At 37.4% G+C, this 72,089-nt stretch overlaps 1 protein-coding gene across 4 annotated transcripts; it reads left to right on the top strand.

The window, feature by feature from the left end:
- Positions 1-20,714: 20,714 nt before the first annotated feature.
- On the top strand, positions 20,715-60,506 carry DCN (decorin). Of its 4 annotated transcripts, none has more exons than XM_003783359.3 (8): positions 20,715-21,092; positions 24,986-25,226; positions 38,024-38,136; positions 44,769-44,982; positions 45,816-45,929; positions 50,795-50,888; positions 54,039-54,177; positions 59,770-60,506. In XM_003783359.3, exons 2-8 carry the CDS (start codon positions 25,019-25,021, stop codon positions 59,962-59,964), a joined length of 1,077 nt encoding a protein of 358 aa, XP_003783407.1. In that variant the 5' UTR covers positions 20,715-21,092; positions 24,986-25,018; the 3' UTR covers positions 59,965-60,506. The 4 variants fall into 4 exon arrangements, with proteins under 4 accessions (XP_003783407.1, XP_003783406.1, XP_012656588.1 ...); XM_003783358.3 differs by lacking the exon at positions 20,715-21,092 and adding an exon at positions 23,947-24,204; XM_012801134.2 differs by lacking the exon at positions 20,715-21,092 and adding an exon at positions 24,698-24,776.
- The last annotated feature ends 11,583 nt before the right edge of the window (positions 60,507-72,089 follow it).

Consider the following 72,089-nt stretch of genomic DNA (forward strand, 5'->3'; position numbering starts at 1 on the left):
AAATCCCTGCCCTCATGGAGATCACCTTCCAGTGTGTGGAAATTTTAAGGGGGCCTGATGAATTCCCCTATTCTATTTCACTATGAGACTACATGCAATTATTTGGAAACATATTCATTCATTTAATGTGTTATGATTGTTGGCACTCTACTGATGACTCATGATGTTTCAGGCATCATGTATGTCTTGTCTAAAAGTGGAAGCCCACAAAAATCTTTCTGGGATAGGGGTGATCATTTTCTTTATTTGGCAAACCAAATTTCAGGGAGGAAAACTTGGTTATGGTTTTTCGGCTATGAAACAGTTAAGTGATGAGTCATATTCCTCTCTGATTAACACAAAAGATCGTCTTTTTTATAGTAACATATCATACACTTCTTAGTAGGCTTCAACATTTGGCCTGGAAGCCATTTTCCTGTAAGTTCACTGGATCCATATATCACCTTCTAATTTATAGCAGTAAGTTTTTACTCTGTGTGAGTGACATGATTTCCCTTCCCCTCCCCCAACCTACTCTACTATTTTCCTTTCCATGTTTTGAGGCTTTTAAAAAACCAGTTTTCTTTTCCTCCACTGTTCAGTCCTAATATTTGAAGTTTTTGTTATAGCAACAGCAAACTCCAGATGAAGAGTTCATATAGAGGATTTCTGCTTTATCATAAAAACTTTCCCCTGTTATTAGCCATGTGAAACCAAGGCACATATTTGTGATGGTGAAAAGAGAGTAAGGAAACAGATATGAGATGAGATCAAATAATCCTGAGTAATGAAGGACTGTTACCCTCATTGAAAATGTGAACCGTGTCGTGTAGAATATGAGGCTGTCAACACATTTCTGCTTTAGCTGTGTGAACGTGATAATAACCTGGCCTTAAGGAAATGCAGTTCTGAACCAGTAAACTTAATTAAGTGTCTGGCAGTGCTATTTATGGCTATTGCAATTTCTTTTGTTCATAGACAGAAATTCTCATAATTCTCATAAAACAAATGAATTACTTCTTGCAAGCTAATCTTTCTTCTTACGAATAACTTCTGAATTTTAATCTTCAGCCACACTATAAATCAAAAAATTCTGTGTGTGTATGTCAACCAAAAAATAAAAAAAAAAAAACCCAGCTTGAGTAATATTTACAGTTATTTCCAAGTCTTCAGGGTATAATTTAATGCAAGAGAAAACACGCAGGAATGCATTCCTCCACGTACATAAATTATGTGTCTTTATGATTCATAGTCCTATATTGCATGGAAACATTATGAGAAAAGGAATTTATTATAAAGAACAACCGGGTTTAGTCAATAATGACTTATACAAAGCAATGAAGGAGAAAAAGACAATCAGTAAGAATTTGGAAATCTTGGATTAACAATTTCAACTGTTCAAAACAGTATTATTAAATCACTGGACTCATCCATTCTTATATTCTCTCCCAAAAGCCTTTCAAAAGTTTCAAAAATAGAAATTCTGCATGTGCAAGGGCAAACTAATTCCCTCTCCCCTATGTTTTTATAAATGATAATCAAGGTCTACCATGAAAGCAAAGTGTAGTAGGATTGCGAGATGCTAGATTGGACATTTCGCGGTTTTCAGATTTCAACTTTTACACCGTTTTTGAGTAATCTCATGTAGACAGACACAGATATGCACCGATGAAATTCCAAGGGAACTAGGATCACACCTGTAATTTCAACTAATCTCAAATCCTGTGTTCATATATCTTCACTTTTAAGATGTTAGCCTACAAAATAAAAGGGATTTTTATCTCTATTTCACTTTTAGAGAATCTAATAATATGGTTCTTATTTATATAGAGGGTTTTTTTTTTTTTTCAGATTAGGCATTTATATGACCATGTAGCCAGTTTTTAAATGGATTGCCATCTTAGTTCCAAAGCAACTTATCTATTGATTCATTTACCATGTACTGACTTAGCATCTATAGAGGACCCATGGTGTTGGATAAAAGAGGTAACAATGCATTGTCTCTATTCTCAAGAGATGCACTAAATGCACTGCACCGTCTTGTAAGAATACACACACACTCACACAAATGGACAAACAATCACAACAGAATGAGACAGATGAGACTGGAGACCTAAGGAAGAACCTACTATTAATCTCATGTTCCAGATATGCTTTAGTATCGTCCAATAAGACTCTAGCCACATATGTGTACCGCAATTTAAATTTAATTATTTATAAGTAAATATAATGGAACATTAAATTCTGCAGTCACCATAACCATAATTCAGGTGCTCGATTGCAGAATGTGGCTAGAAGTGACTACAGTTCGGAAAAGCTCAATTAGACAGCCCTGGGTCATGTAGAATAGTAATCTCAAGGTGGTAGTGCCTATAGAGGCCAGAGAAGATTAAAACAAGGGAGTGAATCTGGGGTAAGGTATATTATATCTTTTAAAAGTGGGAGCGTTTTTAATTTAGACAAAGAAATATAGGACTATCTGGTCATTGTGAAATCTTACAACTGCACAAAATGTTAAAATTAAAATAATAGAGCCAAAATTCATATCTAAACTTTAGTCTTCTATTTCTGGAGGTTTTGAAGAACTTTAAGCAATAAATGTCATAATGAGATTCTTCAATGATACATGTCACTCCGGTAGCTCCACAGATGATGGATTAGAGGAGGATAGTATTGGAGACAGAACATAATAATAGTTTATTTGAGACATAGGGAGAAGGAACCTCAGTCAGGGGAGAACTATCAGGATAAATAGGATAAAATAGATCAATATCATATGACTCCTTAGGCCATTGATTAATTGGGGGGCAGGAGGGATGGAAGGTGGTACAAGAACGACTACAATATTTTTAGCCTGATGCATCTCATGCAAATATTTTTTCTGATTCTGTAGGTTGTCTATATGATCTTTTAATTATGTTGTTGGCTGTGCAGAAGATTGAGTGAATGAACGGGTAGAAGTTTTGCCATTTCTTTCTTTTTTGTTTTTGGTAAGTAAAATCTTTTTTTATTTTCAGAATATTGCAGGGTACATATATTTTGGTCATGTAATTTGCTTTTGTACACTTTAAGCTGAGGGTGTAAGTGTGCCCTTCACTCAGAATATGTGCATTGCACAAATTAGGTGTGAATTTGTCCTCCCCTACCCATTCCTCCCACTTATTTAATTACCTTTGGATTTTGCTACCAATCATAGGCTTGAGAGTTGATTGACTAATTTGAATTTAGTGTTGAGTGCATACTGTGTTTGTTTGTTTGTTTTTCCCCATTTTTACAATACTTCATTTAGGAGAATAGTCACAAGTTCCATCCAAGTGCTTATAAAAGATACCAAATCATCATCATTTTGTGGCTGAAAAATATTGCATGGTATGCATAGACCACGAAATATTAATCCATTCATGCATTGATGGGCACTTGAATTGTTTCCACAACTTTGTGATTGTGAATTTTGCTGCTATAAACATTTGAGTGCTAGTGTCTCTCTTATAAAAAGGCTTTTAATAATCCTTTGGGTGAATAGTAATGGGATTGCTGGAGAAAAAGATATATCTACTTTTAATTCTTTACTGCGTCACCATATTACTTTCCATAGAGATGGTACTAGTTTACAGTCCCACTGACAGTGAATGAGTGTGCCTTTCTCTCTGCATCCACGCTAGCATCTGTGTTTTGGGACATTTGGATTTCAACATTCTCACTAGAGATAGGGAATATTACATTGTGATTTTTGTTTGTATTTTCCTGAGGACTAGAGATGTTGGATTTTTTTTGCATGTGTTTGTGGACCATTAGTCTGTCTTCACTGGAAAAGTTTCTGTTTCTGTCTTCTGCTCACTTTTTCATGAGGTTGATTGATTTTTTTTTTGTGATTTGCTTGAGTTCTTTTTAGATTCTGGTTATCACCCCTCTATCAGATGTACAGCATGCAAACATTTTTTTCCCCATCCTGTAGGTCTATTTATTCTCTTGATTGTGTCTTTGATGGCACAGAAAGTTTTCAATTAGATTAGCTTCCCTTTGTTAATTTTTGTGTTTGCCACTGGGATCTTCCTCATAAATTCCTCCTCTAGTCTGACATCTATAATAATCATTTTCCCAATACTTTCTTCTAGAATTCTTAGTTTCATGCCTTAGGGTTAAGTCTATCATCCATCGTGGATTAATTTTTGTGAGTGGTGAGATGCGGATCCTGTTTTAGTCTTTTACACGTGGATTGGTCATTTCTTGAGATGGAAAATACATGAGAAGATGCTACTCTTGGTGAAAGCTAGTAAGTTCAATTTTGGGCATGTTGAGATTGAGGAGCCTAGAGGGCATCCCAGCAAGGATATTCAGCAAAAAAAGGAATAGAATATCATATGAAGTGGATCATAGGAGAAGTATCCAGAGTGTACTACAGGGTTTCTTAAGCTTATGTAGGGTCCATGGCTGCTTTTTCTCTACAACATCAGAGCTGAATGGATGTATCAGAGAATATGTAACCCACAAAGCCAAAAATGCCTGGCCCATTGCAGAAAATACTTGTTGACCTTTGCTCAAGAGCAAATGTGCAGTGCGCTATATAGTAAATACACATTCCTCACCTGTGTAAATTAAACTCATTTATTCATTTGTTTGATTGATTAGAATATATTATTTATTAAGAACTATGTGCTAGATCTTAGACTGAAAATGATGGATGGAAATTCTTCAATAAAAATGATTCAGCATAGTTATTATTACATTACGATAAGTATATATCATATATATATATATATACAGATACATATGTATGCAGGTATAATTGCAATAAAGGAAAAGACTTAACATTAATTTTTTCCCTCTCAAGATAACACAGGAAAAAATAATTGCCAACTCAAATTTATTAATTCCTCCAGTTTTGACGGTGTCCAAACAGTTTTGCTTAAGTTTAGAATAATTTCTACAAAAATATTAGGTGATCACAATAGGTAAGATATAGAAACCTAAATGTTCATTAAAAAACAAATGGACAATGACAATATGGTATATATATATATATGGAATGGAATATTATTCAGCTTTCAAAAATAAAAGAAATCCTGTCATATGTAACAACATGGATGAAACTGGAGGATATTATACTGTGTGAAACAGGATGCGGGTGGGGGGACACTGTTGTATGATTCCACTTAGATGATGTGCCTAAGTTGTCAAATCATTAAAGAGTATATAATAGAATTATGGTTGCCAGAAACTAGTAGGCAACTCTACAGAAATGTAGAGTTGATGTTCGAGCAATATAAGTTTTAGATATGCAAGATGATGGATTATTAAGAGATCTGTTCACAAAATTGTGCCCATAGTTAACAATACTGCACTGTACACATAAAGATTTATTGAGAGAGTTGTTCTCCCACTGTGTGTCCTCACCATTATATATCTATATGGAGATAGACATAAAAAATAAAAAAAGGAAGGGAGAGTATAGTGCTAGAATTTTGTAAGCTAGAAAGACAAAATTTAGTGCCTTAAAGGAACTTAATAATTCTAGTCTCAGCAACAACATACAAAGAGCTTAAACATCACTTGGATACTTACAGCAAGAAAAAACTGACCAAACTGAATATGAATTCAGGACTTTCTTGGGCTCATTAGAACACTCAGGTTTCCAGGTAAAATGGAGCCTGTTGAAGACTGAATTTGGACTCCTAGGCAAGTGAGAATCTCACTGGCTTGTTTGTACTCTTACACATTAACCTGAAATAAATTTACCTTTCAAAAAATATTTTGACAACATTCTAGAATATAAAATATGTTTTAATAAAGTTAAGAAGGGGAAATATGCAAAGTATTTTCTCAAACTGAATGGAAATAAAATAAAATTTAAAGAGAAAAGTGGTTAACAAATCCCCACATGTTTTGAATTAGACATACTTCTGGGTAGCATTTGGGCCAAATAAGATATATAAAGAGAAACTTAAAAAATATTTGAAGAAAATAAAAATGTAACTTATCAGAATCTGATCTGTTGAATACAGTAAAAGCAGTACCAAGAAGAAAATTCATAGTGTTAAAAATATATGTAAGAAAGGAAGAATACCTAAAATTGATAGCCTCAACTTCACCTTGGGAAATGAGACAAATTTTGTTTCTTTAATTTGGCCAAGAACTAAATGAAAACAATTAACATGATAAATCGAATTTTATATTTTCTTGCTTATACAGTCTGGTCGATATCTCTTTTAGACTTGTTTGCAAATATGAAAATTTGTGATACAATATTTTCTCCATAGGCACAGTATGAAATGACTGTTGAGAACTACTAAATTTTACAGACCTTTTCTTAGTGATGAGATGATGTCAACATAAGATGTTAGTGTGGTTATCATTGATGGGGAGGTTTGAGTAAGAGTCAGCCACATGGTTTCTCAACCTTCAAGTAGTAGAATGTTAATTAAAAAAAAAAAATCCTCTGAACTCAATTACAGTTCATCATACTTTATAACAAAATGCTATAATATAGTGTACTTGACATTTGTATCCTGCTGACAATATATAAAAATTCATGGACAATTAGTCAAGTCTATGATTTCAATATACTACCAATATAATGTAATTTGATAGTTTACAGACTCATATCAAATGTCCAGTTTTTTAGTTTCAATGACTGTTGAACAATTATTGAATAACTTTGCAACTATTATGGCAGATGTCAGGGAATGGGCCCTGCCTTCAACCAACTCATAGCATACTAAGACAAACAATTATAAAGATATTTTAAAAATAGTGGAACATACTGTGAACTTTATTTATATGGAAATTTAGCTTGATTTTTTTTCTGTATGATAGAACAAAAAGTTCTTTTGGTGGCTGTCATGGGTCATTGCTCAGATTTCCTCTTCAATACCAAGACACTTCTTTCTTTAGCTGTCATAAATTTGACAATGACTGTTTTACAGCTTGGTGTGATGAAGGGATCTACCTTGCCCAAGGTTAAGCCTCTTCCTCGGGCACTCACATGAAAGGTCAAACAGAAGTTTAGCTGCCTTGCTGAATTTGGGTCAACTCTAAAGTCCTACCAGTTCCAGGGCTTCCCATGGGATTGGCCGGGTTGATGTTGGGACTCCGGCACTGTTCAGTCTCTCCTTCTATATCTACTGTTCAAATCTCCAAATATCTGTTTCCCTAGCTTCCTTACAAGTGTTGTGTCTGAGAGGCTTTTCCAATCAACCACTTGCCAGGTAAGCTCTGTCTTGGGGTATGCTTTCTGGTAAACTTGACTAAGGTCATCTCTGATTATATTTACTCAAGAGTCTAAAGAGTCAAGACAACTATTGAAGGGGGCAGTCTGAGAATGGGCAGAGGTGTTGAAGAAGAGAATCTATAAGGGAAGATGTAATGTGGCATTTACCAGGACATTGGAATGTCCATGGGACTTGGTCCAGACCCAATAAGAGCCACAGCCTAGAATCCCTATGGAGTAGATACAATATACAGGATATTAGTGCAGCCATTAGATTTATTAGGAATATAGACATAAGGAAAGAGTGTTTGTTGTTGTTTTGTTGGCAGATTATTGTTTTCCTTTTTACTGATGTGTCTCCTACACTGTAGGAGATCTGAGACCCTTGAGCAGTTATAAAAAGAAAAGAAACCAAAATAACTGCTGGACCTGAACAGAGATTGATAATCAAGCAGGCAGAGAGGGAAAGGCAGGCATAGAAAGGGAAAGAAATAAGAAGAGAGGTGCAAGGGTCCTCTCCACCATTAACCCTCCTGCTAAGAGGGTTGCTGGAGGGAAGGCCTGAAGCAGTGTAAGTGTAGGCCTTGGAGAAGGGAGGTGGTGCTTAAGCCTAAGGGAGGAGAAAAAGGTCATAAATGGAGGCTACCTCTTTCCTTGTAGAATGGGTTCCCCACACCTCAGGGCAGCTTTCCACACTGCAGGCAGTATGTAGAACAACATTGTCTATGTCATGTTCCTTGTAGAGCTGACCTATAATGGCACTGGCGCTTATGATGGCAGTGTTGATGAGAAAAAAATAAAAGGCATCTTCAGCTCAGAGGAGGTGAATTTGCACCTGATCAAGAAGTAAAAGTGACCAAGATTAGGATTAGAAGCATAACATCTGAGATTTGGGAGCCCTTTCTCCAGCCACCACACCTGGTCTGGATATTTCAGCTCGTCTCCCCCTCAGCCCAGCACTTCTCTAGTTTGGCCTCTTTGTACCTGAACTTCATCCTCCTGAGATCTGGTTGGACTGGGTTGGGCAGAAGGAGACAGGATTTTTTTTTTTTTTAACTAACATTATTTTTGACCAAGAAATCATACTTATATACACTTTGGAGTATGATGTGATGTTTTGGTATATATATATATATATATAGTGTGGTATATTAAATTAAGGTGGTTAAAATATCCATCACCTCTCTTACTTTTTGTGGGGAGACATTTGAAATTTACTCTGACCTATTTTGAGAAATGCAATATATTATTATTAACTCTAATCATCCTGGTATGCCATGGATCTCAAAAACTTATTCTTGTTAACTGAAACTTCTTATCCTTTGATGACTATCTCCCCATTCCCTCCTTTCCACCAAACCTCTTGTAACTACGGTTCTGATCTTCACTTCTATGACGTCAGCTCTTCTTCCACATATAAATGAGATCATCTGGCATTTGTCTTTAGGTCTCCATATTTCACTTACTATAACATCTTCCACTTTCAACCACATTGTCACAGATGACAGGATTTCTTTCTTTTATAAGGCCGAATGTTATTCCTTTTTGTCTATAAACCACATTTTCTTTATCCATTCATCTGTGGATGGGCGTGTGGGTTGATTTCATATCTTGACCGTTGTCAATAGAGTAGCAATGAACATGGGCATGCAGATGTCTCCTTGACATACTGATTTCACTTCCACTGGGTACATACCCAGATGTGGTATTGTGATAGTTCTGTTTTTAGGTTGATTATTTTTGAGACAGAGTCTTACTCTGTCACCAAGGCTAGAGCACCATTGGATCAATCTGGCTCACAGCAGCCTCAAATGCTGGGTTCAAGTGATCCTGGCGTAGCCTCCCAAGTAGCTGTGAGTACAGGTGCCTGCCACTTAGCTAATTTTTCCTATTTTTAGTAGAGATAGGGTCTCAATCATGTTCAACCAGTCTTGAACTCCTGTGGTCCAGGATCCTCCTACCTCGGCCTCCCACAGTATTATGATTAAGCCACTGCACTCAGCCTGTTTTTAGCTTTTTGAAAAACTTCCATATGATTTTGAGTGCAGAAGTTTGAATGCCTAGAATCCATATGGAGTAGACGGAACTACCATATAGGTCGTAAAATCAATGTAGCTTTTATATTGTTATTATTGAAAATTCTTAGAAATATTAAAGATAGAGGTTTGAATAACCTCAGAAACTTGAAGAACTAGGGAGGTGTTTTTGATGTAATCCCAAGAAACTAAAGCGGACATTAGATGGGAAGCTTCCAAAACATCTATCTGCCCGGCACCTTTTAGGAGTTAATTGTTAACAATGTTAAATTAAATATGTCTTTGTATTTACTTTTAAGAGTACTGGTCTAGGGGTTATTAAATATTTTCAAAACAATAAAATTACTGATGGTAGGCAACGTGATATTAAGCGTTATAATTTAGTTTAATGCATAACAGAAAATAAAATTACCAGTAGTATGATTTTGCAGACTTTACCATTATTTAGAATAATATTCATTAGACAAGGAAAGAGAGAAAGTGATATAAGTCATGAAGTTGGTAATTGACTGAATTTTGAGGATTATTGAATTATGGGGAAAATAATGTAGCTTGAACAAAAAGCCTGGGGATCTGAAAATGGAAGTGGAGAGGAAGTATAGACAGATGGGGTTTTGAAATTTAGTGTATGGGGCCCTGGGAATCATTTGTGGGACTTTGAGGAGAACAATTAGGGATGGTGAAGTTTTATTTCTGGAACACAGTGAGGAAAGCTGGAAGAACTGAGGTCTCCAAAATTACCACTCTTGCGAAAGTTGGACTTGATCCTATGCCAATTTATAGGATTTTGCCAGTGGAAACAGATTCTTTTAGCTGTTTAAGAGGATATCCTGAAAACAATTCAATGTATGTGCCTTGAGGTTTGCAGAATCTTAGCTGTTCCAGGTCTAATATTCAGTAACTACTTTACCCAGGTTCACCAGGTGCCATGCCCGTTTTAGGCCAGAGAGAGAAAACAGTGAATGAAATTCAGTGACAATATACCTGCCTTCATGGAGCTTGCATCCTGGTAGCCACACTGAAGATACCTTAGCACAAATGAAGGTTATGATGAACTAAATTATGGCTTTTAAACCCAAGGCAAGTATTTTCTGGTAACAATATTTTTCCTAAAATTCTTTACACATTTTTAAATTATTTCTATTTTTAGAATTTAGAGTGAAACTCTGAAGTGGTTTGTTTTTTTAATTTTAATTTCAGTATACTCAATATTTTAATAGAAATTTTAAGACAATACATTACAGAAATAGGTCTTATTCTTTCACAATATCAATCAATCTTACATACTTTCATAAAAATAGGTAGCTTTTACAGAAAATATTTCTAATAAGCCCAATATTAAAGCTTTTTCTTGACTATATCAATTTAGTTTAACTATATTTTATAATCACAAAATGTATCTTTCTCTTTGTTTCACAGAATTACTGAGACAAGACTAATGCATCACTGAAGCTCTATTTCTAGTATGGATTAAAGTACTTAAACTATATACCTGATCCTAAGTGGTCAGGGCCATTCTTCCAAATATATTAATTGGCCTTCAAATTATATTCTCTGTGGATATTTTGTAAATAAATATTGAGTGACATTGAATCTTCCTTGAGTTATTTTCTACAGAAAATTTTAATTGTTAACTTTCTGCTTAGTATTTAATTTAATAAGAAGGTTAAGCCTCTCCAAATTACATTTTTGACATAATCATAGCAAGCTTTTGTGGTTTACTGACAGAAGCAGGACTGTGTGCCTAGAATTTTCTTCCTTGGGAGACAAGGGAACACTTTTACACTGCTGGGGGGACTGCAAACTAATACAACTTTTTGGAAGGAAGTGTGGAGAATCCTCCAAGAACTCAAATTAGACTTCCCATTTGATGCTGCAATCCCATTACCAGGTATCTACGCAGAAGGACAAAAATCATTTTATCATAAGGACATTTGGACTAGACTGTTTATCACAGCTCAATTACAATTGTGAAAATGTGGAAACAGACTAAATGTTCACCAACCCAGGAATGGCTTAACAAGCTGTAGTGTATGAATACCATGGAATACTATTCAGCCATTAAAAATGATGGAGACTTTAGGTTTTTTGTATTAACCTGGATGAAGTTGGAACACATTATTCTTAGTAAAGTATTACAAGAATGAAGAAGCAAGGACTCAGTGTACTCAGTTCTAATATGAAGGCAGTAAAGGATTTAATAGAAGGTGGGGATATGGAAACAAGGGAATGAGGAGAAGAGAGTGGTGTACGACAAACCTCTTGGGGGCAGGACACAGTTATAAGAGGGACTTTACCTAACAAATGCAATCAGGGTAACCTAATTCTTTGTAACCTCAATGAATCCCAAAAATTAAAAAAAAAAAAAAAGCCTCTTCCTTGCAGCATCCTAGTTCCAGCTCCTCCAGCCTACGTTATGTCTACTAATTTCTTTCCATTTCATTCTCTCATTTCAATTCAAAAAGAAAACCTAGCACAAACCAACCAACCAAAAGAATAACGAAAGCTTATTTTTTTCCCGAGTAGTTCAACACTTGCGTGATTCTGCTCTTCCCTGTCTTAGAATAGGCAAATTTATGGAGACAAAGTAGAACAGAGGTTATGAAGCACTTTCAGAGAGATGGAAACATGGAGTTATTGTTTATTTGGTGCAGAGTTTTATTTGGGATGATATAAAATGTCCTGGAAATAGAGAGCGGCGCATACTTAATGTCACAGACATGAAGGCTAAAATGTAAAATGGTAAAACTTGAGTTTTATATATATCTATTTACCACAATAAAATCATACCCTCCCCCCAAAAAAGAAAGAAAGAAACCATTCGATTTTTAATGGCATCATAAAATATTTGTTAATGTAATGTTGACATCACCATGTTTTAATTGTCAGCTGGCAATAATCAAGATTTGCAACAGCATGGAATTCAAAATAACAATAAAAAAAATTTACAGTATTTCCTGTAATCTCTCAGCAGCTTTTAGTCGCTCCTGACGGGCACATAATGTTCTTATTATTCAGAGGGTTAACAAATCGCCTATTTAGAGAGTGTTTTGATAGCAGGAACTTCTACAGTTCTCAGCCTTTGGGAAGAATTAACTGCTCCTTGTCTAGTTAGAGTTTGTATTGTCCTAGAAGACCATGAGTAATGCCCGAGAAGTTATTGAAACTGGCCTCCAGGAAAGAAGATGTTTAATGAGAAGCCAATCTTTTGATGAAGAACGCACCACAAAGCTTTAAACCGGTAACACCAAATGTGATCATGCCCCAGTATTCTTTTGTTAGCCCTACAGGCTCATACTTATAAAGTAAGCATCCACATTGACGATTTAATGCTTTTATAAATGGTAATCTCTGACATTATTCTATAAACAATGGACACATAAGTGATTTCTGAGCAGTCGTATTTCCTCAGGTAGCTGAAGTAGATTTAGTCAAGACACAGGATTGTTTCCAAAAATAAAAACACTCGTGTGATTCAAACGGAAAGCACGTTGCCCTGTGTGGTCCTGTTAATATACATCTGCATAAAAAAATTCACCTATTGAGTTATTGACGGTATAAATTCAAACAGGCAAATTAAAAGAGATTAATCATTGCCATTGAAGGGATAACTTGAATCAAATCAAATACTTCTAAAGAGGCTGGAACTATCTCAGAAAAAGTTCCTAAATTAATCGTTATTTTACCATACTAGATATTAGAATAAAACTTTTCATTCCTACTTAAATTCTGGAGGGCTGCGCTCTGTGTTGGAGCATTTACTTTTCCTAGGATACAGGGTAAATTGAAAGGAGAATATTTACACACCAAATAGGTAGCGTTCAGTAAATACACGCTGCGCAGACATGACCTGCATTTGAATGTTCCAAACTAAATAGGACGTAACTTTCAGGCTGGAGTATGAACAAAAAGCAAGAAAAAGAAGAAAACAATCCCTTGAAATCCTCCATTAACTCTGAAATTTTCATTACCCGACATAAACTTTCAAAGCTTGTCCCATAGGACTGGCCTGTTCTAAACTTTTTCATGTACTGACTCATTTTATACTCATGTGAAGTAGGCACTACTGTTAATGGAGAAAGTGCCTAAGGCCACACATATAGCCAGTGGCAGAGCTGAGAATCAAACCCAAGCAATCTGGTCCCAGGGTCAACATCCTCAACTAGTAGCCCACACTATCTCCTTAAAAGCCAGCAAACAGAAGAAATTTTTTTGTTGTTGTTTATTTATTTGTTTTGAGACAGAGTCTCACTATGTCACCCTTGGTAGAGTGTCATGGCCTCACAGTTCACAGCAACCTCCGATTCTTGGGCTTAATCAATTCTCTTGCCTCAGCCTCCCAAGTAGCTATGAGTGCAGGCACCCACCACAAAGCCTGGCTATTTTTTTGTTGCAGTTGTTTTAGCTGGCCCGGGCTATGTTAGAACCCGTCACTCTCAGTGTATGAGGCTGGAGCCATAACCACTGTGCTATAGGTGCTGAGCCAAGAGAAGAGATTTGTTGAAGGAAATCACAAATAGAGTCTTCTTTATTTTCTATAATTTAGGGATAGCACATAATTTTATCATCTCTTATCTTTTTTTTTTTTTTTTTTTTTTGTAGTTTTCAGCCAGGGCTGGGTTTGAACCCACCACCTCCAGCATATGGGGCCAGCACCCTACTCCTTTGAGCCATAGGCACCACCCCTATCATCTCTTATCTTGTGCTTGGCCTCAACTTTTATCTTCACATAGGACAGTCATCTTTGTTTGAAAAGGAAGATAGCCTTGCCAAAGGAGACTATGGGTTTATGGTGACAGGCCTCCATTGCTCAACTAATTTCCAAACAGACAGGATCTGGGACAGGGAGGGGGTCTTCTAAGTAATGTCTGGCCTTTATCTTTCTCTTTTATAGTTTCTACTCTATTCCAATAGAAACAAATCCCAAACTGGTCTCATCTGTCAAATTTTGACATTATTCCCATTGCTTAGTGAAGAAGCTTTCATTCCACAGGAAGTCCTATCCTATGTGAGAATTCAACCAATTAAGGAGAAAATTCTGTGTTAAACCTTCCTTCCTTCTTTCATTCTGTAATTCAGACTGTATGATTTTTTCCCCACATTGCTCAGACAGAAGACACTACCAAGACTTCACATTATTTTAGTGAGAATGGATGGAATAGTTGAACTCACGTACAATGATTAATTTCTCATGATTTTTGCATACATCAAGAGCTTTTGTTAATTTAATCACTTTTGTTTGTTGTTCTTTCAAACTGAAAAGGCATTCCCCTTGGAGATAAAGAAAAAATGTGAGCAAAGCATTCAGTTCTCGCTGCCATCACGTACATGACAGAAGCATTGGTCAGAGTGTACAGAGAACAGTGTCTGGAGAATGAAAGGGGTTCAGCATGGAGTCAAGGTATGTGTCTTCAGCATTCATTAGCTCTGTGCTTTGAACATTAATTATGAAAATGGACCATGATAGTGCCTAAGCCACAGGTTAATCCTAATCCTTAGGTGAGATCATACCTTGAAAGACTATGTTGCTGTGTTTTAGGCAGCTGCCTGGGTCCTTGGTTCTTGGTGTGGTCATGGCTGAAGGATGATCAGAATCACCATACCGAGGCAAGAGGGGAAATAAAGTTTATTGAGGAAGAAAAAGATAAGTTTACAGAGTAAGAAAGTTTACATGGCAAGATACATTCCCCACACACAGGTTCACCATAAGCAGGCCCCATTGTCACCATAAGGAAAAAACCAAAGGCCTTGAATGTGGCCAGGTGTTCTCTTTTATATTGCCGAAGTTGGGCCTACCTCATCCTTCACCGATGAACCAGAGTCTTACTGTGCATGCAGACCTCCCAGGAGCCTGTCTGAGAGCCCACAGCGGGTGTGGACTACAATGTAGATTTAACATAAATACGTGATAATTACCCTTAAGGCTGTTCTAGGTCACCTTCAAGGCTCTACTGTACCTTTTACTAGGCCAGAGTGTCTTCTACGTCCCCTTGCAGTTGGCATGCTAAGTTTTGATTGGCAGATCCGTAGCGCCCTCCTTCTCAGGTGTGAGCAATCACTGGGGCAGCACCAAGACAGAGGCCAGGGAGGGGCAGCCTTGTCTTCCTTCCCAAGAGAGCTGGATTTCTCCCTAACTACCTAACACTATCACAGTGCCTGGTACAGAAGGGGCGCTCCAAATATTGACCTTTAATTTATCACTGCTTTCTCAGCAGGGCTTCTAGCCCTGCCATGCTCATTACCTCCTTTCTAAGATGAGACTAAAGCAATAACCTCCTAACTAGTTTCCTTGACTCTAAGTTTTGCCACTTAGATGCTCAAATGGACTTGCTAGATTTGCTGTGCTCAGATGAAACATTTACGATGTATTACCTCATTCAGTCTCCTCTGATCACATCCAGCTTCAAGCCCAAGAAACAGCATGTTAATCACCAAAAGAATTTATGCTGAAATAAATGAATGAATACACAGATAAGCGTCCCATAAGAGACCTTCAAGTCCTTTCACAGTTAGACTCTATTTTCATTTATTTCTTTATCTCTCCTTAGTTATTTCCATAAACACGGACATTCATTTATTGTGTGACTTTGGCACATCTTAGCAGCTGCTGACTATTCAAGGATGATAAAGGACCTCATGAGTTCTTTAACAAAAAGCATCCTCTTATGCCACATTGATGTGTTTATTGTCTCCTGCTTTCCCATCGCCAGAGTTTTGTCAAGGCCGTGCTGCCAGCCTAAAAAGCTATTTCTCCCCTTTCACTCGGTGGACATTCTTTTTATCCCTCAGGGTTCAGCTTCAATTGTACTTTGTTCTCCATAAACAGTTACCTAACCACTGGCATGTAAAGTGATCTCTCCCCCCACCCCTCTCTGACTTGCTAAGACAATTATTTTTAATTACATCCTACTTTACTCTGGCTAAGAATTGTGCATTATAAGTTTCCTGGTACGCTAATACTCACACATGGTTATAGAAATAGACCATTTGGGAATGCGTAACCATTGAAGTCACGCCCTTCGCGTTGTAGGTCGTGTTTGTTGGCATCTTCCATAGAGCCTAATCTTAACACTTTCTCCCATATGGCTCTTTAGCTAATACTTGTGGATTTGTTTTCTGCTGGGGTGCTGGAAATTTCCTAGCATTTAACAAGCAGGTGTGTGTCTTACACAGGCTGATAGGTATTTAATAGAGGTTAGTGTATTGTCCGAGTACAAACTGATTGATTATTACGGAAAGAGTAATTCATGTCTTGATTCAAACTGACAAAGAAATACTCTGGAGCATTAAAAAAAGATTCAGGGAATCTAGGAATTTAATGCCTTCTTGCAGTGATAGAGGGGTACATATCTCTACACATTTTCCCTCCCTGAATTAATTACTTATCCTGTCCCTGTCTCTATTTTCACTTCTACTTTATTGCTCAGAGTAATGACTCTTAACCTGGAGTCTCTGAATGGATTTCAGCAGGACTTAAACCCAATAAAATGTTATGCACAAAGAAAGCCAGGCAGTTATTTAACAGTACAAAATAAAGCCTCAAACCCCAGCTTACCTAACTCCAAAGTCCTTTTTTCTTCAGTTATATCATGGGTTAGGTGATTTCTTGGGTTGTTAGCATGACAACCTGTTGAGGTCTAAAAGGGATACAGTCTGGTTATTGTACTGAAGTGTCCAAGGAGAGGTTTCTCATAGCAAAGGGATACAGTCTGGTTATTGTACTGAAGTGTCCAAGGAGAGGTTTCTCATAGCAAGAACCACAAGAGAAGCCACAGCAGAAGCAGCAACAAATGCCTGAGTTGCGCTGTGTCCGGTGCAGTCCTAAATGCTTTATCTATCAGCCTTCTTTAAACCTCACCAAACACCCATGAAGGAGATAGCACCATTCTTAACCGTATCTTATAGTTTAAAAACTTAAAGAGCAGTGAGGTTAAGTTGTGCAACTACAAGGACACGCAGCTCAGGGGTGAGGCTCAGGGGAGTAGAGGCATGGATGATAGCCAAAGTAAAATCTAGTGTTTTCTACACTACATTTTGTATCCAGCTATCCTGTATTCAAGGCTAAATTCCACCCTTGCTTTATTTCTTGGCGAAGGAAGAGCTCTGTCTAAAGTGGCAAAGTACAGAGCCAGACAGTCCGTGTCAGCCCCTGACCTGACTTTGAAGAGTCAGTCTAGGAATAAACCAGTCACATCAGGTTAGTGAAGATAATCACTTGCTTCCAGACCTCTTGGAAAATAAAAGGGTGTCAGAGGAAAGCTTTCTAAGCTCTGGCATTCTTCACAGCCTTAATGTGCAGGTACAATTTAAACCACTTGTATACGATGTCCACGAGAGTGAGCAACTAGCCCTGAAATGAACTCTGACAGCACTCAGAGCATAGCTACCCTGTCAGCGGGTGGGTTGTCAGTAGAAATCACGGTTTAAGTGGTTTTAACGGCAGATGTGGCATGTGCTCTGAAATGGAATATTTCAAATATCTATATGACAGCCAAGGTTTTAGGGAATCCTACCCCTAACATTCCAAGCCAGGATGAGTTTAAGTAATCTTTGCACAAGTGCTGTTTCTAGACATGAAATTATTCCGTTTTATCTTAGATTGCAAGAGACCATGGTGATAATGTCGTGTGACTTAACTGCATAGGACTTTCTTGTGATTTAATTTCTTCTATTTAAAAGTAAGTGTGGGCTCAGCACCTGTGGCTCAAGTGGCTAAAGTGCCAGCCACATACACCTAAGATGGTGGGTTCGAATTCAGCCCCAGCCCGCCAAACAACAATGACGGCTGCAACCAAAAAAATAGCCAGACATTGTGGCAGGCACGTGTGGTCCCAGCTACTTGGGATGCAGGGGCAGGAGACTGGCTTGAGCCAGAGGTTGCTATGAGCTGTGATGCCACAGCACTCTACCCAGGGGAATAGCTTGAGGCTCTGTCTCAAAAAAAAAAAAAAAAGGTAGGTGTGACAATGTATGTAATTTAACATGATTAAATTTCAAATTAATATGAAGGTCTGAACAATTAGGTTACAATGTTTTCATTTGTTGGGTAAAGTTCCTGTTGTAGTTGTGTCCCACACCTATAGTCCCTTACATTGTGTGCCTTAGGTGGAAGAACACCAATTCCTATTCCTCTCCCCTCCCCCAATGATCTAGATTTTCAATAACACAATGTTTGGTTAAGAGCTTGGGATATTGGAGATAAGGTTCTTATGAAAATAGAAAGATATATATACTTTGTTCCTGAACAAATATAAAGTTCAAAAAGCATTGCAACTTGGTCACAGTATTTAAAATAGCCTGAAAAGACATGTTACCATAAAATTTTAATCATCAATTTTCTATCCATTAAGAATTTTCTTTTTCTTAAGATGTAGAATGGCTATGAAAACTGGATTAGCTATGAGAAGACCTAGGTATTCGTTTCTGCTTTTCTTCTTTCCATCTCTGTGAACGTGGGAAGTTTATTGGGTTTTGCTTTCTGCAAAATACATCAAAAAATAATAAAAGTTAATATTTATAGGGAGTTTTTTTAGCCGGCAATGGAGAAACTGAGATTCAGAGAGGTTATGTAAGTGGCGTAAGTTCGTATAGCTTACTCTTACAGGGAATAACCAAGATGTGAAACTGAGACGGTCTGCTTTCCTAAAAGTAACCTGGCCCACATGCCAGGGGAATATGTCCTTTCCTTCTCCTCCATATGCCTTTCTGCTCCTTCTGCTACCTTTTCTTTAAGACTCCCTCTATGCCTTCTTTATGTCTCTGTCTCTGATAAAAATTATTGCCGCTAATTTTCATATACACTTTAATAGGGCTGGGGTTTTAGTAAAGAGTAAGCCAGGGATGGGGTAGAACAATATTCACAAGATGCTTCATAGACAACGATTTGATTGTCTTTATTGATTTATCAAGTTTCTCCCAAGAATTTACTTTATATCATGAACTATTCTGGATTCAAAGACTCCTCCACGAATATGCACACACATTTACTCCTTGGGAGTAAGACAGCCACGTGAATAATGATAATATGAAGATGTTCTTGTACATCCTCAAAAAGAGATCAATGCCTTGCAAGAAGAGTTAGGAGGAAGAAGTTAATTAATTATGGGTAAAGGGAATGTTGCTCTTGTCTTTTTTTAAACCATCAGAATAACTATTTAATAGGTATGTGGTCATCAAATGTCAAGGAGAGAGTGAGATGGGTCAGGAGTAAACCTGGGAGGCAGAATGTGGGAAACACAGCAAACTGCAGGGTGTTGTCATACGTAGAGAAAATGGGAAATTCTAGCTAAATGAACCTCTATTTACAAAATATTCACTACAAAATTTTGATGACCACCTCTTTCTACGTACACGTGAAGTCTTCTCTCCCTATTCCATTTTATCTTAGATTGCAAGAGACCATGGTGATAATGCCATGTGACTTCAAGTGTCAAACATATTCCAAGACTTCTATTGTTACCCCATTTTTCTTGTGTATGGAGACTTTTGGAATGCCCCATGTCCTATCATACCCCTCCCCTTTAAGAACACTGCCTAAGATACCCAACTCAAGAATTTAATGCTTTCAAGTTTTATCAAGGCCAAAGAACACGTGCTATAGAAGTATATACTGAACTGGGGAGAGGACAGAAGTAGGAGGGTGGAGGATGAGAAGGGGATCCTCTCATGTTTCACAGATGTGGATTTCAAGTTTCCACCTGGTAACAGCCTAGGGGCCAGAGCACAAAGATGCAAGTCAAAACAGAGAGACTTACAAGGAGACAACTAACACGATCCTGCAAGGGAATTATGAAAACTCTCAAAACAGAGAGACTTACACAGAGACAATGAACACCATCCTGCAAGGGAATTCTGAAAACTCCAGTTTTCAGCCTTTCCAGTGGCTAAACAAACATCTTTCCTTGTATTTCTACTTTCTTTTTTTCTATTTAATGACATTTGGAAAGAGGCATAGAATGTATTACCTTTTCAAAGTCCTGGATCCCATAAAAATGTGGTCTGTGAAAATCAAGTTATTCACATGCAGACTAAACTGTATTGGGACCTACTTCTGATATCTATGTGTTTGTTAGAAAAACAACTGCTGGACAACACGAAATAGTTTAATCTATTAAGTAGTGAAAGTAATAAATGACATATTTTTCATATAAAACCGTGGCTTTCTTCCAGGATACTTTAGAAATATGTTCAAAACCTATGAGAAAAACTCCATGGCGTAGTATTTGAATTTGCACAAACATTCCCACGAATCTGAATGAGCATTGAAACCTAAGGCTGCTTGCTTATTTTTGTAGACCACCTTTAAAACAACAACAGGATTAACTTCAACGTTTCTGGAGATTCATATCCAGAAAGCAAGCAAAATTGCCCTGTTGCAAGTATAATAAATGTGACTTACAAACCAAGGCTACAAAGGGTGAATAGTGGAATGGGGTGGGGGGTGGGGAAACAAACCCTTTAGTTACAATATTTTAGGGAAATGAATCTGCAATAAGACAGATTTCGAGTCAAGTTGCCCCACTGCACTACATAAGCAGTTTAGAATCTTAAGCAGATGCAAAAGGAATAAAGCAAATGGGGAGAGAAAAAAAAAAAAAGGCCGATAAAGTTTCTGGCTTCCATACAAGAGACATATCATTACCATATGATCTAATGTGGGTGTCAGCCGGATTGTGTTCATTGAGGGAAACCTTACTTTTTAACCGTGCTATGGAGTAGAAGCAGGAGGTTTTCAACCCAGTGACAGTCACAGAGCAGCACCTACCCCCCTCCTCCTTTCCACACCTGCAAACTCTTTTGCCTGGGCTGAATATTTAGTGTAATTACATCTCAGCTTTGAGGGCTCCTGTGGCAAATCCCTGGATTCAAAGGTATGGTTTTCAATAATTGTCCTGAACTCGGCTACAGACTAATAAAAACTTTGGTCAAATTGAGTGCAAAAGGAATGATTTGGCGAGCAAAAGAAAAGGGGAAAAAAAATCATGCTAAACTTTGAGTAACCTTTATGCAACATTTATTTTAAACAAGGATTTCTTGAAACCAGAAGTTAAATGTTTTGTAACATGTTTGCATTGCTTGCTTTCGCTTCTGTGCTTGCAAAGATGATTATTAAAAAAGAACAACTGTAACCGAACACAGTGGCTATTTATTGATGTTTTTGTATTTTTTACTAATGAAATGTTTATGTCTTTGGGAAGTGTTAACAGAAAAAGTATTTAAAACCAGCATACTGTGTGTAGCTGCGCTGTGCACTTCAGGACTTGTTCCCCTCCTGAATTCTCGTATATTTTAAGAACTTTTAAAACCCCAGAGAAGTGAACTTCGATGATTAGTTCTAGAGATCTAATGTGTATTTTTACAAACCCCGAAATGTATAGGAAATATCTCCAGAGAGGTGAAAATGGACATTGATAATATTTATGCTGTTTAAGATCTGGGATGGTCTCACAATTGTGTAATTCCTTAAATGTAAAGAAGTGTCCTTGTCAGTTCAATACAGATGCAATTTTATTATATGATACATTCGCTATAAAACGAGGGCGTGGGTTAATTTTCTAATTTTAAAACAGAGTAACACAATGACCAGTGGCTAAGTGGATGCCCAGGGATATAAATTCCTGTGGCTTCTATTTTTTTCCTCTTGCTGTTTTTTTATCAAAAAAAGAGCCTGATAGCTTCTATAGTAGCCCTTGTTCATAGACAAATGCCACTTTTATTGTTCACTTTTTAATTTCTACTATTATGGAAGTTTTTAATTCATCTCGTGCTGGGGGATTTTAATTTTGCTTTGCATCATAACTTCACTTATCTCCTGAGGGTTAAATGTTGACTTTGAAAGTCAAATCAAAGGCTTAAGTGATATTTTATACAAATGTTGATCGGAGTGGTTTAATTCCCTTAGTGGGCTGAAATAGTTTCAGGGGCTAGAAATTATTGTTTTTGAGAGAAACATCTAAAAACTGTGACAACTGGCTTAATAAAGTACTGATATGACACTGGCAATTATCCTCCAGGAAAGTGTTACACGTTTTGAGAATACTTACAAGAGTTTCAGTAAAATTTAAAAAATGCATCATCTGAGTAACAGTCCCTTTGGTTTCTACATGGGCAACTGCTTCTTGCTGTTTATATTTCTGATTTATTAAGGAAGAAAGGAAATGATTTAAAAAAATGATCAGTATCAACACCTCATACATAGTATTAACTGTTTTAAGATTCTGGGTGCCAGCACTTTAAGATTCTGGGTCTCTAAGTACCATGACACCAATTTAAAGTTATTTCGTGGAGACATTTGCGTACATTTTTGGTATGTGCTAAGATCCTTAGGGCATTCTGGGGTAACATTCACACACACAAACAAGTGTGTGATAAGAATTGAAAGATAAGAAATTAAAGCTATAAGCTGCCTGTCTGTATTCTGTTCCAATCCAAAAAGAATAATATGTGGAGAATTTGCACTAAGATGACACAACTACAAATGATGATACCATTCCTCAGAGCTAATGCTCAACAGTTCTTTTTTGGGGTTGTTAGTGAAATAACCAGGCATTTTCTGCTCTGGAGAAAAGATTACAAAGAGACATCTGCATTAACTCCCCTTGCTATTTATTAAATCTGCAATTAGTTTGCTTCATTTTTCTTCTAAAATTGTAAGACATTAAATATGCAAGGCTAGCAAGCTTGTGGTAAACCGTAAACATCGCATTTTAATGTGAAACAGATAGAAAACCACTCCCTTCGCTGCCATCCAAGCGAACCGGCTGCCAAAATAATACTTTCCTCTTAAAGGGAAAGTCAGCAACCAGGCGGGAGGGGGCTCCTGCAGAAAACTCGATGGTGAACTTAAAGTGACAGTGTCCATCATAATCTTCATGGTACTTTTTAAAAATAAAAAGCCACAAGCCTGCATTGTTTGGGTGCTACCTTAGAGAAACGTCCGTAGTAAACATGAACCAGGAACAAAAGCGTAAAAAATTGCAAGAACATTTGTTTACTCTCCAGTGAATTGAGGCAGAAATGTCCAGAAGATACGTTAGTTTTAGATTTAAGGCATTCAAAAATCTCTTTTTTTATTATTGTTTTTGATTATGCTACAATTGGACAATGATTCAAAACCACCCTTGAATGCTATTTATGAATGTATAGCTTTCCTATGGATTCTTACAATGCCAGGTAGAGGAAACAGGATTGATTGTAACATCTGGAATATGTTTTGGGAATACTTAGAAGAATTTCAACGGAATTTGAAAGTACGTTGTATTAAAAGTATGCTGCTATTTTTCTACACAATCAAGCACAGTTGCTATTCAGAAAGTTCATTTAACAACCTAGATGACTTTGTCTATAAGTGCTTGTCGAATGAATGGATAACCTTGTATAGATCTGTTAACAAACTGTTCTTTGGGTTTGTTTTTTTACCAAATGTCAAGTTGGTAAAACCAGATAACACATAAATCAAATAAAAAGCGATTAGAGATTTCCATCTATTTTTCCTAGCTTATTGAAAATAATCACTTTGAGGAATGAGACAATAGATTTATTTCTTAAAGTGAGCCTTCCTTATAAGACCAAGTTGGGGGTTTCCATTTGATAACTTACTTATACCAGAAATTTGAAAAAAAAAAAAGAAAGTTTTGAATTCTTAAAAATCAGACAGATTAGTTGCATGAAACAAACTAAAGAAACTGCATTGTTAAAAAAGTGATGGTCCATTGAGTCATTATTGTGCAAAATATTGTGCAAGGCCCGAGTACAGAACAAGGAATAATAAGACACGCCCTGGAGGAGCACATCGTCTTGTGGGGGGATAGACCAGGCACGCAAAACAAATTGCAATATTATGTGATAAGTTCTTTAAAAGAGGTAAGAGCAACGAGGTCTGGGAGCAGAGAAGAGGAAGGAAGCTGCAAGTGGCCTGGATGAGCCAGGGGACACAGAAGGCAAGCCCATCATCTCATTCCTTCTTCAGAGCTCTTCTACAAGGTCAGTAGTCTAAATGGCAAGTCGCTCTGAGGGCTGAGGTGAGGACTGGCAGGGGAGGGAAAATGGGACAACTGGGGCTAGAAATCTCAGTTGCCACCCAATTAAGAGTGCTCTTACGTACAGCATAGAGAACATGAACGTTATTGGCAAGCCATGGAAAGTCAACAAGGGTTTGCAGTAGAAATGAGTAAGATAAAATTTAATTTTTAGAAGAATGACTCAGGTAGCAAGGTGGAAGAGGGCCTGGAATAGAGGAAATATTCAAGGAAAGATGAGTTAGAAGCCCTGATTATGGTTCAGGGAGTGGTAAGAAAGATCTGGACCAAGATAAATGCAGTAGCACGGACAGATGGTATTAGCTTCCAGAAACGTTTCTGAAGCAGGAATTGGAGACTTCTCGTGAATAGACAAACTTGTGTGTGACCGTGGTCTGGCATGTGTTAAGTGAGCGTTCAGAAGTCCAACAGAATTTATAATCATGACAACTTTGCAAGTGATTTAAATATATAATCTATCATCTTAATCCAGACTCGAAACTTACGCAGATTTAAACAATATTCTAAATTCTCTTGGTAAGTAAATAACTGTGCAAATGATGCTGGAATTTACCCTATCATCTTTCAGATACATTTTTAATGCTCTGCTTCCTAATAGTAACTGAAATGTTATTGTTGGCTCTTTTCTCTGTGCTCACTCTAATGTCCACTGTGGGGCATTAAAGAAGTCATAACACACAGACTAGGCAAGGTGACTTTTTCTAAGTTCTTTGTTTTTCTCCTAGGTATCCGGGTTGTGAAAATACATGAGATAAATCATGAAGGTCACTATCATCTTCCTCCTGCTTGCACAAGTTTCCTGGGCCGGACCCTTTCAACAGAGAGGCTTATTTGACTTTATGCTGGAAGATGAGGCTTCTGGGATAGGCCCAGGAGATCCCTCTCCTGGTTATGAGGAGCCCCTGGGACCAGTATGTCCCTTCCGCTGCCAATGCCATCTTCGAGTTGTCCAGTGTTCTGATTTGGGTGAGTGGGACACAGGCTTTCTTCACCTACCTTGTTTGTTTAATTTATAGGAATGGCATCTTTGAGAGGTTCCCATTTTATTTTCAGTTTTAATCTCTGCAACTCCAAATGTGAAAGACAGTGCCACCTAATGGGGAACCAAGGGAGTAGACAAGGATGGAAAGAGAAGTAGCTTGGAAATTAGAAGATTCTCTTTCCTCTCTCTCTCTCTCTCTCCCCCTCCCTCCCTTTCTCTCTCTTTCTTTCTCTCTTTCCCTTCCTTCCTTCCTTCCTTCCCTCTCTATTTTCTCCTCTCTTTCTCTTCCCTCTCTCTCTGTCTCCTCAGGTCTTCCACATTTTGAAATCTTGGACAAATCACTTTTATAAATATTTCTAAGCTTTATAGCCCTCGTTCTACAAAATAATGTTTTTTAATTATATCTTTCTTATGTTCTATGATTTGCTTTTATAAAATCTTAGATAATAACCTGGACAATGTCTCTACTCTTGACTTAGTCCAGATAACAGATTTTAACATGACTAAATTGTAAAGTATCCAGTCATCAAAAGCAAAGCAAGTAAAATTTTACAGCAACAACTTATCTTTTAAGGACCAAAATACTCCCTTAATCTCTGGGTCTTGGTTTTGCTTTTTTTGTCTTTGGCATTTTATAATCCAGCTGTTTATAGTCTTTAGAAAAGTTTCAAAGGAAATATTTATAACTAAGGCATGGCATCAGCATTCAGTATAATCTTGCACCATATATCTCTAGTCTAACACTCCAAAGATGGTTTGTTTTTATCATCTTTTAAGAAAAGACGGCCTGGAAATTCCAAAAGCAACATACTTAGAAGATAAATCTCCAGAAAGTTTGAGGCCCCAGAGGATAGGCCAAAGGGTAATTAACTTAGTTTACGCAACAGATGATTCACATTCTTCTTTTCTGTTTAGTATATTTTCTTATAGAAAAGGGAAAAAAAACCTTAGAGGATGAATCTGCCGTGGTATATTTTCTTATGGAAGAAATTCCATAGCCTAGAAAGACATGTCTTTCAGAAGCCCCATATTTACTGAGAACATGCTTCTAGCAGTCTTTTGTAGGGGAAAAAAAATGCCACTACCTTCTGGGAATTGAATAAACTACATTCAGTAATTCAGAAAACCATAAAAATATTCAACATGAACATCTGAAAAGCAAACTTCTTCAATGCTGAAATGTATTATGTAGCCATTTAAACCACAGTGAAAAGTTACATCAAGACGTTTGAAAGGCTGTGAGACAGTTCCAATAGCTTAATTTGTTCACTTGTTCAGCAAATATACCAAGATCCCATTATGGGTCAATTCCATTCTAGACCTTTGGGAGGAAGGGCTAAGCAAGGCCCTGCCCTTATGGGTCTTACAATCCAGTTGTGGTGACTATTCTTTTTTGAACTATGTATTTGCTATAGGGCAGATCGGGTTGTTATCAAATTCTTAGAAACTTTCATAAGCATCTAAAGATGGCCTTCATTATTGTCTTGGGTAGGAAAATAATGGGATTGAAAAAAATCAGAGCAAAGACATCATCATTTGATGGATATACTAGGGGTGAACTTTTCTGAAGTTATTAAAATGGCCGAGTTCCCAAGAAATGTGATGAGAATTAAATTTCACTTCTCCTCTGAGAATGCGGTTGAAAGGATGTATTATTACTTGCACTATATAAATTATCAAAAATGAAGGGTTGGTATTTTTAAGAAGGAAGGAGTTGGCTAGTCATTATTGGAATTTTGCTTTTTCATAAATAGAGTTTTCATTTGCTTCTATGAAAAAGAGTTCATAAAGCTTGATCCAGATGAGAGGATTGGGCCAGTTTTCTAAATTCCTTTTCATGTAAAAGGTGCAAAACTATTGCTCACAACTAAAAAGAAAAGAGTCATAGGAAACATCAAGTTCATTAGCTTGGTATTATGTACTGTAATATGATACAGTTATTTTTATTAATTAATTTATTTTTGGTTTTAGATGAGAATATTTTCTACATATGCTCTGTTTTTTCTAACAGCCCAAAGTGTACATCATTATTACAGCTAGGTTTACTGACTCTTACATATTAGCGAGTAGTTATAGTTAAGAGAGTAATAACGATTTCTTTTGAGACACCATATTTAACTAAGAGTAAGTTCCTATGAGTGATGGGTTCAGCCAAGTCACTTTTAATCTTTATTGGTTCACAGATGCGTATTGAAATATACTGTAAGCATGTTAATTGTGGTTTCTAAGACAGAAAATGCATTTCTTAAAAGGGAGAGAAATCAACTTTCCTTTAAAGAAAACTAACTCCATTCAAGCCTTCAGCTACTGTTTAACTCTTGCTTACTTTATGGTGTTGGCAAGCTACTGAAAACCTTGTCTTCTTCTTCTCTAGAAATACCAATCACTGAGATTTTATTTATTGTATGTGTAAGGCACCTGGCTCATAGGAGCAACTCCATACCTGCTTTGATTATACGACGATTATGTTACGTAAAAGATGAAGAAGAGTAGAAAGGAAGCCAGGAAGGAGAAATGGGCGACTTCCATCCTTCCGTGCCATAGGATATATATTTATTCCTTGTTTTATGTCCTCTACTGATCTGAGCATGAAGCTCAAATTGTTACCAGAAAGAAAAAAATGCAATGGTCTTGGGGATGGCCATCAGTGGTGCTGATCGGTATCATATACTGTCTACAGATCTGTCCTTGCCCGACACTCTTTAATGCGCAGACAGGAGCCACAGTGTTGAAGGCTGATACTTCTTTGTCCTCTTATTATCTGAATGGCATTTAGTGTAGACAAAGTTTTTAAAATTAAAATGTGCGACGATTTTGTTTATTTTAAAAATAGGTTTGGCAAAGATAAAAACATCAAAAATGTTAACTTTTCTTTCAGAGCTAAGAAGGAAGAACTCTGAAATTAAAATTAAGTAATTACTTTGTGGGAAAATTTGAGGACTTCTGGAGTATAACAGACTGTTTTAGTTTCTAACTCTAATTTATCAGAGTAGTATTGAAATGGGATTTTCTATAGGGAGGGTTTGAGAAATTAAACATAAATTCTCCATAATATTGGCCAAATTGTTTTGTTGAACTTATTGCAATGTAGCTTGTAATTGATGCCAGAATTTTTTTTTTTTGCAGTTTTTGGTCGGGGCTGGGTTTGAACCCTCCACCTCTGGCATATGGGGCCGTACCCTACTCCTTTGAGCCAGGGGCACCACCCTAAAGCCAGAATTTTATGAGGCGTTATCTTCTTTCTTTATCTATCCTCCTAAGACATTAAAAAATTTACTCATAATATTTACAAAAATAAAAATATTAAAAATGAATATAGGATTAGCAAATTCAGAAATCTATGGGCTACTTTGAAATAATAAACGCACATTGTAACTCATTCTTATTAAATCTTTTTAAAATGTCCCAATATTGATTTTTGTTGGATGCTATGTTTTATGTTCTTGGTATCTTGAAGGAAGACAGTTTCCCTTACTCTTTGGCTCAGCCACTCATCTTTGGATCAAGTGTCACCAGGTAGCATAATTTGGTAATGACTTTCATCTCCCCGCTGAAATGTAAATCAACCCTAATAAGATGAGTAAGCATTAGGTATTGTCTTTTTACTATTTCTCCAAAACTGAAGTAATAATTATTGAAGTATTTATTTGTAATTATTGAAAATTTCAAAAGAATTGAATTAAGTTCAATTCTTTTCCACTATGAAATAATTCTAAAATTATTTCATAGTGGAAAAACTTAGGTCATGCAGTTAAATACCACTGGATTCAAATTCTGCTTTGCCAGTTACTAGCTATAACTTTGCAACTTTCAAAACCTTATTTACTCACTTAAGAAATGTGAATATATCTTCTTTGACTGGGTAACAACAGAAAATATAGGGAAAAATGTTTATCATAGTAACTGTTATGTTCCATTTTCCATTTCAGACCAAGTTGGCTAAAAATATAAGGCCATCTCTGACATTTAATTTTAGTTCCAACTTGAAATTGAGAGTTTCTATTAAGTATATGGCTTTCCAAGCTGGATAAAAAATAAGACCATCTCTTCCCTTCCCTTTGGAAAGAGTTACACCATTTTGAAATGTAAAGACACAAGGAACAAAAAATTATACAATTATCAAGCGATTCAGTGCTCTCCAAAAGAATATTCCTTTTAAGAAGATTGATTCGATTGAATTGAGGACTATGAAGCATTTGGCTACTTTGTAATGATAAACAATTTACAACCCACATGCTTAGCCTTCTAGAAATGGTGCCAGAAGATGGACCATATTTAATTTTGCCATGTAACAATATTGCAAGTAACCACAGGCTCCTAAGTTGTACCTTATAATGCAAAGAATATTTTAATTTAAAAATTCAGGAAAAAAGTACAATCAGTTAACTTGCACAAAGTTAGTTTCCTCTTTTTTAATTGTGATGTTTGAACCAGTGAAAATTATACCAGTGGTTATCATTTGGACATATTATACCACAGCCTGTTGCTTGGATGGGGAAACTGATTTTCCAGAGGTTAGTCTTATATATGTGGTAAATGAACGTTTAGACTTCTCCCATGAAATCAACCCAGAAAACTAAACCAGCACTGTTTTGTAGAAGGGAAGACAGAATTCTAGACACCCAGTTATCTTCCAGTTAACCTCTGGCTCTGCAGCAGAGATGCAGAGAATGGGGTGTCCCTCATTCCGTTTCAGATGCATCAAAGATTGTTTCCAAAACTTGGCACAGGAACGAGACTATGCACAGAACAGGCCCGGTGGGCCACTGTATTGACTTTAGGTAGGAGTGGAGTATGGCTGACTCTTGGTTCTTGATTTTTGAATAAAGCAAGAGTAATGCGCAGATGTGACCCAGATAAACAAAACTCCTACCTCAACGGGTTAAAGATAGGGAGGAGGAAGAAAGGAGTCAGAAAAGTCCAAGGGCTGCATCTGTCTCTGTGACCTGACTGAGAACTGACACATCCCTGGTTTCCTTCTCTGCCCCAGGAGAGCGTTAGAGGCAGCTGTGTGGGATCAAGGTTTTCTGTTAGACTGCAGCTGGGATGCATTCTCCTTGGAAGGACATCCCTGGCTCCAGGGGAAAACGGTGGGAGTGCATTAGCTGGAATACTGTATCAATTCCCTGGATAAAAGAGGAAAATCATGACACTCTAATCTTAAGTTTTCTCCATCAAAAAGAGTAGCAGACGTCTATAAATTTCCTTGAAAATAAGGATAACAAAAGTTAACCAGTTTGCAATCCTTTCTTAATAAAAGAAGAAAGCCCTCTAGCAACCATGCAATGTTCAAAACTCAGTTACCCTTGACTTAGTCTGAAGACTGGTTTGAAATGACTTCTGCAGCCTGTGTATTCCTGTACTTTTATATAATCTACATTTGCCTTGATTATTCTAGAATGATAAATGATATACACATACATATATAATTCAATATACTTCAATATGGTTCAATATCTTTAACCACCTATCTATACATCTACCTCTCTCCTCACCAGAGGGGAGGGGTGGTTATAATTTATCTTTGTACATTTTCTGCCCAGTCAAGTGCCTTATACTTGGCAGACGCTTAAACATCAATAAATGCTTGATGAATGAATAAATATATGTAGGCATAGCTTTGTCCTTGGATGAATATTTGACAATATTTTTGACTTCACCAAGCTGGAACAGGAGAGAACATAGCTGACGAGGAAATAGAGGTCATGGAGTTGTGGTCTAGCTTCTTCCCCCCTGTTCTTCTTCCCTTGAGGATGCCCATGAAACCAGGAAGCTCAAACATCCGTTTGAGTTTGTCTGGAAAGAGAATGAAATTAAAAGGATGAGTCTTCTATTTCTGAAGCTTGCCTAACTGATACCACAACCAAATTGCCACTGTTAAGAGAGAGAGAGGGAAATATGTCTGCCTTGAGCAAAAAGGATTTTTAGCAAGGCTGGGCCTCCTAAATATTATGTTGGTCATTTGCCCCAAACTGAAATGTATCACTATTATCCTAATTATGAAGTTGAAGACCGAATTATATATTAAAAAAATTGTTGGAAATCAGTAACAATAAATCTTGGAGTTTGGACTCTTGCCACATGGCAGGAAAAAAATCATGATGTTTTAGGATGACTTGGCCTTCATTCAGCCTGATGTTTACCAGATTGATGACATTTGCAAACAGAACAATGCTCTTCATCCAAGACATTGAGACAACCAAAAGAAGAAGAAGGAAAAAAGGTGTATTTTCTACTAGCTTTTGTTTAAAAATGATTTTATGCTAAAGTCTTATTTACTTTACTAACTATATTTTAAAGAAGATAGAGCTGCTTTGCTTTATCTTCTTTCAATGGTAAATTTAATGGAAATTTATATTAAAGGATGCTCATTGAAAAATAAATTTAGGAAGCTACTTGGGAGGCTGAGGCAAGAGATCCTCTGAAACCCAAGAGTTTGAGGTTGCTGTGAGCTGTGACGCCACAGCACTCTACCCAGGATGACATAGTGACACTCTGCATCTCAAAAAAAAAAAAAGAAAGAAAAAGAAATTTAGGAGACTACTTTGTTCCTGTTACCACTGCTGAATAAATATTATCCCCCAAACATGGTAGCTAAAAAAATTGGTTTTATTTTGATCATTTATGAATTCATGAATTAATGAATCTTCTATTTTATTCAGAAATAGAACATTCCCCTCTTTAAGTACAAGAAATGTGAGAAGGGCTCAGGAGGGCTGTTCTCATTTGAGGTCTGTCATGCATTTGCAGTCAGATGTTAGGGGCCAGCACAGACACAGGAAGGTCAGCCTGGGCCAGACACTCGAGACAGTTCAATCTCCTTACTGACAGGTGGTGTTGCTGTTGCCTGCGAGCTCAGCTGTTCTGTCATCTGGAGGCCTCAGGTGGCCTCTTGCATGGTGGGCTCACGCAGACATATTTTGTCTATGGCCCTTGGCTGTCCTAAAGCAAACATCTCAGAAGAACTGGGGAGCAGCTGTGCAGCCTTTTCTGACCCAGCTTCAAATGCCATAGTGTTTCACTCTCACTATAGCCTACTGGTTCCTAGAGACATCATAAGGCCATCCCAAATTAACAGGGAAGGGAGAAGAATCAGATTTCACCTCTTAATGGGACTGGGATAAGTTCCTATTGTAGAAGAGCATGTAGAATCAAAAATTTAATTATTGCTATTTTTAGAAAATATAATTATCTACATGTATAGGTTTATATACCTTTCAATGATATGTGTAAGTATAATTTTATAGATTTAGATACACCTTTCTAATATATATAAGCAAAAATTATGTAATACATGAAGAATGTCTACAGATATTACATGCCTCCCACGAATGTCACTATTTAACAATTAAAAACTACTCGAGAGGTTAAATACATTGTATTTAAATTAATTTACAAGTTAATTTCATAGCTACTTAAATATTCAACTTGAGATTATGAGAAAGGCGTTAAGTCGTATCCTCATGATATAGTTACTATTACAGAACATCGTTTGAAGCAAATTTTGCTTGGCCAATTGATACCTCATTTAAAATGCTTAGTATCTTATTTTGTAAACAATTTTATGAATAACCATAAACTTCATCAGTATCAATAGGAATTATTTAGTTAAAAATTATACATCATTAATGCAAATATAAGATGAAAGGCAGGGTTTGTTTATTTAAAAGTTAAAAAAAATTAAGGTAGAATAGCTTTTTCCAAAGAATACTACTTAATTTATATTCCTAACATTAATATTAGTTCAAATAAATAATTTTTAATCATCCAAAATAATCCTTAGCTCTATCGTATTTGTTCCTCAATTTACCTAAGGCTCAGTATTTGCAGATGAGAAGATAGAGACCAAGAGATGCCAACTGATACGTTCCAGCCATCTCTAGTTAGTGCCTTGATTTTAACCCAGATAATTTGGCTTCTAAAGATGTATAAACAAAGGCTGGTATTTTATAGAAGTGCAAAAGTGTATAGCATTAGCCACCATTAAAACAGGATTAAATTGACCAGGAACAGTATTTGAGGGGTCTAATTACTTGTTAGGGAACATGTGTTTACTAAACTGAAGACTTCCAGTCCAAAGGCAGAAAAGAACTTGGTAGACAAGCTCGCCAAAGACCCCAGACTTCATGAGAACAGTGAGAAATGCAGCAAGACCAGGAAGAGTCTGGCAAAAAAAAAAAAAAAAAAAAAGCAACCTGGTATTAAGACCTTTAGATGAAAAATCTGTATTTGACATACTTGCAAAACAAATTTCAACCTCTAAGATAACTTGCATTCTAATCGTACAGAGAAAAAACACATAAAGAATGAAAATCATTAAGATAATTGGAGCTTCACTTTCTTTTTTTGCCTATTGATAATTGTGGGCAGTAGTAATTAAGCCCCTGCTATGCACGGTGGTAGAAGATTATTTTGTAGTATAGTTTATTGAATTTTCAGAAAAATTCTGTAAAAGATGTAGGGAAACTGAGGCACAGAGCACTTAAACAACACATCTGAAGATCTTAGCAATCAAGAAGAGGAACCAGAATTGAAATTCAAACAACGGTCTCATTATGGAATCTTATTTATTTATTTATTTTTTTATGGTTGGGGATTCATTTAGGGTACACAGAAGCAGGTGACATTGATTGCTTGTGTTAGTTAAAGACCCTCTTATATCTGTGTCCCACTCCCAAAGGTGAACTCTATCCCTTGACCCCCCCCCGCCCTCCCTTCTTTCCTTTCTCAGCTCTCCCCATCCCACCCCCCACTATGTACTAGGACCTTAATCGTCCTCATATCAGAATTGAGTACATAGGATTCTTATTTCTCCATTCTTGTGATGCCTTACTAAGAATAATGTGTTCCACATCCATCCAGCTTAATACAAAGGATATGGAGTCACTGTCTTCACATGGTATACGACTATCACAGCTTCTTAATCCATTCTTGACTTGGTGGGCATTTAGGCTGTTTCCACATTTTGGCGATTGTAAATAGAGCTGCAATAAATAGTGAGACCCTTGAGTCTCCACCACAGAGTTTTATCCAGTGTCAACTAATGCTGTTATTTCTATGTATCCCCACCCAGGTCCCCCTTTCATATTATTATGAAATAAATTCTAGTTATCATAATAATTTATCTAATAGTATATATATTATATATATATATAAGCATATCTCTATGAAAAATAAAACTCCTGAATAAAAATAATCATAACAACTAGGTCACATCCAAAAATAACAATAATTTTTTTTTAATTTTTATTTTTTGAGACAGAGTCTCAAGCTATTGCCCTGGGTAGAGTGCTGTAGCATCACAGCTCACAGCAACCTCAAACTCTTGGGCTGAAGTGATTCTCTTGCCTCAGCCTCTGAAGTAGTTGGGACTACAGGCACCTGCCACAATGTCTGGCTATGTTGTTGTTGCTGCAGTTGTCATTGTTGTTTTAGCTGGCCTGGGTTGTGTTCAAACCCGCCAGCCTCAGTGTATGTCGTTGGTCCTGTAACCCCTGAGCTATGGGAGTCACCACAGTAATTTTTTAACACTGAAAAGTGAGAGGGATTTTCAGGTGCTTATAGTAGAAATGACATATTTGATAGTATCATCCATTTATAAAATGTTACTGCCTAAAAGAGACTGAAAAAGAAAATCATGATACAGCCAGTTGTATCCTAATCCTACTGAGGAAAAACAAGAACCACCACGATGGCAGGATGTAGAGAGATGGTTACAACAAAACATGGCAGAGAAGATCTCAAAGCAATGCTCAGGAACTTTCCACCATGGGTCAGCCAGGCAGAATGACTTTAAAATTAATTGACCAGAAAGTCACCTTCTATGAGCAGAACATCCAGAGCAAAGCTCCAAGGAAAAACAGTCATTTGACTTGCTGACCAGAAATTACAGAAAAAATAACCCCTAAGATAGAGAAGAGGATAGCTAGCACAAACTTGTAAGTGGTTAGTAAGAAGAGTTTGGAGACAGGAGATCTGGGTTATCTGGGAGGGTCAGGATAAGTATCCTACAGGAAGTGGAATGGGGGGGAGTGTTAAAGGATTGATGAAATGGAAGTAGAAGGAAATGAATGAGTTTACCATAAAATATGCACTGTATGAACAAAATGGAGTAAGTAGGAATTAGCATGGTCTGTTCAAGGGACAGGTGTCAATTAGTATTTTCTTTTTAAATATGCACAATAATCATGCACATAAATGGCACACCACACAGTTCTGAGGAAGAACTCAAGACCATTTGACTCTGGATCTGTTCTAACCCTGAGGCACATTGGATAAGCTGTTTATCTTCTTTACCCGTGAACAAAGAGGATTAGACTAGAAGTTATCCTTTAGAAGTTCCCTTATTTTTCTGAGACATGTAGCTTTTTTGAATGCTGACCAAATTAATTTCTTATTAAGGTCAAAACCTCACCTAACACACTAACAACAACCTTTCATCTGCTGTTATAATAATCAATTTTAAAAGAAGGAATATTTAATAGTAGTAAGTGGAGGCAGGAACTAGTCTCAGAAGTATGTGTGTATGTGTGTGTGTGTGCGTGTGTAAAGAGAGGCAGAGAGAGAAAGATTATATTAAACTAATCAGATTCCTTTATTTATTCTTATTTTGATATAGATGTTAAAAACTTCATCCTAGAGTCTACGTGATCCCCTTTGGGGAACACAGACTAGCTGATACTTAAGGGTCTTTCCCCTTGTAATATCATGACTTCTTTAAGTCATGACAGGGGTAATTTCCCCATTTTACTCTGCTGAGGATTGTTCTTTGAGTACAGTATTTCACACTCTATACCTTATCTATTCCTTAAATGTCTAGCATATTATAGGGGCTGATGTCAGAATAGTTCTTTTGGGGGATACAGATAGGTATACCAGATAAAAATATCATTTTGGGGGCCATGAAGGTTGTCCTTAGCCCACATTTTGTCATTCTCTAATAGATGAGCTCATTCATGTCATTATAAATTTTCTAAAAATCCTCTGAAAATAATGAAATCATATATTGCTCTACCTATCTCACTGGCAAATAAAAGAACACATTTGAAATATTTTGACCAGGCATAGTGGCTTATGTCTGTAATACCAATGCTTTGAGATGCAGAGATGGGAAGATCACTTGAGGCCAGGAGTTTAAGACCAGCCTGGCAACATATTAAGAACTCATCTCCACAAAAAAATAAATAAATAAATAAATAAATACTTGGTCATGGTGGTGTGCACCTGTAATACTAGCCACCCAGGAGGCTTAGGCAGGATTACTTGAGGCTAGGCTTTAGAGGTTACAATGAAGTATGATCATGCCACTGCACTCCAGCCTGCATGACAGAGTAAGATCCTGTGTCTAAATAAATACATCAATAAAATAAATTTTAAAATAAATTATAAAACTACATAAAATATTAATAATAAAATACTCACATGTTAAATCTCCCAAATAGATATGAATTCACTGATAATTCAGAGCAGGGTGTAGGATTAATCATTAAAATGGCTGGCTATTTAAGAATTGAATTGCAAAAATTACAAAGCTGAAGATGGTGTATTTTATTCTAAAGCCTTAGGAATAAATTGTACATTATTGACCTAAAGCACTTCCCATTGTTATGAAATATTAGAATGACAACCAAAATTGTCAGCTATCAAGACACATCAACTCTTTCTCTAATAATTTTAATTTTTATCTGCACTTGACATTGACCAAATGTTAAGAAAGTCACAAGAATTTAAGTTCACCAATGCATAAAAATAATCATAGGGGTAGTGGTAGTTAAGATTTTACAAAGAAGTCCAAAAAATAATGATAAAATGTAGTAGCTATATTCCAAATGAAATGAGTCTTTTCTTGTTAGAAAACATTAATTATCAAAGATTTGGCAGAAATTTACTACTCCTAATTGCATGAAATTAGCAAATGACATTTCCAAACATGATAGTGATTATAACTGCTTGGTGTCCTTAAATTTATCCTCCTACAAGGTAGCTATTCTAGTGTTTTACTGTTCATCTCTGAAAACACTTCATTCTTGTTATTTCCATGGGAACTGTTTCGGTTGTGAGTTAAATATTTCTGTAAGTTCAGAATCACCTGCATTTTAATATTGAAATGTATAAAGAGAGTTGGTCACTGAATTAGGAATAAGACTTTTCTTCCCAGTATCAACTGAGCAGGGATATTGTGAACAAAAAATTATTTGCAAAGAACTCAGAAGTAGGAGATTTCAGATATGTTTTCTGTCATGTTTATGGAGGAAATGAAGAGAGTTGAAATATGGCTACCGTGATGATTTATAAATACAAAAGTTATCTTCCTAACATAGCAGTTATTATATTCTAAATTAATTTTATTTTTAACTGAAAACTGTAGATCGAATTATATTTTCTATGAGGACATAGGTGGTATCTGTCTTGTTTGTGCTATATCCCCAGGATCTAATAAATAGATTTTGCCTAGTTTCATTGAATAAATAAGAAGATCATCTTCAGTACTTCAAATTTCAGATATAATGGAGAGGTTGCTTCTCCCAAAGGGGTTTATGTTATATAATCTTAAAGTATATACATTATTATATTAACTTGATTTAATACAATGTCAAGGTTTTACTTACCATCCTATAACAATTTGGAATAGATTACAATTAATGGAATGCTTATAAGGAAAAAAATAAACGTCTGAAAAAACTACCATAATGACTTTGTTTTTTGATAAATACATTAATTGTTGTATCTGGTTGTATATTCTTTTTTTATTAATCACATATTCCTTTTACTTTTATGCTAGGTCTGGACAAAGTGCCAAAGGATCTTCCCCCCGACACAACCCTGCTGGACCTGCAAAACAACAAAATAACTGAAATCAAAGATGGTGACTTTAAGAACCTGAAGAACCTTCATGTAAGGTTAATCACGATAAGATATATCTCAAAGTAGTTTTCAAAATAAAACCTAGGTAAAGCCAAAAGTACTGTATGGCAATAACTAAACACAGAAGTTTTCAACTTCTCTTTCTAGTGGTAGTGGGTAGGAAAAATACGTTCATTCACTGCAGAAAGTTGACTCAGTTTTCCTACATACACCTCACATATATTTGCTTCATAAATAATTCTTTATATCTTAATCCTCTATCACATTTTCACGAATAACAATTATTTTCCCAATTAGATCATACTTTACTAGTGGAAAAAAAAAAGAATTGTTTAGTATTATTTTATTTCTTTATTTTTTTCATTCATTTTCTAAGAAAAGGTGAATGACTTTCCAGAGTCTTAAAGGTTGGTATTAAGAGAAAAAGGGATAATTATCTATACTCTATTCAGCAAATATGATTCTACCTTCATATTTCATACATGTACGTATTTCTTGCTTTGCATTTAGAATTATGCATGATGCACCTTCATTGTGTTTTTATTTTGATTTTCACTCACCTGTTATAATGTTGAGTCAGTCAGGCAGTATTTCATCAAGAATGAAATACTATGCAGCCATTAAGAAAGATGGAGACTTTACCTCCTTCATGTTTACATGGATGGAGCTGGAAAATATTCTTCTTAGCAAAGCATCCCAAGAATGGAAGAAACAGTATCCAATGTACTCAGCCTTACTATGAAACTAATTTATAGCTTTCATAGGAAAGCTATAACCCAATTTTAGCCCAAGAGGAAAGAGGGAGGGGAGGGGAGGGGGGAGGATGGGTGGAGGGAGGGTGATTGGTGGGATCACGCCTATGGTTCATCCTATAAGGGTACATGTGAATCTCTCTAAATGTAGAATATAGATGTCTTAACACAATAACTAAGAAAAAGACATGAAGGCTATGTTAACCAGTTGGATGAAAGTATTTCAAATTGTATACAAAGACAGTACACTGTACCCCATGATAGGATTAATGTACACTGCTATGATTTAATAAAAAAAAAAAAAAAAGAGAAAGAAAGAAAGAGATGGCACTGTCAGGGGTTTCCTACTTGGGTCTTCGATGGCTGCACTTAGTAGAGAGGAACAGAAGATGAGGACATTTGGTTAATGCAGTGCCCACAGGTCAGCTTCCTGGGATACAAAGAAGGGCAGGAAAGGGCAAGACTGAATACAGCAGTAGTCGGGAGAAGGTATTCCACGCACAAACAGTGAGCAATTCAATCCAATAGTGCTAAGATGTGCCAATGCAAGAGCAAACGCATGGTCGTTCATGTAGTGCACCGGGGTCACTATAAAACGTGTTATCTAGCACAAATTTCTATCTGTGCAGTGAGTGTGATGTGCCCTCCTTTAAAAATATCAGTGCACATTTAGCATAAAGAAGCCAGACTTCAATGTTCAAAATGTGCTCCATGAAAATCTTACTGTGTGTTACATTCCGGTAGGCCACTCTTGAAGCGTTGAGTCTGATCTTTGGTATGAATTTTAAGAAGGGCATTAAACAGCAAGTAGGGAAAGATGATCATGGGGATAAAGAATCTAGAAATCTTGTCTTAGAGGCACAGCTGATGGAGATGTGATGTTTAGACTGAATATAGAAGGTCACTAGAGACATATTTGAAGGGCCATGTTGGAGAGGAATAGTATTTACTTGTTTCGGCTACAAGACAGCAGAACTGTCCTAGTGAGTAGATGTTTGAGGGAGGCAGGTTTTTGTTCAACATCAGGAATGAAATTTAAAGAATTGGAATTTTCAGAAAATGGGGATTGTAGCCAACTGATGTGTTACATACCTGTGGAGATAAGAATTCACAACGGTGGACAAATATGATCTAATAAAAAAAAAGAATTCACAACTATGGAGATAAGAATTCACAACTTCTTGTAATAAAATGATTATTACGTTCTTTTTTTTTTTCCAGTTTGGCTGGGGCCAGGTTTGAACCCACCACCTCCGGTGTATGGGGCTGGCACCCTACTCACTGAGCCACAGGTGCCACCCAATGATTATTATGTTCTTAAGGATGAGAGTGTAAAATTAGTAAACTCTCATTTCATAACCATTTATTTCCTTTTGTTATTACAGAAAATAATTGAGGTGGATATATGGTAATAATAAGCAATACATAGTAAAATATAAATATAAAATAAATGATCTGGCTATAATACATTAGAATAATAAATGTATAAGGGAAAATTATAAAATAGAATAAACTTGCCATAATATATCACATAGCTAATATAATAAAGATAAGATTTAGATACAAAAGATCTTACAACCAAGATAAGAAAAGAAATAAACATTTATCCTTTGAGAGAAAACATGCCGTATTTTTTAAAGGAAGCAAAGATTTCTTTTTCCTAAGATTTTACAGTTTAAAAAAAATAGCACATGGTATTGTGCCATGATCAATATATACAAAACATCACTTTATGGATGTGTCCAAAAATACAAGCATAAAAATAGGATAAAAGTTGTAAATGTCAAGGGCACAATGCAAAAAAAAAAAAATCAGACATCATCATATATCAGATTCCTTGTTAGGGTTTTGATAAAATATGTGACACAAGAATTTTAGAAGATTATCTGAAGTTTGAAAGGCAGGGAGAAGAAAAGAGGAAGAGGGTCACCAGTAAAAGTGGAAAACAAAGGCAGAAAAAAAATAAGCAACAGACAAGTAAAAATACAAGCTGCCTACAATAAAAGATAAGAGACTCCAGAACCCTGGAGGATACAGCACGGACCCGTGGTCCTGATGTTGGACCTGAGGGGTCTGTTTACACTGGTAGGATACCAGCTGGCAGCCTTACCCACCATCTCCCTGCTTTCATCTTAATTTTTTCACCACGAGTGAGTTGATGGCGAAACCAGTAATGTTTGTCAGTGACCATTTAAACTGTCACTGGAATAAGTATAGTGATGAAATCATAAAGAGTTAATATTAGTTTCAGCAAACTGAAATATTTAAAAAAGCTTTTTATTTGCGCAAGTTTATCCTAGAGCTACTTTGGTTAAAGGGGGAAATGCTTTTGCGGCAATCTCAACTTTCTGCATGTTTAAGTATAATCTGAATACGCCCTTAAAACTTTTTATATCCTGGGCGGCAACTGTGGCTCAGTGAGTAGGGTGCCGGCTGGCCCCATATACTGAGGGTGGCGGGTTCAAACCCAGCCCCAGCCAAACTGCAACAACAAAAAACCCAGCCGGACATTGTAGGGTGCCTGTAGCCCCAGCTACTTGGGAGGCTGAGGCAAGAGAATCGCTGAAGCCCAGGAGTTGGAGGTTGCTGTGAGCTGTGACTCTACAGCACTCTACCAAGGGCAATAAATTAAGACTCTGTCTCTACAAAAAAAAAAAAAAAAAAACAAACCCTCCCCCCCAATAAAAAAAAAAAAAAAAACTTTTTATATTCTTACGTAAGAGACATTGAGTTCCTTGAGGCTCTCATTAAATCTGGCGTGTAATAATGCGTTCTTTACTTTTCCAAGTTTCTTCCTAAGTGTGGTTTTAGGAAACTACCTTTTGGCAATCCCTTTCTTTCTACTTCAAAGTATATGTCGGAAGAAGAGAGACGTTTATTAGAGCTTTCACCCCTTCAAAGGATTTGAAACAGCTACTTTTCTCTTACTCTTTAATTCAGGATCACATCTATCCTTGTTATTATGAAAATAAACATCTTAATTTCATCTAAGAAAACCACAGTTGAACGGGAAGGGAGGAAAGAAATGAAAATTTAGCAAGCATTAAAATAGAAGGGATTTAACAGAAATATATTTCTTCTTTCTTCAATAATGCTATTCATTTACAACTCCGTGGCTCACGCATGGCACATGGTGCATGGGGGCAGTGTTCTACACGTAGGAAAACTACACAGTTGCTGTATAAGATAGTGGAAAATGAAGTGCGAGTACTGAATGCCAACCTTCAATATTGAAGCTTAATAAATCTAGTAAGGAAGGGTTTATTTTTAATTAAAAATCAACAAAAATTGTCACGGACTGAATAGCAAAACACTTGTTTGTCAGTTACTCTATACAAGACACGGAACAGTTAAGTTACTTGCTCACAGAAACACACGAAATAAGAGTCAGGGCTTGGACTCTGAACTCAGGAGAACTCCGGCTTGACCAAGTACACTAATAAATATTTGTCTACGATGATGATGGTAACCCAAAAAAGTCCTAGAACAGTACTTGCTTGGTACAGTGCAAGTTCCACATGGGGAGAAAAACTTACATGGTAATAAAAGTTTTATTACCATGGCTTTGCGGCCAGGCATTGTGGCTCAAGCCTGCAATCCTAGCACCCTGGGAGGCAGAGGCAGTGAGCTTAGGAGTCCAGACCAGCCTGAGCAAGAATGAGACCCTGTCTCCACTGAAAATAGGAGAACTATCTGGCCACTGTGGTGGGCACCTGTAGTTCCAGCTACTCTGTAGGCTGAGACAAGAGGATGGATTGAGCCCAGGAGATTGAGGCTGCTGTGAGCAATGATGCTGTGGCACTCTATCCAGGGTGACAGAGGATGAGTCTGTTTCAAAAAAAAAAAAAAAAGTTTCAACATCTAACATAAAACAGACTTTTCAGATAATGTTTAATACATTTAATTATTTCTAGCTTTTAAGATACTTTTCCATGGAGGGCGGTTGAATATCTCTTTACACTTTTCATTAAGCATCTGCGATTTTCGGTATATCGCAATGAAAACACTCTCCACACTTCTGACTCTGGCTTTTCCCTGATTTTTTGCTTGTTGATGTTAATTGACCTTAACCCCCATAAGATTATTGAACTTTCAGTAATAACCATTAGAATTTCCTTGGATTTTGTATTAACCAATACCTCTTTTAGGATTAGCTAGAAGATTACGTTATCTAACAAGATGCTTTAATTTGTCAATGTGGACTATGCTATGATGTACACAAATTAATTAACCAGGTAGTACCTTTTGAAAACATTCTTGCATTTCTGAGACTGAAGATTTGCATTGTCTTATGATTCCAGTTCCCTTTTAGTCCCTCTGAATTCTCACATGTGCCAAAAAGTAAACTACAATTGAAAATGCCACTTTCTTAGACTTTGATATATTTTAAGTTCCTTAAGATTAATTAACTGGGTGACTTAAAATAATAAAAATGGTGTGGTTCTGGGAGACATAGAGGTAATGGGAACAGAATAAAGTAGTAGAAAAATAGCTACAGGCATAACAATAATGCATTAGCAGTAATTTCCTATATTAGGAGAACTCTGAAACAAAAATCAAATAATTATCAAAAATATTAAAATACTTATCATATAAAATCTTTATGTGTAAAAAGACATGAAGAAAATAAAAGAAAAATACACTAAGGTTCTTTGTGCCATGTGGACAACACCTTTATCCTCTATAGTAATTATTAGACTATACTAAAAGTTAATGAAATGAGAAGTATTTGTGATCAGGCAATCTCCTCCCTCCAAAAACTATAATACATAGTAGGAAAACAAAAGAAAATGTTCTTAACCTTTCAAGTGTCAAAGAACTACCAAAAAAAAAAAAAAAAAAAAAGCTTAATCCTCAACAGAATACATCATTTGGGCAATACTTTTAAAAAAGACAAAATCTAGTTTTGCAAGGCTAGTCTAGCAAAATTTCATTCCCTTGGCCTGCTAGTGATAGCATAAATGGGTATCACTCTTTTGTGGTGGAATCTGTGATACTAGTTATAAAGATGGACTTTCGAGTTGAAGAGCTGGCCGAGGGATGGATGTCTGTGTCAGATTGTTTTTAGGTATCTTAGGTCATTTGAGTAATCAGTCCTTATCAATATTTATCTTTTACAAATTATATATGCATACATATACACACTCATACACAAGTACCTGTGTGTGCATGTGTATAGGCAGAGGGTGACATAAAGTATACATATTTTAGGAAAGGAAAAAACTGGCTCGGCGCCTGTGGCTCAAGCGGCTAAGGCGCCAGCCACGTACACCTAAGGTGGCGGGTTTGAATCCCCAGCCTGGGCCCGCCAAGCAACAATGACGGCTGCAACCAAAAAACAGCCAGGCGTTGTGGCGGGCGCCTGTGGTCCCAGCTACTTGGGAGGCGGAGGCAGGAGACTCGCTTGAGCCCAGGAGTTGGAGGTTGCTGTGAGCTGTAATGCCACAGCACTCTACCCAGGGGGATAGCTTGAGACTCTGTCTCAAAAAAAAAAAAAAAAAAAAAGAAAGGAAAAAACTTTTAAAATTGTAATCAACTCATAACAAAAGATGAAAACAAGTTACACTGAGCACCTCTTTAATTGCTGAAGTCAAATGTGACTTGAGTATTATAAATTTAATTCCGTATTTTCCTTTCTTAAATGTTTACACATTCTTGACAGTCTCCATGTATTCGTGTATCTTATGTATCTCATCAGCTGCCCCTCTTCATTATTCCTGGAGGTCAGATCCTCGTGTTATATATTTCTTAAGCAAAGGAATCACATTTGCTTATTTTCTCCCCCGATTTCTTGCAATTTTCCAGATGTCTCTGCGGGTCCCATAAATGCAATGAATGACGATGCACCTGTTTTATATGTAAGAGGAAAGATGTAAATTTAAGGAGATGTTTTTTCTTCACTGTCTATAGGCCTTGATTCTCGTCAACAACAAAATTAGCAAAATTAGCCCTGGAGCATTTACACCTTTGGTAAAGTTAGAACGACTTTACGTGTCCAAGAATCACCTGAAGGAATTGCCGGAAAAAATGCCCAAAACTCTTCAGGAGCTTCGCGCCCATGAGAACGAGATCACCAAAGTGCGAAAAGCTGTGTTCAATGGACTGAACCAGATGATTGTCATAGGTACAGATATTTTTCTTCACTTTAAAGTCAGGCATCGAGGAGTCAAGATTCCTCTTAAGAGATTTGAAGTAAGCTGTAAGCTCAGGAAGGTAAATTAGCTGGCGCCTACATGCTTATGCTTGTATGAATTACAGCAGCAGGGACAGGAGAAATGGGACTTGGAATCTGTATCTTTTGATGGTCTGTATTCCTTGTCCTTGTGGATCTGAGAATATGGAGAAAGCTCTAGTGCTGAAGTCTCCCTACCCCATGCTAAATATGCACAATGGATTTCAGTAGAGCCCAATGAAACATTTTCAAGTTATTTTTCTTTTGTGGGGATTTGTTGTGTTTTGAACACCCACAAGTCATTTGCTTTAATAAAATGTGTTATAATGTTTTGCTAACTGTATGGGAAAACATTGTAATTTTGTAATTAGCTTACAAAATACTAGATTCAAATTCTTCAAGATATTTTTAAGTATCTTGGGAAAGTAACAAATAGCATAGAGTGTGATTTGTAAAGGCTTGGTTTAGCTGATTTCTGGACAGGTGTGTAGACACCTTAATTCATTTTATTGTTATTATGTTTGCTAGTATTGTTATACTATGAATCCATGTTGGTTTTTTATTGTTTGTTTGGGTTTTGTTTCTTTTAATAAAGGAAATCTTTATTCCATTTGGCTATTCTTCTGAGGAACATGGCCTTAAATCTCCCTGTTTCTTTTTTTTTTTTTCAAGTAAGTTGTTATTGACCCAAATTTCTTTCTAGATTCTTCGATGAAACAGATACTACTCGGTTGGGTAGTATCCTAAAATTGCCTCTAACAGCCTTGTGCTTTTTGCATTTGTAGAACTGGGCACCAACCCTCTGAAGAGCTCAGGCATTGAAAACGGAGCCTTTCAGGGAATGAAGAAGCTCTCCTACATCCGCATTGCTGACACGAACATAACCACCATCCCTCAAGGTAACAGAAAGCTCTCCAACGCATTTGGAAAACTTAAGTTCAAAGACAATGACATTTTACAACATTATGGAAATTTGAATTGGGATCCAAGTGGTCAACCTGACTGCCAGTCAATTTTCTGTTAGTGGAAATGTTTCTACCAAGTCCCCCTGTAGAGATGCATAGACTCCTTAAAAATTCCCTTCTAAGATGTAAGATTTTATATTACCCAGGTTGGCCATAAAGTTCATGTGCAATTTTAAACTGCATGCTATTTTAAATTGCACTTGAGCTTTATGTCCACCATGTATAAGGCGATATCACAAAGAATAAAAAGCATAGTGATTTGCAAAATAGCATGCTTTGGTACTTTGTGAGGAAAAAAAAGATAAATAAAAGTATTTCTAAAATTGAGCCAATTTTTACTTTGAGTTTCCAGTCCCTTCGGGAATTTTTTTCCTTTTTAGGATATTAACATCTAAAAGAGGGGATTTAGCACTCTTAATAATGGTGGCTGTGTGTTGTAAAGAGTACAGATATTGGAGACAGTTTGCTTGAGTTCAAATTACCACTAATAGGCTCTTGGCTGCAGGACCTTGGCTGAGTTATCCATCTGTTCCTCACTGTCTTTGTCTACGAAGTAGAAATAATGTTAATATCCACCTGGCTGGGTCATTTCAATATTAAATAAATAATTAGAGAAATGTTTAGGATGTCAATGACTTGGGTATGAATGTTACCTTCTGTTAGTCATTAAAAATGTTTTCAACACTCATTCTGCGTAGGCAACGTGGCAAGCACTGGAGACAGGCCAGTGGGCAGGGCATCCTACGCGTCTCCAGGAGCCACACAAGGAAACAGCAATGACCACTGTTTCTCCCTGTCCTAGGCATAGTCACCCGGGCAAGCTCTTTCTCCTCTACCCAGGAGAGGCACATAAGCCAATCTTTGTGAGTCAGAAAAAGCATCAAACGACCAATGACAAATGCCTAATTTGCCCATTTTCTATACAACAGGTTTTTCAGTATCGCAAAAGCCCCTTTGTAAATTTCAGATCATAGTTGAAGTATGTCCCTTTGTCACCTTAGATGTCCTGTTCTTGGACTGAATATGACATGTACATACCCACAGAAAACATCCCTTGTCCTTTTTTGGACAGAAATTTCAGCTCCTGAGACTACATATACTATAGTATGTTTTTTGTTGGTTTTTTTTTTGAGACAGAGCCTTAAGCTGGGTAGAGTGCAGTGGCATCACAGCTCACAGCAACCTCTAATTCTTGGGCTTAAGCGATTCTCTTGCCTCAGCCTCCCAAGTAGCTGGGATGACAGACACCTACCATAATGCCTGGCTATTTTTTTTTTTTTTTTTTTTGTTTGGCAGGCCCCGGGATGGATTTAAACCTGCCAGCTCTGGTGTATGTGGCTGGAGCCTTAGGCACTTGAGCTATAGGCACCGAGCCCATAGTATGTTTTCTAACCACCCCTTGCCCTCTCCACAGTCTTTTGGCTACAGAGATTGCTTTTGATGCCCTGAATAGGAGCTACTGGGATGGAAGGATGGGTGGACAGATAGATAGACAGACAGATAGATAGACAGATAGATACATAGATTATAGAAATTGATTTATAGTTTATAAAAGTGTTTTGTGTTAACTCTATAATCCATTATATGTAATGAGTGTCTTTTCCATTCCTTGTGCAGGAATGAGATATCTATATCTATAATGAATTAGCACTTGCTGAAATGCTAGCTAAAATTCTTTTCACCCCTCCACGCTGCCAGATGACTTATATTAAGCACAGTCTTAGACTTCACTGTCCCTCTTAATGATTCCTCCTGATTCCTCCTAAATATCCTTCAGTGACAATTTTTATCACTTACTAACCTGTTTGCCTTTACTTTCTTTTGTTTTCTCCCTGTCCTTGGCACTCTTTTATTATTATTTCTTGCTTGTATTTGTTCAATACCATTTAATACAAAAATTATAGTAATTACAATTTTTTATCATTTCATGAGTATGTTTTTAGTTCCAGGTCTTGTGCCCAGTGCTTTTCATAGATTCTTTTATGTGACTCTCAAAACATCTCTGTAGTAGTATCATCCCTGTTCCATAATGTGGAAAACGAGGCTTGCACAAGTGATGTAAATTGTGAGCCAGATCTTAGAGCTTGGAAGCAACAGAGTTGGGATTGTGCAGGGCTGATGTGAGAACTTGCATCCCGAACTGTTTTAATCTGTAGCCATCTTAGGTGTGCATGTGTCCGCCTGTCTCATACACGATTCTACTCTGCGTAGGCTGGGATCCTTATAACTGAGCCTCAACAACCTCCTAGCGACATTTGCCACCATCACTCGTGGAAGCAGAAAGGCAGTAGAACGTAGAGTAGAGATGATAGGATCATACTCTCAGGTTAGACCAACCTGGGTGATAGACCCAACTCAATTATTTAGTTGTTTTATGACACTGGGTTAATTAATTTAAATTTCCCAAACTTTTGTTTTGTTATCTGTGGAATAGAGGTATTGGGGACACCTATCTTCTAGGATTATTGAGAGGATTACTACATAAAATTAAGGCTTATGATGTACACACACAGTACCTGACCCCAGGTAAGCTTCGATACATTTTGTCTTAAAAAGAAAAAAAGGGCTCGGTGCCTGTGGCTCAAGTGGCTAAGGTGCCAGCCACATACACCTAAGGTGGTGGGTTCGAATCCAGCCCAGACCCGCCAAACAACAATGACGGCTGCAACCAAAAAAAATAGCTGGGCCCTGTGGCGGGCACCTGTGGTCCCAGCTACTTGGGAGGAGGAGAAAGGAGACTCACTTGAGCCCAGGAGTTGGAGGTTGCTGTGAGCTGTGAAGCCACGGCACTCTACCCAGGGGGATAGCTTGAGGCTCTGTCTCAAAAAAAAAAAAAAAAAAAGAAAAGTTTCATTATGTTCTTTAGCTAAATGCCGTAATGTCAAGGGCTAATGACCCTCTTTGTAAGTTTGCCTCTCTCTGTCCTATTGTAAATTTTCTTTTAGTTGTAATCTCACTTTTGGGAAACTGATACCTGTAAAGGGAAGATACTTAGAAATTAGGTAAGGGTGATAACATGATGGTATTTGATGTACTACAGGCACTGTGTTTTAAAAAAAATTTTTTATGGTGAATAGGGAAGAAAGAATATGTATTAAATTTTCTTTGTTATATATTTATTTGTGGGAGTATTTAAAACTGCATATTTATTAATTATAAGGAGAATCAAGTGACATCCCTTATTCCTGGAATGATTGCAATTTAATAACTTTCAATCGTAAGAATAATGCAATTGTTATTTAATTTCCTCCAGTTAAGAGCATGCTATTTTAACATCCTTTGGCCATCTGGGAGCATATTCCCTTTCCTACTTTAGTTAAATAGACTATAACATTATAACTTTGAGTTTCTGCGTTTTTACCTATGAAAGAACATTGAGCATTCATGGTCAATAATTTATACACTGAGAGAACTGAAGGAGATGAGCAAGAAAAAGTGCCCAAATCAATGTAAGAAACATTTCGAACAGAAACAATGTATAGAAAACGTTTTCAAATCAAAGATCAATTAACCTATTACATTAAATAGACAATATTGGCTCGGCGCCTGTGGCTCAAGTGGCTAAGGCACCAGCCATGTACACCTGAGCTGGCATGTTTGAATCCAGCCTGGGTTCGCCAAACAACCATGATGGCTGCAACCAAAAAGTCGCCAGGTGTTGTGGTGGGTGCCTATAGTCCCAGCTACATGGGAAGCAGAGGCAGGAGACTTGCATGAGTCCAGGAGTTGGAGGTTGCTGTGAGCTGTGATGCCACAGCACTCTACCCGGGATGACAGCTTGAGGCTCCGTCTCCAAAAAAAAAAAAAGGACAATATTATAGACCCCAGTGGGAGGTAATGAAAATTTCAGGACAAATATAACCTGTCCTTTTCCAATTCTCTATCTTTGTAGACAAATAACCAAGACTTTCTACCAGTCACATGTGAGCTCTACACGTAACCAATTTGCTATTTTCTTTGTATTTGTCACTATTCTTTAAAATAGAACAATATGCTATTTTACAAGCTATATACCATATATTCTCAGACGGCAGAGGAAATGAAAATAAAATACTTAAACTTTTGTATTTACATTCCTAAATCTTTGGAAATCACAGCTATCCAAGAAGTACGACCCAGAGGTGTAGTGGATACTTTGGATCTAAGATTATTTCCCCAGCTGCTCCACATGTGGCAGATCACTTGCTCAGTGGCCTCTGCCCTCCTCCTGTATAAAGAAACACTCTGGATTTAAAAGGCATAAGTAAATTTTAGCTATTTCTACACAGACGTGTTATAGGGGCATTTAATAGTTTTAAGGAAAAGTCAAGTAAGGCTAAAGCCAGCACAATGATTCATCATGCTCATTAGTGAGATAGCTGGTTCAGTGTGTATAGAGGCTTAATTCGAACATAATTTTATTTTAGACCAAATGCTCATCTCCTCATTGTATAGTTATTATCTTTTGTCAATGTCAGTGTGAGCCAGCCCATTAATAAAAGTAGAAGAGGATTATGAGATTCAGTGTTTAACTTCAGTCCTCGATTGTCAAGACAGAAAGGTAGTTTATGGTAGAAACTGTGCATGTTTTGATTAAAGTCCATCAGAGAGAAAAGCAGCGAGGGTTTGCACTACTCCCAAATACTCAGCTGTGTGTTATTATAAAAGAGATGGAGGAAAAGGATGAACATCAAAACTTAGTCTTTGAAATGGTATGCCTTTTAGAAAATTGATAGCACGTGCCTTTGACTAAGTCTTTCCCCATTCCGTATTTATAGTGTTTACCTGCTAATGTCGCATCTTGTATTTCTATGTGTCAGGTCTTCCTCCTTCCCTCACTGAACTACACCTTGATGGCAACAAAATCAGCAGAGTTGATGCACCCAGCCTAAAAGGGCTGAATAATCTGGCCAAGTAAGAATATGCTTTCATGATTTTTTTTTTTATTAGAACATTGACTAGGTACAGTGCGGTCTACATAATAAGAATTAAAAACATGATGGTTTATTTTTTACTTTCTAATATTTTGTTGTTGTTGCTGTTTCTAAAAATCTTAAACTTTAGCTCATCTAATTATTTCTTAAGAAAAAAATCTATGAAATAGTATAGCTACCCTAACCACCAACATCACCTTTTTATTGGAGAAATACTGTACTGTTTTTAGATTAGTTATAGCCTGCGTACAAGATGATTGATTTGACTTTGTTTACTACGTTCTAACTTATTTGCGTCAAATAGAAGGTTAAGTAAATTTTAACTCAGTGCCCAGAATTTGATGATGTATTAAAATGAAAGCTGCTAAGACATAGAAATATTGGGCTTAGAATAGTTATGACAGGATTCTATATCCCCTCTTCTCTAAAGAGTTTTAAATAAAATGTCTCTGGATGTTTAATGTAGCCTCACAGAAAAGTTTTTGTTTTGGTTTGTTTTTTTTAAATGAATGATGACTGGTGCCTGTCCTGCTTTCTAGCCTATGACCATCTTCCCACATTTGTAATTAAGTGATCAGAAGAGGATAGAGTCCTGGCAAGCGTTTTCATTCATCTTCAAGGAGCTCTCTGTTCTTGACCTCTGCATATTGCTGATACAATATTACCGCAAATTTAGTCACTCTCCTTTCTGTATATACATTTCATAGTAGATACATAAGTATAAGTATGTCCTTGAATCTTTGAGAAATACCTGTGACCAAACGGATGTGCAATGCAACTTTTCCATTTCCGTTGATATTCCCAGGTGACCGAGTAGATGGCGGGCGCTGCAGAGGAATATGTGGATGGGAGCTGGGAAATGTTCCCCTGGTGTCTGAAATAAGACTAAATCCTTCATTCAGCTATGTTCATTCCAGTTGCTAATGTGGAAAACATTTTTCACAATAGCATTATTCAACATCTGCCTTTTGTTGTTGATTGGGTCCTTCCAACTGCAGGAGAATGTGGGCTGGTTCCCGTTGTGTTGTTTAGTGGGTAGAACTGTCTTCAGGACACTGATTACTGCTGGATTATCATTATCAGTAGTATGAATAGTAGAAGGAATGTGAAAATTATATATAAAATCGCTGACACTATGGGTGCTACTTTAGGAGATGTGGAAGACTCTGCACTTTAATAGTGACGTGGTATGCTTTATATAAAACAAATATAAAGACCTAATGACGTTTGAAAAGGCCAAGAGAAATTCAGATTTGTCTTTAAATGGATTTTGAATTCTGTTCTTTAAATTAGAACAGATTGCTTCATGGGTCAATACATTTTCTCAGTCCTTGAATTTCTTAAATTCAAGTATTTATTCATTTCTTTTTGGAATCAGTCTCATGTTTTTTTAATACCTAATTGATGTTGGAACAGGAGAAGCACTTTGGTGCCAAAAAGCAAAACTGTGAAAAGAAAGAAAAAATCAGTCCCTCATCTCAGAACATTGTTTCAATTAATTTTTAGGAACAGGTTAAAAGCAAATAGAGTATTCCCCTACCCAGAACTGTAAAGTGGTTTTCAGGAAAAATTCTCGTAAATTTTTATAAAGTATATTTGTAGAACAGTAGGTGTGTGCACATACAATCAGCTCTCTTACTAGGTAAAATAGTCTTTGATGGACGTAATCACCGTTTTGGATCCATGTGACCTACGAGTATGTCCCTCAACAATGCTTAATACATGGGAGGTTCTCAAAAACATTTGTTGATTGACTAAATCAAAGTTTAAATGAGTGAACACTTTCATTGCATAATGTATTGGGAATATTACATTCTGATAAATGTATGGTTACAAAATTGGATACTGGAACTGAAATTTTAGATTAGAGGCATAATTCTTAAATAGAAAAGGAAAGGTAAGAAACAAGAAATGGATGCCCAAGACTGAGGGGAAAACAAAACATTCTGAGGGTTAACAATCAGTAGGTAAGAAAAACCAGCTGTGCTGGTAAAAGCATTAAAATCCATCATCTTTAGCCTCCATTATTTCAAATACCACGCCATACTTCAAATCGGAATTAGGAAACTTTTCTTACCTAAGCCACCATCTAAGTCCCAAAAGAGCTGAAAGATTGGAACTAAGCAAACACTAGCAGAAACCGTCCTACAGAACAGGTCCACTTCTCTTCACTGCATTTGAGGGAACTTTGTATCTTCTTCCTCTTTCTCTCGTTGGAGACCTTAAGTTCTGTTTCATTCTCTTGCTTCCCCATCCCTGCTATTCCCCCTCTGCCTTTTGGGTGGATATCACTCTGCTTTTGTGAGTTCATACCTAGAATGTCAAACAGACCAGCCGTGTCCTTATTATCATGAGGTAGTATAATGGCAGCAGACCTCTTATACGCTACACTTAGAGTTAAAAAAGTATGAACCAAAATCTTGAGTGAATTAAACTTGAAGGTCACAAATGAGCAATGTCAGAGGGGCCAAGATGTAGATATCTGGGTCAGAAACCAGGAATGTTGGTACCAGGAAAATTCTGAGAGCCACTGTTTGAAGGTCACTGAGGAACTATCAACCTAGTGCAGAATGCTAATTCTATATTTAGCAGGTAAGCCCACAGATTTTTAGAACACTAGGCCTTTTATTTTCCATGAGTAAATTTACATGATAAATGTATAATTGCTTTATTTGCAAAGTGACCAAAGTGATAATCCAGTTTATTTCAGTTCTCCTAAGTGAATTTAGTATATTTATTGCACATAGAAATCAACTCAATAGCTACTTATTGAGCATGTCAAGCACTGCTAGTGTTAGATTTCCTTAAAGACAGTCACTGCTCCAAAGGAGAGGCATGGGAGTACACAGTCTTTAAAACAATCCCTTAAGTATTATAAAAGGTTGATCACAGCTATAGAGAAATTTACAAGAGGCACCTGTCCAGTCATGTTCTGTCATGAAATATCAAAGAAAGTGACTTTGAGCTGAGACTTTAAGAACAAATGGGCATTGTGCAGGCTCAGAGAGGTTGGAGAAAGCACTCTACGCAGAGGGAACAGTCCTTTTCTGTTGACTTAATTAATCACTCAATGCCTATAAGATAGGCATCCACAGTAGTATTTGCTTTCATTTTCTGCTTTCTTTGATAGATTGGGACTGAGTTTCAACAGCATCTCTACTGTCGACAATGGCTCTCTGGCCAACACACCGCATCTGCGGGAGCTTCATCTGGACAACAACAAGCTTACCAAAGTACCTGGTGGGCTGGCGGAGCATAAGTACATCCAGGTAATGCAAATCTATTACTTATTGTGAGGAGTCTCCAGAGACTAATCCCTCTCTACTGGGAAGGAGGCAGGAAGCTCTGTTTAGAAATGTTCTTTGCAGAGTCAACTATGATTGCTCTAACAAAATCCCAGAAACCAGGTGGCCTAAACTACTCACATTTCTTGCTCACAGTTTTGGAGTTTTGAAGTCTGAGATTAGGATAATTACATTCTTGTGAGGGCTTTTTTATACGTTTCAGATTGCCAACTTCTTGCTTCATCTTCATATGGCAGAAAGAGAGCTAGCTAACTCTCTGTGTTCTCAAAGGGCACTAATTCTATTTCTGAGGTTGCCACCCCTGTGATGTAATTATCTCCCAAAGGCCTCACCTCCAGATACCACCACATTCAGATTAGGATTTCAACATATGAATTTTGGGCAATACAAACATTCTGCCCATTGCTCAGATGCATATTTTTAATATTTTATTAAATTGTGCACATACTCTTTCTGGTTTTATGGAAAGCATAGATTTAAATTAATTTTTAAAATTAGTAGCATTGCTTTGAACTTACTCTAATGTTTGCTGAAGAAAATGTAATATCTTTTATGATATACAATAATTTCAGGTCAGAGACCAGAATAACAAGTAAATACCGTTTGGGCAAAACCGGCGATAGATTGGTATGGAATAAAATAGTAGTTTTAACTCTTAGCTTCAGCAAACATACCTCAAAAAAGAATATTTGGATAGAATTGTGAGCGAATGAACCTTATATAAATTGTCAAGTTATTGTGCTTAGTAAGGATGAGAAGATAAGGTGTGTTGGTCCAGTGTGGTGATAGTATTTTGCAGTCTGTTAATTTATAAATGAGAGGCTGGCTGTTTAGGTTAAATGGCAATACAAATTTCATAATTGTGGGTATAAAATTTCCATTGTTAACTTGAATGAAGCAAATGAAAATTATATTTAAATGATTCAGTTTTTGATAAACATGAATTAAATCTAGGATCTTCCACTGAAAAATGTGTGACCTTGAAAAATTTTTAAAGCTCTTTCTTCACCTATTAAACAAGCACAATAAGAGTTCCTTCTTCCTCACATTATGGTATTTATGACATAATGTATATGACTCCTCTAGCTCTCTTCCTAGCCCATAGTAAAAAGACTGAATAAATGTTACCTCTAATTATTTGTATCATGTACAAATTGAAAGTACAACAACCTTTAATATAATACATAGCATGTAGAGTTCTTTTGAAAAACAAAATTGTACATACAGGAATAATTAATATTTTCAGTTTTAATATTTTAGGCCTAATATTAATTTTTTGTTTTTTTATAGTAAAAATAATAATTCTTATGAGACATTGAAGTGACATAATACATATGAATAGTATTCTGTTCACTGTTTTGTTTTGTTTTTTCTTTTCTCTGTTTGTTTTAGAAACAGAGTCTCTCTCTGTTTCTGTCCAGGCTAGAGTGCAGTGGCATCACAGTAGCTCACTGCAACCTCCAACTCCTGGGCTCAAGCAATCCTCCAAGTATCTGGGACTACTTTCTATTTTTTGTAGAGATGGGGTTTTGTTCTTGCTCAGGCTCTTCTCAAACTTCCACCTTGACCTCTGAAAGTATACACAGGTGTGAGCCACTGTGCCTGAGTTCATCAGACTCAGAGCTGCTAAGTTTTATCTGCAATCTTGCTCCACCCCTCCAGAGTATCAAAGCAAGTGTCACTACCAATTACTAACCTATAAGCCATAGGCTTATTTCATCTGTGTTAACCACAGTTATGCTCTTGTTCTACATATTCACTCTGTCGGTCACAGCAATACTAGAAAGAGAGCCTAAAAGAAATTAAATATGTAAATAATTCAATTTTAAAAATTTAATAATGTGATAACTAATAGATTTTACATCTTATTTTATCTGATTTTTCAGGTTATATTTAAATTGTGGGGTTTTTTTCAGAAATTTGGATGGAGACCTAGTTCTTAGAGACTCAGAAACAAAATTTTGACACTTTTGTAGGCAAATTTATTTTATAAAATTGTCCTTATAATAATCTAGTTATCTAAACTTTAGTTAGTATTCAAGATATCATTCACTCTGCTCTCAACAATGTCAATAAATTACTGACATCTTGCACTATTGTTGAGTTGTGATGTGAACTTCAAATTAAATTCTCAACCATTACTTACATTAGCTAGATTTCAATAAACTGTTTATAAGTATGAGGATGAAATTTGAAGGCTTTTGTAATGCTGATTCTTTTTCCATGAGGTCTCTTTTAATGGGGTGTGGGATTGGTAAGTAGGGAGAATTTTAAGCCACAAGTAAAAGCATGCTGCTTAGAAGACTTAGAGACTAGTACTTTAATTGGTATATTGCTAGTAGATTTTTAAATTTTCTTTTGTTTTTATAATTCAGAATGATCATTCTTGCCTTCTTGGTCACTGTTTTTTAGAAAGCAAGACGCATTTTTGAGTTCACAAAATTAGTTTAATGGGTTCTTTAGGAACATTTAAAGAATGAAACAGAATACACTAGAATAGAGTGGCTGTAATGGCTAAACACATCATTAAAAGTTTGTTTCATATGCGTATACGCAAGCACCAATATAAAACGTACTCCTTACTGTGCGTTATAGAGGAAAGTTATAACTCATGCTGTTTTGGAGTCTTTGAGGAATGTAAGGAAATTTCATGCACATTTGCACAGAGCTACACACTTGGAAGGGCCTCTTGGTTGGTTTTCCATTTTACTTTCCTTCCTATAGGCTCCTAAATGTTTCATCTACTCTATTTTATATATATAAATATTTTATTATATATATATTTTATATAATTATATATTATATTTTATTATATATATATCTTATATATAAGTATACTACTTGTTTTTAGCAAAAATTATATATTTGTTCAGTCGTCACCTCAATGCAGTTTTAGGACATCTCTCTTACCCCCCAAGTAGCCCTCTTGCCCTTTCCTAGTCAATTCTCAATCTCATCCCCAGTCACAAGGAATCATTAATCTACTATATATCATTTTTGTTTTGTTTTATGGATCAGAGTTTTGATGTTGAATCTAAGAATATATTATTTATCTTCTAGCAATTTTATAATTTTAATTCCTGTATTTAAAATGAACTCCGAATTTTACCTCCAGTTTTGAGATAATCTTAGTGTACATGGCGTTAAGAGTCTGATTTATTTTTTGCATGTAGACAGCCAATTGTCTCAATGCTATTTGTTGCAAAGACTATACTTTCTCCAACGAATTGCACTGAATCTGTATTGAAAATCCCTTGACCATACATGTAAGCATTTATTTCTGAACTGCCAAGTCTATCACACTTATTTATATGTCTGTCTATATAGATATTAGATGTTTTGATGACCATAGCTTTTGGTTAAGTTTTAAAATTGCAAAGTATTAGTTATCCAACATTTTTTTTTTTCAAAGTTGTTTTGGCTATTCTGGTTCCTTTGCCCTTAAGTATAAATTTTAGGTTCAGTTTGTTCATTTCTGAAAAAATATCCTTTCGGTCCTTGAAAAGAATCGTTTTGAATCAACAGATCAACTTGGGGATAATTGCCATAGTAATCAAATTGACTCTTCCAGTTCACAAACAAGGATTATCTTTCTATATCGTCTTTCATTATTCTCAATGATTTTCATCATCTTTAGCATAGAAGTCTTACAATTCTTTTTCCACATTCAATTTCAAAATTTTTCTTTGTTTTGGATATATTTTTTGTTTGTTTGTTTGTTTGTTGAGACAGATCCTCAAAGTGTGGCCCTGGGTACAGTGCTGTGGCATCACAGGTCACAGCAACCTCCAACTCCTGGGCTTAAGCCATTCTCTTGCCTCAGCCTCCCAACCACAGGCACCCATCGCAACACCTGGCAAAATAGTTAACAAAATATGAGTAAAAAGTAGCTTACCACATAAAAGAATCAAATATATAATCAAATGTCTCTATCAAATATCACATAAAATCAACTTCCCAAGTAGCTGAGACTACAGGCACCCACCACTACCCACAGATAATTTTTCTGTTTTCAGTAGAGACAACGTCTCAGTCTTGCTCAGGCTGGTCTTGAACTCCTGAAATCAAACCCGCCTCCTGCCTTGGCCTTGCAGAGTGCTAGGATTACAGGCGTTAGCCACTAATCCTGCCCTGCCCCCTGCCCTGGCTCTGTAATTTTATTAAAAGGTCTATCATTTTATTTTTTCCCTGAAAACATAGTGTTTTATGCAAACCCAAAATAGCCCATATAGATCTGATATCTGAAACATCAATTATTCATTCAACACCTATTTATTGAACAGCTGCTCTGTTCTAGTAGCTACCAGAGATACAGCAATGGACAAACAGAGCAATATCCTGCCTCATGGAGCTTTTACTGCAGAGCAGGAAAATGGGCAAAACCCAAATAACCACATAACATGCTGCACATTGATAATTGCTATGGAGAAAAAGAAACAAATGTAATGTAATTCTATCACAGACAATGGCAGAATTGGGTGGTCAGGGAAGGCCTGTCTGGTAAGAAGATATAAATTACGTGAGACAGCAAGTTTTGTAGATACCCTGGAGAAAATTATTCCAGGTTGAGTAAATGGTGTGTGACAACCTAAGGAGGAACCAGGCTTTGTGTGCTGGAAAAAGCAACAAGGAGAGCAGGGTGGGTGGCTTGACTGTGAGGCGGGAGGAGGGCGGAGCGGAAGGCTGTCAGATCCTGCGTTTGCCGGCCATTGTGAGAAGTTTGGATTTTGTCCTGTGCAAGCCGGAGCTCCACTGGAATGCTGGGGTAAAGAATGTGTAATGTGTTGGCTCGGCACCTATAGCTCAACCGGCTAAGGCGTCAGCCACGTACACCTAAGGTGGCGGGTTCGAATCCCCAGCCCGGACCCGCCAAACAACAATGACGGCTGCAACCAAAAAATAGCCGGGCGTTGTGGCGGGCGCCTGTGGTCCCAGCTACTTGGGAGGCGGAGGCAGGAGACTCGCTTGAGCCCAGGAGTTGGAGGTTGCTGTGAGCTGTAATGCCACGGCACTCTACCCAGGGGGACAGCTTGAGGCTCTGTCTCAAAAAAAAAAAAAAAAAAAAAGAATGTGTAATGTGGCTTGCTTAAAAAAAAAAAATGCTATGAAGTTTAAAAAAAAAAGAATTTAGGAAAGCAAAGGAGGAGGCAGGGAAAACAATCAGGGTGATGTCAGTCATCCAGAAAGAAAAAGGTGGTGGTGTGGACAAAGTTGTAGGAGTGGTCGGGGGAGAAGGAATGGATCGTGCGTGAAGGTTGAGCTAGCGAGAGTTGTTGACTGTGTAGGGAGGGTATGGAGGAAGGTGCCTCAAGGATAATAACAAAGTTCACAGCCTGAACCACTGGAATGGTTAGCATAAAATGTACTGAGATTTAGAATATTGAGGGAGGGAAAAGCACGTTTGGGAAGGAAGGGAGGAGTGAAAGATGGGTTTGGGTTTGAGCAGTATCAAGTATTCAAACTGAACAATGAAAATACTGAAAGGAATGAAGTATTTCCACGAGGGCCTTCACGTATGTAGGATACATTGTCATACCCCACTGTCTCACCTCGCAGGTTGTCTACCTTCACAACAACAATATCTCTGCGGTTGGAACAAATGACTTCTGCCCACCCGGGTACAACACCAAGAAGGCCTCTTACTCCGGCGTGAGTCTTTTCAGCAACCCGGTCCAGTACTGGGAGATCCAGCCATCCACCTTCCGATGTGTCTACGTGCGCTCCGCCATTCAGCTGGGAAACTATAAGTAATTCTTAGGAAAGCCCTCGTTTTTATAACTTGGCAAAATCTCATTAATGTAATTGCTAAAAATAAGTCAATAAATAAAAGCTAGATACTGGAAACCTAACTTCAATGTGGATGTCTTACCCACATGACTTATAATACATAAAGCCACATATGCAGTTTTAATAATTGCCTATAATAAAAAAAAAATACTTTGCCTGCCATTTTCAGAATCATTTCTTGAAGCTTTCTGTTGATGTTAACCGAGCTATGATAGATAGCCTTATTTCACTGAATGTAAAATTTGGAGTAAATATATATGTCAACAAGTACTAAAGCATTTTTGTTTATTTTCAGAAAAAAGTCAAATATAAAGAGTATCGGTTTTCTGTAATTCATTGAGCAATCAGCTCCTTTGAGATAAAGTCAAATGCCGAACACTAGCTGTGTCTTCACCCCGGTTATTACTGGTAAAGCTGCATTTGAATGTGTGAATTCAATATGGGCTATGTCAAATTTTTGCTAATGTCATTCTTTTGAAAAAATAAATTAAAAATACGTTCAAAATGACCATTGTATAAAAGCTTAATTGTAAAGATTCCCCAAACTCAGTTTCCTGAGGAGAGTAGACTGCTTTGTGGACAGGGTTCGCACACCTGTTCACAGCCATTTCTTCCATCCTGCCATTTCCATTTTAGCCACTTCACATTATCTCTGTTCAATGTTAAGCTTATAAGGCACACAGCCGAGTTCTTCTGGTGGGATAGAGAATTTCCAGTTGCTAATCAACTAAGTCAATTTAAATCTGTGACACATGTAATCTGGCTACTTGTCTGAGCATTTATACAATTGCTCGATGTATTAGAAAATCTTATTATCTTTAGTTAAACCACTCTGTAAGTGTTTTCTGTGGAATTCAGAAACGCTCTCATAGCAGATGACAACTCAGCGAGCCTGGGGAATGGGCTGATTTACGTAGAGTAAATATGTATTAAATTGTACCTTTAGCCTATCCACATCTAATAAGTAAAAATGTGAAAAAGATGTTTCTTCTATAAAGTTAAATGTTTTATAGTTGAAAATCTTTAAAAAGTGTTCAAACCATTTTGAACCATAAAGAGAAATAAAGATAATCTTGTCAGTGAAGCTTTCAGGAACGGTTTGACCAGACCTCAAGTTGAGTTTCTCTGTGGCTCTTTAGCTCTTTATTTTTTTTTTCCTTTTATTAAGTCATATACACATAGACCATGAATACATTTATGCATTTGTGGGGTACAATGTGTTGATTTTTTAAATGCAATTTGGAATGGTTACATCAAACTAATATAGCTTTCACCTCACTTAATTATTGTGTTAAGACACTTCTGTTCTATACATGGTAGATTTGACTGGTACCTTTACAATATGCTCCATAGGTGTGGTCTCACCATTCACCCTCCCTCTGTTGAACCTCCCCTCCATCCCCCTCTACTTCTCCCCAGTTCTTTAGTTCTTTTAACTTTGCCTTTCTCATTTCATTTCCAGGGTGTCTTTCCTCATGGCTGCAAAATGTAAACCTTACCTGTTAATTACCCCATTCAGAACACACACTGATCTCAGAATTTCCAGGAATAGTCATGAAGTACCCTCTAATTATTACATACATATTCCACAATCTAGTTTGCAGAGAAATAAAGTAAGATTAGGATAAATTAAACAATGTTCTCATAGTCATACACCTGGTATCTGGTACCAGTTCTTTCTCTTTACATGTGTGCACAAGTTGGGGTCCGATAGAAAATAAAATTTACTCCAGAGGGTTAAAATGGCGATGATTTAATGAAGGGACTATTCTAGACTGCGGTCAGCGTTTCCTGCACCAAATAGCGGATGGTGAGGCATCTAGAGATCGGCAACGAAGGGAATCCATTACTCAAATGGCTGAAGGGACAGAGGAGGGATTGAGTTTCCGAAGGCAAGGGAGACAAGGGGGGAGGATTTCCATCCCTGAGAGCTATGAGTCTGGAAAGGATGCAACTTCCACATGCGGGAAACACGGAAGCAGAGTATCTGCTTTCTGTCTTCACACATGGCTGCTGGGGCCTCCCACAGATCAAGCTGAAGGGTACGACAACTATCAGAAAAGCCCAGGAGATGAGTGGCAGGACAGAGGAGGGAGGGGAGTGGATTTGATCAGGACCCATGGAGAATAATTAGTCCAATTGCGATAATTGTAACTGCAGTATTCCTGTGAATATCACCAGCCACAGGGAAGAATGACATTCACATCATATGTTGTGCACTGTTTCTCAGCTCCAATTGTAGATTCTTATAGACTTTCTGCCTTTATCAGAGGTGCAAATAAATTAAAAAAATATTGATGAAACTTGGTCAAATGGCGAGCTGACTCTGTTTTTTCCTTTATGAAATGCCAAGCTTTTTTATTTTTCTTTTTGTTAACCAGGTCTATCCCTAAAGCAGACTTCACTTATTCAAAAAATATAGTTAGTGTCAAAGATCAAAGTATAAAAATAAAATGTATACACCATCAAAGTTAATGAGAAGTCAATTATATGTTCTGTAAATATTGCAGAAGGCAAAAATAACATTTGGATAATCAAGAGAAGTGTCAGAATCAGAGTATAAAGCTGTAAGTTGCTGTGGTGAAGGTTATGGTCTCCCTTGTAATAGTTACTGCCTGGAATACACAAAGCCTTTGCCTGAACTAGTTGCTTTCTTGTTTGACTTTCATGAAGTGGTTATGTCAGTAATCATAGCCCGGTATTAGGCAAGAGCTGGAAGAGGATATTTACTGTTTTAATATACTCCATTCATGATATACTCCTTTCTTCAATGACCTAGCACTGAATATATTGTAGACCTAAGATAACCCCTGAGAGATAGTTGGAAACAATAACAACACATATTTAGTTCTGGAAGTTTTTAAAAGCATATGCAAATTTCCAACTTTTGTGCTAGGCTCTGTTTGGACAACATCTTTATTTTCTAAAAAAAATCCCATAAGAAGGTATTATTTCCATTCTACCAATGAGAAAATTGAGATATAGTAGATTCAGAGTGGAAATTATAACCCTGTTAAGTGCCGGTCCAGAGATCAGTGTTTGCTTTTGCAATAGTTTATACATCCTTAATATGTCGGGACCAGAGGCAGTGGTGATAGACTACAGAGGGAAACATTCATGATTCTTAGCAGGTCCCCTGTGGTGCTGGATTAGGGTCTTGAAGTGCAGACGTCATAAAGAAAATAACTGTCATTTATTGGATACTATGCCTTAATGCTTTATATCCAATATCTTATTTATACCAGCTCTGTGAGCTTCCTGTAGTTATTTAACATCCTCTATACAGATGGAAATGGAGCCCCAGAGAGGTCAAGTAATTTGCCTGTGGACACACATGGTAAACTCTTCTCACTTCATTGTCAAGAGGAGCTGCCTTCTCCTACTTTAGAAAAGGAGGTACTCATGTCTAACTGTTGAGAATCATGGAATATTTATAGCAGTTCCCATCTTCATTACAATACTGTGCAGGGCTATAAAACTGGGTAATTTCGGCTCAGCACCTGTGGCTCAAGCGGCTAAGGCGCCAGCCACATACACCTAAGGTGGCGGGTTCAAATCCCCAGCCCGGGCCCGCCAAACAACAATGATGGCTGCAACCAAAAAATGGCCGGGCGTTGTGGCGGGCGCCTGTGGTCCCAGCTACTTGGGAGGCGGAGGCAGGAGACTCACTTGAGCCCAGGAGTTGGAGGTTGCTGTGAGCGTGATGCCATGGCACTCTACCCAGAGGGATAGCTTGAGGCTCCGTCTCAAAAAAAAAAAAAAAAAAAAAAAACTGGGTAATTTCACCAGCCTGGATTAGCATTCTTACATTTTAACGGGTTGGATATGTTCATCAAATAAATAAATAAATAAAAATATTTCTACACGCTGTTCCCTTTTGAAAATATACTATATCAATACTTTCCAATAAGATATCCACTGGCCAGATGTTACTATAGAGAACTGTAAATGTGTTAATGCAATTGAAGAGCTCAATTTTTAACTTCATTTTCTTATAACAAATTTAAATTTAAATAGCCACATATTTGATCTCATATTTAATAAGATAACGCTATACATTCCCCAGGAGTTTAATATGGCTTTTACAGTAGAGGGTGCATTTTTATACATGTAACAATATTTACTAGACCTGTACAGAACATGGGGATATAAAAATGAATAAAATGCCACCCTTGACTTTAAAGTAATCAAAGTTTAACAGAAGAAACAGTAAAATAGTAATTTAAATCTATTTAATAACTTAAATATTTGAAATACAGCAAATAATTGAAATATGCCATGATCAATATTACTGTAAAAATATATGCAAGTTATAGCAGTGACTAAAGATGGGTGATCACTCTGCCAACTGTAGAGAAACAGAGAAACATGGATAATTTCATGGAAGAGTTAACAGCTGAGGTGGGTTTTGAGATATGTGTACAAGTTCAACAGGAAGATTGGGTGGAGAGGTGTTATTCAAATCAGAGAGTACATTCAGACACCAAGATAGACGCGTCTGAACATATCTTTTTTTTTTAATTGTTAGAGATTCATTGCAGATGGGAAGAACCAGGTTATAATGATAGCATTTGTTAGGCAAAGTCCCTCTTATAATTGTATCTCACCTCCAAAAGAGGTGGCATAATAGCAAAGCTATAAACTGGCATAAAGCAAGGCTTACTTATCTTCTTTTTCTTCTTCTGAAGCCTAAGGAGTAGTTTTTCATTTACATTTGATATATAAAGAGATAAGAACAACTCTAGGGGAAGGTACCCTTTTCCCTCTTTCCATAGTTTGGCAGGACCACAAAATGTGAATTTCCCCATGTGCCCAATAAGAGGAAGGATATTTCTCTCTTTTCTTCTCTTTTTCATTTCCCAAGAGGTCTTGCTCTCATGACTACAGGTGAAGAGGTGGTTTCTAAAGAGAGAAATTCAGGTGTTCAAGGGGTCCATCATGGGACATTGAATAATGCAACCATTCCTTTCTTACAACTTTGAACAATGTCCCCACCAAGTTGCATCCTTCCCCTCATACAAGAAAGCCTATGGTTACCCTGCTGCTCAACTGACACCTGAGGTGAGGAGTAAGTTGAGACAGAAAGTGGGGAAGGCTATTCTGGATGTTCATCTGCAAGGCAGATCCTCAACACACCTTTTCTAGCAGTCAAGCCATTTCTACTTTGGTTCGGTATCTAAAGCAGAGGGCCACCTGATACTTCAGCACTCCACTCTTAAATATCAGCATAACTCTCACTTCTTGAAGTCTCTTTCTATTGAAGTCAAGATAGATGTAGCTTATTTTGCTCCGTGCCTGTGGCTCGAGTGGCTAGGGCGCCAGCCACATACACCTGAGCTGGAGGGTTCAAATCCAGCCCGGGCCCACCAAACAACAATGATGGCTGCAACCAAAAAATAGCCGAGCGTTGTGGTGGGTGCCTGTAAACCCAGCTACTTGGGAGGCTGAGGCAGGAGAATTGCTTGAGCCCAGGAGTTGGAGGTTGCTGTGATCTGTGATGCCATAGCACTCTACCCAGGGTGACAGCTTGAGACTCTATCTCAAAAAAAAAAAAAAATGTAGCTTATTTCATTGACTTCAACACTTAACTATTTACTTGACTAAGAGAAATGACTTAACCTTTCTGTGGCCCATCTCCTCATCTGTAAAATGGGAATATTAATTATATCCTATAGCTTACTGTGTGAATTAAATGAATTAACATATGGTGTAACTTTCTGATCTGAGCCAAGTACATAGAAAGGTCTGAAATATATCTATTGCCATTGCTGTTGTTATTTCAGAACCATAGTTTAGGCTGCAATCATCTCAAGATATATTCTTATTGTTTCTGGTCTGGACTATGGTCTGAGATTCTGCATTTAAAACAAGCTCCCAGAAATGTGGCTGCTCCTTGGTCCATACTTTGAGGAATAAGGTGACAGAGAGTCAGTCCTCTCCTGTCCTATGACACCATGTCTGTCTTTTATCCCTCACTGGTTTGCCCCTGGGAGACACCCACATGAGTTTCCTAGAGCTGCTGTAACAAAGTACCTGGAACGGGTGGCTTAAAATAACAATTTATTCTCTCTTAGTTCTAGAAGCTACAACGTGTAAATCAAGGTGTCTTCAGGGTCATCCTCCTTCCAAAGCCCCTGGGGGAGGGTCTTCCTTGCTGCTTGTAGTTTCTGGGTAGGTTTCCCTGGGTTGGCTTCTGATAGTCTGACTCCAGTTTCTGCCTCTAACGTAACATGGAATCCTCTCCCATGTCCGAGTCTCCTCTTTTCTTTTTTAATAAAGACGCCGATCATGCTGAGTTAGGGTTCACTTTAATTCAGTATGAGCTCGTCTCAACGAGATCCATCATTAGAGACTCTATTTCCAAACAAAGACACATTCACAGGAACTGGGGATTAGGTCATGAATATATCTTTTGGGAGGAGACACACATTAGCCATTAATACTCATTTTTTTCCTTTATAAAAATGCTTATTTTTACATTTTTATTTCTATCGAAATTTTTGTTCAATTACGTGCGGTTTACTGACAAGGTTGGAAACTGTTAATTTGCCTCTGACCTTTGGGCAAACTCCCCGCACACAATTTTTTCTTTTTTTTTTTTTTTTTGCTAGCCTCAGCTGTACCACTTCCTGTCACATGGGGAGTCATCTTGGCCCGTTGAAGTGACCCAGTATTTATTATTCTAAAGCACTTCTGTTTAAGGACCTTAACTTGGCAATGAATGTTACTACATCATTCTCATGTCTTAAATCAGAGGTAACCAGGGTCTCCTCTTTCCTTATGGCTCAGTCATTTTTCTGAGTCATCCTCATTGTCCTTTATCCCCTTTCCCCCTTTTCCATAAGACTAGTCCAAGAACCTCCTTCATTCCACAGTTTTATTGCAGCTGCAGCGGGAGGAACTCATCATCTTATCTTCATGCAAACGAAGAAACGCCTAATCCCTCAAGTAAACTAAAAATGTTTTATACAGTCATTTCTCCCCCATCCAATGTTCCAGCCAGGTTTGGCCCAAGACTGCCCCTTACACATGCCTGACTCTTGCGCAAGACCTCCTTGTCCCTCAGCCTCTGACCTCCCACAACACAGACCGTCCAGAGCACTGAGTCTCCATCCCAGCTGCCCACTCTTAACAGTGCTGCTCACTTTTTTTTAAAATTCTTTTTTATTAAATCATAACAGTGTACATAAATACTATCATGGGGTACAGAGTGCTGTTTCTATATACAATTTGAAATACTTTCATCCAACTGGTTAACTTAGCCTTCATGCCATTTTCTTAGTTACTATGTTAAGACATTTATATTCTACATTTAGAGAGATTCACATGTACCCTTATAGGATGGACCATAGGCGTGATCCCACCAATCGCCCTCCCTCTACTCACCCTTCCCCCTCCCCTCTCCCCATATTCTTGGACTAAGATTGGGTTATAGCTTAAATCCCCATACTTCTTGCGAAACCAGTATTCAAGCACACCATCTGTCACAATTACGCCAAGTCCCAGGTCTGAGACAGACTATCTATTTCACACGACAAGGTATAATAATGCAAAACAAAGTAAAACCAAGAGAGGGAAAATGCTAAGCTTATTAAAACCACACACAAGCATAAACATTCAGGAAAATAAAACAACCTTTAATGGATTAAATCACTTTGAACTGAGAGAAAGACCTCATGTCACCCAACATAAGATAGTGAAAAAGGCACCGTGCCTCTTGGACAGGCCCAGCAGTGCGTTAGGCACCAGAGATCTGGAGACTTTCTTTCCAGGCCTCTTATACAAATAGGGTCTGTGTGGGCTAAGTTAACACTTCCAGGCCATCAGAAACAAGCTCCGAAACACAAATCAATTGTATTAATTTAAAAATATGCTGAAGACATCAAAATAATCTAACTCTCTTGTCCAGAACTGATGTGTCTACCAGCACAGTGCTATGTCATGTATTCAGCCAATATTTACGAGCAACGCAGTATCTGCCTGACACTGTTCTAATGGCTGGTACAGAGCAATAAATAATGTCTTTCCCTCGGGACATTCCAGGGAGGGAGGGACACGTGGAGCAGAGGAATGTCAGCTGAAGCTGGAGAAGAAGGAATGAAAGGGTGGGAATTGTTATTTTATATAGACTGGTTGGAGAAAGATCTTTTTTTTTTTCCTTTATATTCACTAACCTTTCTATATTTATTTTTCGATTCATTGCATTAATGTATACAGCTATCATTTAATAAAAAAAAAAGAAAAAAGGAAAGATCTTATCAGAAGGGACATTGGACAGAAGAGACAGAAGAGAGCACGCCGAGGAAAGGGGCCCTAGTTTAGGAAGATACGTGGCAGCCCGCAAGGGGCACATGGCACAGTATGTGGAGCACTTCCTGGGTGCAGGACACAACCTCACCTTGGACTTTAACTTACACAAGTGAACTGTAGAACATAATTGCATGTGCCCTCATATTCATCTGAAATAAAAAAGACAAAGACACGTGGCAGGTTTTAGTAAGATCAAGTAAGGTAAATATGAGTGGAGTAAAGTAAGGAGGGACAATGTAAGTGGGTGACATGAGAATGGGCCGTCAGTGTAAAAGTGTCAGACAGGGAATGGGAACCACGTCCTGCAGGGTTTTTATGGACATGTAAAGACTAGCTTTTACTCTGAGTTACAGGGGAAGCTAGTGGAGGAGTCTCAGCAGAGGCGTGACTCAATAACTGGATTCAGCTGTCTCTGAAAGGATGCCTCTGCCTGTGAAGACTCCAGAGGGACGGGAGGGGCTGAGGAGGAAGGTTTAAGATGCCCAGTGCAGTAATCTAGCAGCAGATGATGGTGGTTTTGACATGGATAATGGCAGAGAAGGTATTGGGAAGGGGTCAGAATACAGATTTGTTCTGATAGTACAGAGGACAGGGATGAAATCAGACGGGGTGTGAGAGAGAAAGAAGAGAGAGAGGGATGACGCCAAGAATTTTGGCCTGAGCCAGTGGAAGGATGAAGTCACATACTGAGGGGGGAAAGACAGACTGTGAGGACGCTGAGTTGGAAGAACAAGAATCCAAAGTTTGGCTTCCAATCTGCTCCTTTTGAGATGCCTTTTCAACTTCCGGGTGGAGATATGAAGGCAGATTTTGATCTAGGATGTTACAGTTCAGAAGACAGGATTGGGTTACAGGCATAAATTCTGGAGCTGCCACCATATAGACTGGGGTCCTCCTCTATCAGTACAGAAATGGCATGAGTTTATCCAAACTGAGCCATCACCCTGTACATGTTAGCCACACATTTTACAGGCCAATTTGGCCTTTTGCAATGTTCTGCGGTTTCTAAGATAAATAAACATATTGTATGTTTCCCCCTGGATGCCTTTAGCCTGATCCCATCGGCATTTCCAAACAGTCCTTGCTTAAACAACGCCAAAAAGAAAAACTTCTTGGGAAAGGATCTATTGTTTAAAAAAAGAGAAAGCCCTGTGTTTTGACTTGTGAGTTTGAAAATGTATAAAAACAGTCTAGAGTCTGTTTCTTTCAAAAAATCACATTCCCAAAAGTGTGGCCTGCCTTGAATGTGGGTTGATGACTTACTGTGGTTTGACAGTTACAAATAAACAGTTCTGTACCGTAAAGAAAGTACACGCCTGAATCTGCAGGAGCTCTCAGTGGGCCTCAGCATTGTACCAGCACATTTAACTAGAAACTCATGGAAACCTGTATAAATTCTATAGCTGAGGGCATTTTTAAAAACATAGAATCCTGACGTAGAACAGCTCCAGACAATTCTACAGCGACTTACATTGATCCTTAGTTTATAAAGAACCCAGGTGGTCACTTATTCTGGCATTGATCTGTGAAAAATGTATAGCGTTCCTTGAAATAATTTACTTTTTCCTCTGTTTTCACAAAACCTGGTATATGTGTGTGGCCTCATCCTCTTCCAATTTTAACATGCTTCAATGAGAGAAAGTGAAATTTTAATGAGTTCAACAATTCACTTTTTTATTCCATTAGTGCACACATTTATTACCGACTTAGGAGCTACATGAAGTCTGGAGAAAATAAAATCCCCAAACCATCTATATTCTTCCCTCTAGTCTAGTAGATAACCTTGGAATGTGAAAGTGAGATATTATTTCCATAAGCTTCGAAAGTGAATAAAAAGACAATATCTGAAATGGTTCTAGGAGGAAATGAAAGTCAAAAGTATCGTATACTCACTCGTGATTAAAAATTATAATGTTTTACAAATTTCCTGTGGCTGTCCCGACTTTAGGAAAAACATCTGGAACACTGTGAGGAATGCCAGGCCACCTACAAATTGCAAAAGAAAGCTTGTTCAGAGGTCCAGGAAATGATAAACAAAGCTTAGGAGACCAGATGTTTCTGGATATCGTTATTTTGAGTAAGATTCTTCTTCTTTTCACACCATCTTGATTAATAGATGGATTTTTTTTTTAAAGTTATCTCTTCCTAGCTTCAGCAACTCTCATGGATAAATATAATAGAGATCATAGTTACCAAAGATAAATGCTGATGGAGTTAGAAGCCAGGGAGAGTGAGTGCAAAAAACTTCAACTATTGCTTAGTTGGCTGCACGATGAAGTCCAAGTTTAAAAGTGTCTGCCATAGTCACAAAGCCTACATTTTCTTCAGATACAATTGTCTACTTTTAAATTCATTCCTCAGAATGGAAGCCTTAGGCCCTACTCAGTAAAGGATAGATATCAAGTAATAATGAAAAAAGAGAGCTGCCGTAGGCGACTGGAGCACCTTAAGCTTGGTCCTTTTTGATTCTTGAAATTATCACTTATTTCGGTTTTGTATCCATTCTTTGTGTTTCTTTCAGCACCAGTAATAACAATAGCAATGCCACTGTGAGATTATCTGGCTTTTGACTTACAAGTGTATTTACTGACATAAGCACATTGCTGTTTTATGGCCAGCTGTGCGAGTTACATTATGACAAAAATAAGAAACAAGTAACAATTTAAAAGGGGGTTACTAGGTAAGCGAATAGAGCTATGATATTGGGTAGAGGCCTAATCCATTTGCCTGGGGAGGGGAGTTGAGAAACTAACAAAGCAGGGGAAGGGAAAGGTTTCTGTTCTTGGTGACTTTATTTCCACCTCTCCACCCCCTTAGCCCTGGTTCTCCAGTTACTCCTTCAGCCCCCAACAAGCGCAGAGAATCACACACCTGCTGCCTGAATGCTTCATAAAGGGCAGCTCCGCCTCAGTGGGGGCCCTCCTGGGATGGGCTTTGGCTGTGTGTCCAGTGCCTGCCCAGGTCTCAGAGTCAAGGGAGGCTGTGCCTGGGGGTCTGAGCGTGGGGCAGGCAGCCTGTGTGGAGTCCCCCATCCAGACGCCCTTTAGCTTCTGCTGAGTCAGCACAGAGCAGCCCTTTAGAATAAAAGCCTGCTGGTTTTTGTCTTGTGCTTTTTCTGTGTCTATTGAGAGGATCTACTCATGAATGTATAAGCAAACTATGGTGTATGTATATCATGGAATACTATTCAACCATAAAGAAAGAGGGACATTTTATCTCTTTTGTTTTAATCTGGATGGAGTTAAAACACACTCTTCTCAGTAAAGTATTGCAAGAATGGAAAAGCAAATATCCAATGCAGTCAATACTAACATGAAACTAGTAGATGAACTACTATGCATGAGAAAAAACACACTATTCACACAATTAAATCCAAGGGGAGGAAGTGGGAGGGGCGAGAGGACGGGGGGGTGGGGTAAGCACTCTACTAACCAATGCAATGAAGCTGTGTGTGACACACCCCCTGAGTGAAGGGCTCACTACAGATTGGACTTTTACCTAACACACACAAACAACGTAATCTAATTGTACCCAGATATGAATCTGAAATAACAAAAACAAATAAAAGCCTGCCCTCAAATTGACCTGGGATAGTCTTTGTTTTGCTTTTCACAGCTGTGAAACATGAAGCATATCAGTTTACCATTTTCAGCTTAAAATGAGGAATAAAGATAAAGGTATCTGCCGCATAAGTTACTTAGGACAATTGACTGAAATATTGTATATCAATAACGAAAGACAGAATTCTTTACCCCTAAGATCAGGAAATAATGAGTATG

This window comes from Otolemur garnettii, unplaced genomic scaffold, assembly GCF_000181295.1.
Source record: "Otolemur garnettii isolate 467f Iridium unplaced genomic scaffold, OtoGar3 scaffold00007, whole genome shotgun sequence".
Classification (NCBI taxonomy): domain Eukaryota; kingdom Metazoa; phylum Chordata; class Mammalia; order Primates; family Galagidae; genus Otolemur; species Otolemur garnettii.

What these genes read in the sequence shown, in the direction of transcription:
- DCN (XM_003783359.3), top strand. Translation starts at nt 25,019, where the DNA reads ATGAAGGTCACTATCATCTTCCTCCTGCTTGCACAAGTTTCCTGGGCC. An exon ending in TGTCCAGTGTTCTGATTTGG is followed by an intron (nt 25,227 to 38,023) that starts GTGAGTGGGACA and finishes CTTTTATGCTAG; the next exon opens with GTCTGGACAAAGTGCCAAAG. An exon ending in GGGCTGAATAATCTGGCCAA is followed by an intron (nt 50,889 to 54,038) that starts GTAAGAATATGC and finishes TTTCTTTGATAG; the next exon opens with ATTGGGACTGAGTTTCAACA.